This window comes from Eretmochelys imbricata, chromosome 18 (assembly GCF_965152235.1).
Source record: "Eretmochelys imbricata isolate rEreImb1 chromosome 18, rEreImb1.hap1, whole genome shotgun sequence".
Lineage (NCBI taxonomy): Eukaryota > Metazoa > Chordata > Testudines > Cheloniidae > Eretmochelys > Eretmochelys imbricata.
In genome coordinates this window covers 5,304,509-5,376,597 of record NC_135589.1, presented here as the reverse complement: position 1 = coordinate 5,376,597, position 72,089 = coordinate 5,304,509, and the positions used below count along the sequence as shown (strand labels likewise).

The window sequence follows — 72,089 nt, the reverse complement described above, 5'->3', positions numbered from 1 at the left end:
GCAAGTAGCCCACGCAATCAAAGATCTGCTGATATCAAGGGTAGTGACCCTGGGAAATGTGCAGGTCATAGTGGATGACTTTGCTGCAATGGGATTCCCTAACTGTGGTGGGGCCATAGACGGAACCCATATCCCTATCTTGGCACCGGAGCACCAAGCCGCCGAGTAAATAAACCGCAAGGGGTACTTTTCAATAGTGTTGCAAGCTCTGGTGGATCACAAGGGACATTTCACCAACATCAACCTGGGATGGCTGGGAAAGGTACATGACACTCACATCTTCAGGAACTCTGGTCTGTTTCAAAAGCTGCAGGAAGGGCTTTATTCCCAGACCAGAAAATAACCGTAGGGGATGTTGAAATGCCTAAAGTTATCCTTGGGGACCCAGCCTACCCCTTAATGCCATGGCTCATGAAGCCCGTACACAGGCAGCCTGGACAGTAGTCGGGAGCTGTTCAACTACAGGCTGAGCAAGTGCATTTGGACATTTAAAGGCGTACTGGTGCAGTTTACTGACTCGCTTAGACCTCCGTGAAACCAATATTCCCACTGTTATTACTGCTTGCTGGGCGCTCCACAATATCTCTGAGAGTAAGGGGGAGACGTTTATGGTGGGGTGGGAGGTTGAGGCAAATCGCCCGGCTGCTGTTTACGCGCAGCCAGACACCAGGGCGGTTAGAAGAGCACAGGAGGGCGCGGTATGCATCAGAGAAGCTTTGAAAACCAGTTTCATGACTGGCCAGGCTACGGGTGTGAAAGTTCTGTTTGTTTCTCCTTGATGAAACCCCCCCCCCTTGGTTCACTCTACTTCCCTGTAAGGTAACCACCCTCCCCTCCTCCCTTCGATCACCACTTGCAGAGGCAATAAAGTCATTGTTGCTTCACATTCATGCATTCTTTATTCATTCATCACACAAATAGGAGGATAACTGCCAAGTAGCCTGGGAGGGATGGTGTAGGAGAGAAGCACCGGGAGGGGTGGTGGAGGAGGGAAGGAAAATGCCACACAGCACTTTAAAAGTTTACAACTTTAAAATTTATTGAATGCCAGCCTTCTGTTTTTTGGGCAATCCTCTGTGGTGGAGTGGCTGGTTGGCCGGAGGCCCCCCCACCGCGTTCTTGGGCGTCTGGGTGTGGAGGCTATGGAACTTGAGGAGGAGGGCGGTAGTTACACAGGGGCTGTAGTGGCAGTCTCTGCTCCAGCTGCCTTTGCTGCAGCTCACCCACACACTGGAGCATACTGGTTTGATCCTCCAGCAGCCTCAGCATTGAATCCTGCCTTCTCTCATCACGCTGCCGCCACATTTGAGCTTCAGCCCTGTCTTCAGCCCACCACTTACTCTCTTCAGCCCGCCACTTACTCTCTTCAGCCCGCCGCCTCTCCTCCCAGTCATTTTGTGCTTTCCTGCACTCTGACATTATTTGCCTCCACGCATTCGTCTGTGCTCTGTCAGTGTGGGAGGACAGCATGAGCTCAGAGAACATTTCATCACAAGTGCATTTTTTTTTCTTTCTAATCTTCACTAGCGTCTGGGAAGGAGAAGATCCTCTGAACATTGAGAAAAAAAAAGCTGGTGGAGAAAAAAAAAGGGACAGCGGCATTTAAAAAGACACATTTTATAAAACAGTGGCTACACTCTTTCAGGGTAAACCTTGCTATTAACATTACATACATAGCACATGTGCTTTTGTTACAAGGTCGCATTTTGCCTCCCCCCACTGTGTGGCTACCCCTCAACTCTCCCCCCTCCCCGTGGCTAACAGCGGGGAATATTTCTGTTCAGCCACAGGCAAACAGCCCAGCAGGAGCGGGCACCTCTGAGTGTCCCCTAAAGAAAAGCACCCTATTTCAACCAGGTGACCATGAATGATATCTCACTCTCCTGAGGATAACACAGAGAGATAAAGAACAGATGTTGTTTGAACGCCAGCAAACTTACACTGCAATGCTTTGTTGTACAATGATTCCCAAGTATGTGTTACTGGCCTGGAGTGATAAAGTGTCCTACCATGGAGGACGCAATAAGGCTGCCTCCCCAGAAACCTTTTGCAAAGGCTTTGGGAGTACATCCAGGAGAGCCGCGAATGCCAGGGCAAATTAATCCTTTCACATGCTTGCTTTTAAACAGTGTATAGTATTTTAAAAGGTACACTCACCGGAGGTCCCTTCTTCGCCTGCCGGGTCCAGGAGGCAGCGTTGGGTGGGTTCGGGGGGTACTGGCTCCAGGTCCAGGGTGAAAAATAGTTCTTGGCTGTCGGGAAAACCGGTTTCTCCGCTTGCTTGCTGTGAGCTATCTACAACCTCCTCCTCCTCATCATCTTCTTCGTCCCCAAAACCTGCTTCCGTGTTGCCTTCATCTCCATTGAAGGAGTCAAACAACACGGCTGGGGTAGTGGTGGCTGAACCCCTTAAAATGGCATGCAGTTCATCATAGAAGCGGCATGTTTGGGGCTCTGACCTGGAGCGGCCGTTCGCCTCTCTGGTTTTCTGGTAGGCTTGCCTCAGTTCCTTAAGTTTCACGCGGCACTGCTTCGGGTCCCTGTTATGGCCTCTGTCCTTCATGCCCTGGGAGATTTTGACAAAGGTTTTGGCATTTTGAAAACTGGAACGTAGTTCTGATAGCACGGATTCCTCTCCCCACACAGTGATCAGATCCCATACCTCCTGTTCAGTCCATGCTGGAGCTCGTTTGCGATTCTGGGACTCCATCATGGTCACCTCTGCTGATGAGCTCTGCATGGTCACCTGCAGCTTGCCACGCTGGCCAAACAGGAAATGAGATTCAAAAGTTCACGGTTCTTTTCCTGTCTACCTGGCCAGTGCATCTGAGTTGAGAGTGCTGTCCAGAGCGGTCACAATGGAGCACTCTGGGATAGCTCCCGGAGGCCAATACCGTCAAATTGTGTCCACAGTACCCCAAATTTGACCCGGCAAGGCCGATTTAAGCGCTAATCCACTTGTCAGGGGTGGAGTAAGGAAATTGATTTTAAGAGCCCTTTAAGTCGAAAAAAAGGGCTTCATCGTGTGGACCGGTGCAGGTTTACATCGATTTAACGCTGCTAAATTCAACCTAAAGTCCTAGTGTAGACTAGGGCTAAGTGTGCACCTACTTCACTTTTGACAACAACCTTCCTCCCACCATCTCACCATGCCACAGACAGACGTTTTCTCCTTACCTAGGAAGGGAAGCCAATGGACTTTTGAAGTGTTGGCCCAAAACTATTGGCTCAGCAAGGATTGGACAACCATTGTATAAAAGAAGATGAGCTCTTCGAGTGGAACTGTGGCTTAAAGATGGAAGTGCCTCACTTCATCCCACAAGGAAATGAAGAGGCTGATTCTCTCAGAGTGCTACATTATAATTATATAGGAAAAATTATTCTAAGAGAAAAGCCAACTGATCCCAGAGACTTAACAAATGTCTTTTTAATCATATGCACTTTCATAGCCTTAGAGAACTTGATCGTATTTTTTGCCCTATGGAAAAATAACAGATTTCACAACCATGTACTTTCTTTTTATCAGCAGTCTAACTCTCTGTGATTTGCTAACTGGTCTAGTTTACAAAGTGAACATTCTTATGTCTGGATAGAAAACTCCAAGCCTGCCCTACACAATCTGGTTTCTTAGGGAAGGTGGTGTGTTTATTATACTAGGAGGAACTTCTGTTTTTAGTTTCTTAACCATAGCCATCAAGATGCAAATAAAGTACAGGGTCTTCCTTCTTATTGGAACGTTAGCTTTCCTCGGTTCCCTGGTTACCTTGCCAATCCTTGACTGGAACTGTATCAACAGCTTACCAGACTGCTCAACAGTTTTGCCTTAAAGAATAACAAGTGCCACCAAAACTGTTAAAAAGATACTTATGCAAAATACAACATATTTCTTGGAATAGACAGACAAACTCTTTGAGCATTGATATAGATGCTTCTTTTACTGGCAGGCACTGATGGAATCAAGCTCATTTCAGCAGGATCAAGTTTCACTTCCAAATTTTCTTGGCGAATGGGGGTTGTTTCCTATTTTATTCTTTATCAGTGCAGGATAATTGTCCCCTCCTAAATCCTCAATGGAATCCCAGAGTAAAACAGTCATCAAGCAAATGCATAACTGTAAAAATCCTCCACAGTGGAATTTCTGGTTTGTGATTGAATTAGTGTCCTCTATCAAGGTTAACCAGCTTTCATAGTAATCTTGGACATGATGAAAGTAGTTAAATTTCCTGGCCCAGTAAATGAGAATATGTTTCTTTATTTGTAACAGCTTTATTCTTGCCAGTGACAAATAAAGAGATGGAAGGAAGGTCATTTGAGTTTAAGAATGAGAGAGCATATCTTTCAATGCTCTAGAGGAAAAGAAGATTTCTGTATTACTCATACGTGCCTTTCAGCTCAAGTATTCTGAAAAGGTCTTGAATTCATTGAACTGTAGATCCCAAGCTGACCCTATTGCAGAGCTTTCACATGTAATGCTCCTCACACAGTGCAGACTCAAACTCCCTTAACACTGGACCTTCCAGGGGTCATAGACTGGGCGCAACATGGCTAATGAACCCAGACAAGCTTAACTCTGGCCTGGAGTGACATCACGCAATAACCCCGTGATTATGATTAAGGTATGTCAGTATTTGTAATCCCAGATTACATTAAACTGATTTTTAAAGACACAACAGACATTTTTTCATCCCCCCCCACCCCCCATGGCATCATGGCAAGAGAAAGATAAGTTTGTATGGGTGCCTTACTGTGCTTTTCTTACCTTCACATGTTTGAATTTCTTTTGAATGTAACCTTAACTTTCAGTTTCCTGGGTTTGTAATGTTTGGCTTGGATATAATTACAAAATCCCTGTAATGTTTTTTACCTTTAAATTACTGACACAAACTCTCAACCTTAGCAAAGATGGGAATTTCTTTGGTTTCTTAAAATTATTTAAAATGTGAAACAAAAAACCCAAGGGAGTGCTGCCATGTGACTATGTCTAATGGTTTGAAGTTATGCAGTATCAACTGTAAATCATTGAAAAAATTTAAGAATAAACTCACGGGTACAGCAAAGCAGCTCAAAGCAGCCAGAGCACAATGGTCAGAACCAGGGGTGCTGGAACAATAATTTCTATAGTGGGGGGTCCAGAGAGCCATTGAACCAAAATGTAAACCCCGTATATAATGGAAACTTCCAGCCAGGGGGTGTGGCAGCTCCCCCAGAACCCTTAGTTCCAGCACCTATCGACAGAACATTTTTCTTCCCTTTTCTTGCTGCTAGGAAATGAAATAAAAGGAAGATTGGGAACTGCCTCCTAAGGAGCCATTGCTTGGCCCTGTGGGGAAGGTTGGAGGGAATTGTTGCAGCTGGGAGCTTTGTAATTTAAATCTCTGCAGTGGCATCACTTAAACTGCGAGACTGTTCAAACAGCTGCAGGATTATGTGTGAAGAGGGAGGGTAGGCGCGGGAGGAGGAAGGGGGAAATCACATAATTTCACAGATATCCAGCAGCCATCATGAATGGCAGGCAATGAGTTCCCAACACTCCTCCACTGCCCTGCACTGGGTTTGGTGCTACTGTAAAAAGCATCCTTGGCTGGTATAATTGCTTAGCACAGTGCTCCCTGAAGGGTCTGGGACCCGCAGAGAACTGGAGCTCTCAGACCGGCTTATTTATCTCTGGGTTTTGCTCATTTGCCATCTGGAAAACCACTGAGGTATAAACAAGTCCTTCCTCTCCTATCCTGGGCTCACTCTGCATCCCACGGCTGGTTTCACACTCATCGCACAGGGCCTTGCATCTCTTTGTCGCTCCCTCCCATCATTCCTCCTGCTGCATTTGTAACCTTTCACCTGTCCCATGTCTGAGGCTTTACCAAACTCTTCTGAGTGGCACATTCACAGCCTAGCCCATGGGTGAGGGGAAAGCTGGGCTGCCCCTGAAACAGCACATCCCAAGCACAGATTCCCTATTGCCCTGTGCCTCATGTGGTCATTTACACTGAGACAGAGTGGGTCCAATATACTGCCCTGCTGATATTTCACACCTCTTGGCTCTTCCCTATGGGCCTAACTCAGCAGACCAGATTTTCCCCTGCTGCTAACCAGGACTACACGAGTGGATGTCAAATCCCACCATTCTGATTCGGTAGTGCTTCACACCCACTTGGCATTGTCTTACATTACAAAAATAGCATCCCAGTGACGATCCCTGTTCAGTGTAGGATGATCTGAGCTACCAATCTGAGTATCCATTGTGACTGGAATCTGCCCTTTTTGCTAAAGAGTAGCACCTGCTCCCAGCAGTATTTCCTGGTGACTAAACCCTTCGTCCCAATATTATTGGGGCAGTCCTGATATTCAGGGTTTTGTTTTATATAGGCTCCTATTACTCCTTCCCACTCCCCCCCACACACACTCCTGTCCCCAATTATTCACACTTGCTATCTGATCACCCTCGAATTACAATTGAGGGTGTAAAGACAAAAAAGAAAAAACCTGCGGAGATGTTTTAATCATCCCAAAAGGAAGCATTATAAACCTAGGAAACTCAAAGTTAAGGTTACACTAAAAAGAAATCCAAACATGTTAAGGTAAGAAAGAGTGGTCAAGGCCGTCCAATGACCTTAGCACTGCCCTAGAGTCATGCCAGGTATTTTTTCTTAAAGTATGTTTAATGAAAGCATTTTAGTATTTGTTCTCCCACATTTGATTGCACTACTTTTTAAAGACACATTTCCCCCCATGGTAGCACTCTAGGGCAGACATAAGGTTGTTTGGATGCCCAAACTGTTCATTTCTCCCTTAACATTTGGTTTTCTTTTTCAAGTAATCTTATCTCTGACTCTCCTGGGTTTACATTGCTTCATTTTGGGATAATTACAACATTCCTACAATGTTTTTTAATCTTAAACTACTGAGATCTACTGTCAAAACTTTTTGCCTGGGAATTTCTTTAGTTTTTTCTTAAAAACTTAAAATTATCTTAAAATTACTAAAAATCTCATATAAGAACACTAAACAAAAAACCAAACAAACGCAAAGCGGATGCCGCCGCGTGATATGCCTAATGATTTGAAAATCTACAGTATCAACTGGCACGTGGTCTGGAGTGGCTCTGGACCAAGAGTGCCAACCTCAAGGCAGATTGTCAAAAACCAGGGCGGACAACCCAAACTGGTGGTATGTTCTCTAATTAGATTTCACCAAATCAGTAACAAATGTGAGCTCCCAAAGTACTACAATAGTCTTACAGTGGAGTCACAGACAGTCCCCTTGCACGCTCCAGTCTATCTTCCAGCCCAGGCAAGCTGGAATATGTGGTAAACAGTCACTTACACCAAAAAAAATCACAAAATATTCAGTTTGCTTCCAGTCCCAAGAGACCAGTCACTTACCCCTGGTCAATTTGTACCTTAAATCTCAAATCAAATACAACGCTTTTAGCCAATCCTGTAACAAACTAACTAAAGGTTTATTAACTAGAAAATAAGAGAGTTACTGGTTAACGCAGGCAACATATACACACAGGTGAGTTCAGTCTATGGTTTCAAAAGGTGATAGAAGTAGTAATCTGTCAGCAATTCAGTTTCTCCTTGTCATGGATTTTATCCCCTCCTCTCCAGAGTCCAAAACTGGTAGGATGAGTTCACGTGTAGATCTGACCTTCCTGGAGGGAGTTAGGAATGCAATCAACAAAGTTTCTGTCCTTTGATGCTACACGATATCTCATTTGCTTTCAATGGGCCATCTTTTATGCATGATGAGCATTTTACGCTAATTAATGCTTCTTTTCCTGTTTGGTGAGTTACACAATTACAGAGGGTTACATTGCAAACACTCCATATACCTTTATACCCTGGGCTATAGAGGTTATATGTGAGATCAATACGTGCAGCATCCTACAAGCATTTTTATAGTCTAAACACATTCTAGGGACAGAGCTCTTCTTGACCTGTTGCTCACAAATGGGGAAGAATTAGTAGGGGAAGCAAAAGTGGATGCGAACCTGGGAGGCAGTGATCATGAGATGGTCGAGTTCAGGATCCTGACACAAGGAAGAAACGAAAACAGCAGAATACAGACCCTGGACTTCAGAAAAGCTGACTTTGACTCCCTCAGGGAACTGATGGGCAGGATCCCCTGGAAGAATAACATGAGGGGGAAAGGAGTCCAGGAGAGCTGGCTGTATTTTAAAGAATCCTTACTGAGATTACAGGGACAAACTATCCCGATGTGTAGAAAGACTAGCAAATATGGCAGGTGACCAGCTTGGCTTAACAGTGAAATCCTTGCTGATCTTAAACACAAAAAAGAAGCTTACAAGAAGTGGAAGGTTGGACATATGACGAGGGAAGAGTATAAAAATATTGCTTGGGCATGCAGGAGTGAAATCAGGAAGGCCAAATCACACCTGGAGTTGCAGCTAGCAAGAGATATTAAGAGTAACAAGAAGGGTTTCTTCAGGTATGTTAGCAACAAGAAGAAGGTCAGGGAAAGTGTGGGCCCCTTACTGAATGAGGGAGGCAACCTAGTGACAGAGGATGTGGAAAAAGCTAATGTACTCAATGCTTTTTTGCCTCTGTCTTCACGAACAGGGTCAGCTCCCAGACTACTCCACTGGGCAGCACAGCATGGGGAGGAGGTGACCAGCCCTCTGTGGAGAAAGAAGTGATTCGGGACTATTTAGAAAAGCTGGACGAGCACAAGTCCATGGGACCGGATGCGCTGCATCCAAGAGTGCTAAAGGAGTTGGTGGATGTGATTGCAGAGCCATTGGCCATTATCTTTGAAAACTCATGGCGAGGGGAGGTCCCAGACGACTGGAAAAAGGCTAATGTAGTGCCCATCTTTAAAAAAGGGAAGAAGGAGGATCTGGGGAACTACAGGCCAGTCAGCCTCACCTCAGTCCCTGGAAAAATCATGGAGCAGGTCCTCAAGGAATCAATTCTGAAGCACTTAGAGGAGAGGAAAATAATCAGGAACAGTCAGCGTGGATTCACCAAGGGCAAGTCATGCCTGACTAATCTAATTGGCTTCTATGACGCGATAATTGGCTCTGTGGATGTGGGGAAAGCAGTGAACGTGTTGTTCCTTGACTTTAGGAAAGCTTTTGATATGGTCTCCCACAGTATTCTTGTCAGCAAGTTAAAGAAGTATGGGCTGGATGAATGGACTATAAGGTGGAGAGAAAGCTGGCTAGATCGTCGGGCTCAACGGGTAGTGGTCAATGGCTCCATGTCTAGTTGGCAGCCAGTATCAAGTGGAGTGCCCCAAGGGTTGGTCCTTGGGCCGGTTCTGTTCAATATTTTCATTAATGATCTGGAGGATGGTGTGGATTGCACCCTCAGCAAGTTTGCAGATGACACTAAACTGGGAGGAGAAGTAGATATGCTGGAGGGTATGGATAGGATACAGAGGGACCTAGACAAATTGGAGGATTGGGCCAAAAGAAATCTGATGAGGTTCAGCAAGGATAAGTGCAGAATCCTGCACTTAGGAAGGAAGAATCCCATGCACCGCTACAGACTAGGGACTGAATGGCTAGGCAGCAGTTCTGCAGAAAAGGACCTAGGGGTGACAGTGGACGAGAAGCTGGATATGAGTCAACAGCATGCCCTTGTTGCCAAGAAGGCCAATGGCATTTTGGGATGTATAAGTAGGGGTATTGCCAGCAGATCGAGGGACGTGATCGTTCCCCTCTATTTGACATTGGTGAGGCCTCATCTGGAGTACTGTGTCCAGTTTTGGGCCCCACACTACAAGAAGGATGTGGAAAAATTGGAAAACGTCCAGCGGAGGGCAACAAAAATGATTAGGGGTCTGGAACACATGACTTATGAGGCGAGGCTGAGGGAACTGGGATTGTTTAGTCTGCGGAAGAGAAGAATGAGGGGGGATTTGATAGGTGCTTTCAACTACCTGAAAGGGGGTTCCAAAGAGAATGGATCTAGACTGTTCTAGACTGTTCTGTTCTTGTGCTCCCTGGACTCGTAAGCAGGGGATATGCTATTAGACTCCATTCTCTATCAGCTACAGCACTTATCCAATTGCCTTCAGCTTTAAAATGTAATACACACCTTGACAAATTCATAAAATCGAACCCCTGTCATGTATACACCTGATACAGAAGTCACTGCCCAGGCCAGAGGCAGAGCTTGGTCAGCTGACTGCTGCAGCAACTGGAGCCCACCATCCACCAAGCTCAAAGGCCAGGAGCATTAATAAGAAATAGACTCAGTGTGTAAAAGTTCTATGGGAATTAGAAGAGACAATGGGCCAGAATCACTGATGATCCAAGCAAGTGCAGTTCCCTTACCTTCACTGGAGCTGCACCTTCTTATGTCAGCTTTGAATTTGGCCTTAGGCTAAGAGCGAGAGGCTCCTTGGTGGTGCTCCTTTTGAAATGGCCACCAGATCATAGGAGGAGGGGAAGGAACCATTTTCGCTGCTTCCCTAATGGAAAGTGAATTACCACAGCTCTGCAGGGTGTCAGCGTTTCCTTAGTTGCCATAGAAACATGCACACAGAATGCTCCCTAAGAACCAGGACTTGGTAATCTTTGCAGCAGTGCACTGTCACGCTGTGCCTCCGGCCAGGGCAGGGAGCACTGTTTCAGTTGCCTTGCCAAGCCCTCATAGGATCTTGGCTGATCTCAAGGGTTAGATCCACAAAGGGGATCTGGGTTCAGTGTTGCAGCACCTCACTTTAAGTGTCCTGCCACCCAGTGGAACCCTCCCCCCCTGCATTAGGTGCCCAGCGTCCCTGTACATGCATGGGGAGAGAGAAGTGCCTCGGAATAGGGTCCACGAAAGCCACTATGCTGGGTGGGGAGCCACCTCAACTAGCCAGTAGGAAATGCTGAAGATGGGGTATAGCCTAACCCTCAAATGGAGTTCGGCACCTCCCTCTGCTCGGGTTTCATAGCTGTAAACTCGCGCCTGGAGCTAGGCTCCTAAGACCTTCCTCACACAAAACTGAGGAGGAAGAGCCTGCCTTATAACCTTTAGCCCAGAGGTAGGAGCACTCACCCTGGATGTGGGAGATCTGCATTTAATTTCCCTTCCCCCCAGAAATTTAGAGCAGGGACTTGAAGGTGGGTCTCCCTTCTTCCAGGTGAGTGCCCCAGCCACTGGAGCATTCTGGGGTGGGGTTCTCTCTCCTTCTCCGGTTGGAGCTGTTCCATTGTGTACAAACACTGAGCTATGCATCAGCTCATGTAGTGTGTGTAACAGCTGTCTTCCCCGGCGATTCCAGGCCCTGCTCCAATGATTATTTATACACAGTGGAGCATTAGGGCTCACCCAGCCTCTCATCATTTTGCATCAACTCCGAGGGGAATGTTTGTGTGTGTCTGTATTGTTACAGACATATTTGCTAACAGGTATTTTGAAATAAATTACCAAAATAATTGAAACTGGTGTGATTATGTAGTGTTATTTTGACAAATAAAATTTGCAGAATTTTGAAGAGTTTTAAAATATTTTGCACAGAATTTTGAATTTTTTTGCACAGAATGCCCCCAGGAGTAAGTGATGTCTCATGTCTCCAGGAAGGCAACACACTGTCACATTGTCTCCCTGTCCTTTGCAGTATATTCTTTCAGTTCTTCTGAATGATGAATCCCCAACAAGGATCATCTGTCTTCCTCAGATGCCTGGAGAACTCTTTGTGGGAAAGTTTACAGGTTGGGCTGAGCTGCCATCCTCAGGTGTGTCCCTTACATCTCTCTGTTCCCTTGGACTAGCTGGATCATGAGGGCCTGGTATTGATTGGAAAATTCCAACTGTGTGGAACTCCTTCCTATCCTCTTCTCTCTGATGGCCATAGCCTGCCCATCCTTGGCTATCTCCAACCATCCAGAATGCTGTGGTGAACTCTTGCCCCTGTAAGTAACAAGTTACCAGACCTCATCTGACTTCCTTTCTCCCCAACTTCTTCATGACCAGCTCCTTTCTTCCACAAACCTGGGGTACTGATGATTCACAAACCTGGCTGTTGAGGAATTCCTCACTTTCTCTGATTCTCAGCAGTGTCTCCACTTACCCTTCCAATCCAAGGAGCTTCTCCTCCAGCACAGACACCAACTTTCATTTCACACAGAGTCCTTTTTGGCTTCAGGCAAGAAAAAAAACCACCATGGCACATCCTTTGTAGGTCACCATCATTATTCCATTGCTGGCCATACTGAAATCATACATAGGGCTGAACCTGAAAGAAAAACCTCTCGCACTCCCTCTCTAAACTCCCTCCGAAACTCTCCTGTTAGCCACCTCTTTTCTTGGCTCTTGTGACATTTAGCTAGTGACTTTTTATGCCAACTTGCACTGTTTAGCACAGCTCAGCTCTGCCTCTCACCACCAGTAAGTGAATAACCACTCAGAGACTTCAAAGAACGGAGCTGATCAAAGCTCCAAGGGTTAGAGCCTCGTGGCCTTTATGAAGGCACCAAACAGACCTGCCTCAGCTACTTACTCATGGGCCTGTGGCCTGTGTTCCCTCTAAGCTGTGTGGTTGCACGGCTGCCCAGGAATGAACCAAGTGCCGCACACTTGATTAGCAGAGCCGCTCACATCCAGTGGCATGTGTTCATGTGCCCCTCCCTACCCTGCTTTGCAGCCACATTGCTCCTGCCCTCTGCCTTGCAGCCCCAGTCCAGCTGCTCCTGGGACCCTCCTACTTGCTGTGCAGAGTGTGGGGGAGAGGAGGAGGGCACTGATATCAGGGTGTTTTTCTCCCCTGCCTTTCCCGATGCCCATGTATCCCATCACCACAGAGCAGGATTGCTGCAGTCTGAATAACAGGCTTTCTGGTGAGCTCCTTAAAGAGACAGCGCACGGTCTCTCATAGACTTCGCCAGCAGCCAGCACACACACACACACTTTCTCTGTGTGTGTGTCTCTCTCTCTCTCGCTCACACACACACACATACACACACACTCTGCCACACACACAAACACACACAGTCTCTGTGTCTCACACATAGACACACACACTGTCTCTGACACACACACACTCTGTCTCTTTCACACTCACTCCCAACACATACTTGGGTTGTTGTTGTTGTTACTTCTTGGAACTTCCTGGAATGCACATTTATTCTCTGTAATGTTATTCTTTCAAAGTGTGTTAATTTAGTTTTTTGACTGGTCTGTTCATTTCATAATTTTATTTTTCTCTTATGCTTAAATTTAATTCTTTGAGTAGTGAGTTCTAAAGTGCCTAACCTATCCTGGCTGAGTAATTATCCCTATTGTAACTTTAAAAAAAATTATATCTAGGTTTTTTGTTTCTAGTGGTGGCGCACATCCACACATTAGCTCGATATTGGTGCACATAAAATGCATTCCCACATGGATGGAAAAAATCAGAGGGACCACTGTTTGTGGCCCTGCTCACAACCCGTACACAGAGAGCAAACAGCCAACCCAGAGGCAGACCAAACACCCCACTCGTCAAATTGTGCTTCCTCCCGATTCAGGGCTCCCTCAGTCCCTTTCGTTGAAGCTGTTCTACTCTATATGACATAATTAAAGAACCATTGGGCCAGAAAGAGAAAGCAAGAGAGTGCATGGCTCTGTAGGCTCGTGGTCTGGGCACCCACCTATAAGGTAGGAGTCCCAGGATGCAGTCCCGCTTCTCCAACCCTCTGACCTCCCCCCGAGTAGCCACAATCCTCCAACATGTTTGCTGTGCAATTTGTGCTTTGCTGGGACTGATGATTCTGTTTCTCCTGGCGTGGATCTGTGCAGTGCAGCTGGTGCGTTACAGCTGCTGTTCAATCACTTGCCTTCTAGGAGAAAAGGTAACAACAACAAGTTAGTCGTAGAAATCCTGCCAGCACCTGACCCTGAGCCAGTCTTTTTCCCACCTGTGCCATGCAGGTTACCTGGAGCTCTGCCCATCAGAGCCAGAGCCAGGCCAGATTGTAACTGACAATGGTCCATGTGCAAGCAGTTTTAAGAGGCAGAGCCACTGCTTTCTGCTTTGCCTAGGGTTACTGTACGTCTGGGTTTTCCCAGGCATAGCTTCTTCTTTGAGCCTCCTTTCTCTGTCCAGAGGGATTTAAAAAATAACAGGAAACATCCAGGGGTTTTGCGGAACAGACAAGCTGCAGCTCAGAAAGCACCCCGATTGGTCTGCTTCCTGATTGGTCCCTCCCCTGCATCTGCAGCTGATTGGTCCAGTCTCCTGCAAGCCACAGCTGCTGGATCCAGCCCACCCAGGCCCCAGCTCCCAGCCCTGGGCAGGGCGTCCCAGGCTTCCGCCAGTTGCCTTGCCACCGTGACAGGGAGCGACACTGCCCCCCACCTCGAGAGAGTGCCCCTGTTGCAAGTACTTACCCAGCTCCTTCAGCTCCCCCAACTGCACCCCTCCTCCTGCTCCCCCTCCTTCTCTCCCCCCAGCTTCCCCTCTCCTGCAGTGTCCTCTTTGGGGAACCTGAAATATGGTAACTGTAGCCTTGTCAGGGATTATGTCTGTACCAACAGAAATCTCCAGGAAGAGGTATCCAATCAGTAGCCCACATTTCCTGTCATTTGCCCCAGGAAGCCAGAGAAGTACTCGCCCCAGGGCGGCTCGCCCACTACTGGTGTCACACCTGTGTGCTGCCTTTCTTGATTTTGTTTGGGTTTTAGATCTTTGCTTCTAGAACTCGGACTGAGATCCTGCACCCAGGGCAGCTGGCTCTGGCTCCCCATTGAGAACAGAAACAGGGCAATAGTAAGGTATCAATCATGCAGCTCTCGGGCAGGTAGCCTGCAAGCATCCCATCCTAGCATGCCCTGTTTCCTCTCTTTGAGTTCCAGCTCCTTTAGAGCTTTACTGTATCCCCATTCCCCTCGTACTTCAGAAATTATAACACCCTGTCAGGAAAAGCAACAGCCAAAGCCTGTGGGTGACCCTGAGTCCTACAGGGAAAGGAATCGTGCTACAGCTCACAATAGTGCTCTAGCTTCTGCAGCATCTTGCAACTTCATTGCACTGTCCCGTGCATGTCATCAGCTCTCTGTGGTCCTGTTAGCCCCCAAAATGGTATTTAATATCATTCCTGGGGATGGGGGTGCCTTTGCTCTATGAAGAGTTGCCTTGGCTAACCCAAGCAGACTAAGTTAGTTCTCCCCAGCCCAAATTCCATGGAAATGGGGCTAGCTTTTACAACATTTTGTTCAGGCTGCATTGAAAAACATCATGACCTTGATCTGTGTGTGCATCTTTTGGACAAGGAAATGGAAATAATAGGCAAAAAACAAGCAGCATGTCACTGTTAGCACTCAGAGCATTTAAAGGCAGAGAGCTACAGATAGGAAGAAATGCAGTGGCAATACAAAATTAGAAATGGAGGGGGAAAGGGTGTGGTCACTGTGACTCTGTGTCTAGTGGGGATTATATTCTGATCAATCATGGCCACAGATGTCTCCAGAAATCATTAGAGAGACAGAAGCATCCAAGCAGGGCAGCAGAAGGCAGTGCAAATCACCCCAGAGAAAGCTGGATTTGGAACACTGTGTTGGGTAATCCAAGCACTGCTTCTACTGCTGGCAGCCCTGTTCAGAATACCCCCTGGGGCTTCTCCCTTACCAGTTCTGTGCTCTTCCCTCTAACAATTCCCATCCAGGGAGTCCTTTATCCAAGAAAGGGTGGCAAGAAGGAAGGGATAGAGAAAGAAAAGGTATAAAGCTAGGAAAACCACCTGCAGCCACTTGTGAATATGTCCAGAAAAGGAGCTGGGAAACATTCTCTAAATCAGTGGAATGGGTCATCTTTAATGCTCCATGTGCCTAGTATGCTTAGCCCCCTGAAGAGGGATCCCAGATTTGCTCCAGATCACTAAGTCTGTTCAACTTTAGTACATTTTTCAAGGGATTTAGTACATGCTTTCCTCAGGGAAGGACGAAGCATTTCTCTGCAGATAGCGGGGCTCTAAGAATCGACCTCGTTTCATGATTTATACATCCAACTAACTGTGTCACCAAAGACTCACTGGTGCAAAGACAGAGAGGAAGCAAAGGGCAAAAACTACTGACCAGTGTCCCTCTCCCAGTACTCTACAAGTAATACAACACCTCCCCATGTGTCGAAAGAATAGTAAGTATGGCAGGCGACCAGCTTGGCTTAACGGTGAAATCCTAGCAGATCTTAAGCATAAAAAAGAAGCCTACAAGAAGTGGAAGGTTGGACATATGACCAGGGAAGAGTATAAAAATATTGCTCGGGCATGTAGGAATGAAATTAGGAGGGCCAAATCGCACCTGGAGCTGCAGCTAGCGAGAGATGTTAAGAGTAACAAGAAGGGTTTCTTCAGGTATGTTGGCAACAAGAAGAAAGCCAAGGAAAGTGTGGGCCCCTTAATGAAAGAGGGAGACAACCTAGTGATGGAGGATGTGGAAAAAGCTAATGTACTCAATGCTTTTTTTGCCTCTGTCTTCACGAACAAGGTCGGCTCCCAGACTGCTGCATTGGGCAGCACAGCATGGGGAGGAGGTGACCAGCCCTCTGTGGAGAAAGAGGTGGTTAGGGACTATTTAGAAAAACTGGACGTGCATAAGTCCATGGGGCCGGATGAGTTGCATCCGAGAGTGCTAAAGGAACTGGCGGCTGTGATTGCAGAGCCATTGGCCATTATCTTTGAAAACTCGTGGCGAACGGGGGAAGTCCCGGATGACTGGAAAAAGGCTAATGTAGTGCCAATCTTTAAAAAAGGGAAGAAGGAGGATCCTGGGAACTACAGGCCAGTAAGCCTCACTTCAGTCCCTGGAAAAATCATGGAGCAGGTCCTCAAAGAATCAATCCTGAAGCACTTACATGAGAGGAAAGTGATCAGGAACAGTCAGCATGGATTCACCAAGGGAAGGTCATGCCTGACTAATCTAATCGCCTTCTATGATGATATTACTGGTTCTGTGGATGAAGGGAAAGCAGTGGATGTATTGTATCTTGACTTTAGCAAAGCTTTTGACACGGTCTCCCACAGTATTCTTGTCAGCAAGTTAAGGAAGTATGGGCTGGATGAATGCACTATAAGGTGGGTAGAAAGTTGGCTAGATTGTCCGGCTCAACGGGTAGTGATCAATGGTTCCATGTCTAGTTGGCAGCCGGTGTCAAGTGGAGTGCCCCAGGGGTCGGTCCTGGGGCTGGTTTTGTTCAATATCTTCATAAATGATCTGGAGGATGGTGTGGATTGCACTCTCAGCAAATTTGCGGATGATACTAAACTGGGAGGAGTGGTAGATACGCTGGAGGGCAGAGATAAGATACAGAGGGACCTAGACAAATTGGAGGATTGGGCCAAAAGAAATCTGATGAGGTTCAATAAGGATAAGTGCAGGGTCCTGCACTTAGGATGGAAGAACCCAATGCACAGCTACAGACTAGGGACCGAATGGCTAGGCAGCAGTTCTGCAGAAAAGGACCTAGGGGTGACAGTGGATGAGAAGCTGGATATGAGCCAGCAGTGTGCCCTTGTTGCCAAGAAGGCCAATGGCATTTTGGGATGTATAAGTAGGGGCATAGCGAGCAGATCGAGGGACGTGATCGTCACCCTCTATTCGACATTGGTGAGGCCTCATCTGGAGTACTGTGTCCAGTTTTGGGCCCCACACTACAAGAAGGATGTGGATAAATTGGAGAGAGTCCAGCGAAGGGCAACAAAAATGATTAGGGGTCTGGAACACATGACTTATGAGGCGAGGCTGAGGGAACTGGGATTGTTTAGTCTGCAGAAGAGAAGAATGAGGGGGGATTTGATAGCTGCTTTCAACTACCTGAGAGGTAGTTCCAGAGAGGATGGTTCTAGACTATTCTCAGTGGTGGAAGAGAACAGGACAAGAGTAATGGTCTCAAGTTGCAGTGGGGGAGGTTTAGGTTGGATATTAGGAAAAACTTTTTCACTAGGAGGGTGGTGAAACACTGGAATGCGTTGCCTAGGGAGGTGGTGGAATCTCCTTCCTTAGAAGTTTTTAAGGTCAGGCTTGACAAAGCCCTGGCTGGGATGATTTAATTGGGTATGGGTCCTGCTTTTGAGCAGGGGGTTGGACTAGATGACCTCCTGAGGTCCCTTCCAACCCTGATATTCTATGATTCTATGATTCCCTACCGCACTGGGGGGGGGGGGGGGAGAGGGGGCGGAGTAAAGCCAATGAGATGATGAAGTGTTGCAAGAGAAAAGCTATGTTAAGGTCTTGCTACATGAGATTTTTAAAAATCTGATTTAGTTAAACCTGGGTAAAAGGCTGTGTAGACACTCTTAGTTTGGTTTAAGAGTGATCTATTTCAGTTTAGCTTAAATTGATTCCTAAATTACTTAAACTGAAGCTAAATCAGTCAGTTTAAACCAAAATCGGAGTGTCCACACATGGGTTTGCACCAGTTTAGTTAAATCAGTTTAAAATACACTGTTAAATCAATGCAACTTTCTTGTATGGAGAAACCTTAAATCTCTGAGCATGTCCAGTGTAAACTAGATGTTTCCAGAAGTCTGAGCAGGCTCAGGCTGTGCTGAGTGCTTGGGGCAGTTCATGAAAGTGCTGGGCCCAGTCCCATGACAAACCTGCATCCTGACTGCTCCCTGAACATTACATGAGTTTTGTCAGACCATAGACAGAGTGGCTGTTTCTTCCAAGGTCACTGCTGGATTTGCAAGGAAACCTGACATAAAAATAGCATTTGTTTAAGATAAAATAAGGCGGGGAGGTGTCAAACACAAGCTCCTCTGACCTAGAGTGTGTGCAACATCATAACTTAGCATAAGCCCTTGTGGCCTCCCTTCCACTCTGTGCAGTCCCTCTTGGGCCAGGTGGTCCATTTGTGGTCTAGGTTAATGACAATGGTACGTATTACTTCTCTTAGCAATTGCCATGAGCATGGGTCTTTGAGAACTAATATATTTGGCTATCGATGGCAAGTGAACAATACTCCAAGGTGCGCAGATATCCTCCCTACCCATCTCTGTACTTGGTCTGCCATTGCAGAGTCACTTCTGTCTTTGGAAGACTTAACAGGCATGAACGTGAAAAGGAGTCCAGTGGTTGAGACCGATTGGTGTGTGGTACAGGCAGCATTTCGCTTTCCCAGGGAACGTCTCAGGACACACTGGTGCTCTGCACCATGGTGAGGTATATACGGGGTTAGCACCAGCAGAAATACAGCCCTAGCAGGGCTTGAAACATCCTAAATTTAAAAAGCAGCCTACCAGGAGGCTGCCTTACCAAATAATTGCTGGGGAGAGGGAGAAAGGACGAGCTGGGGGTTGAATTCCGGAGGAGACTGCAGCAGAGAGGCTCTGGGGGGCTGCACCATGGAGGGAGTATATTCCTGCATTCAGTCAGGATGAAGGATGGGCAGACTTTGCTTTTTCCCTTATAAATTATTCTACCCCAAGGACTCTGTGAGGTTTTAGAACGTGTATTAGAAACAAGTACTGCAGGAGCAAAGGCACTAATAGAAAGAGAATTTTCAGTGACACAGTTTTCTCCAAATCAACTGTCCTTTCGAATTAAATGTCACAAAATCCCTCTCCCAGGAACAAGAACGCACTTCAGGAAACAGGGTTCTACAGCCTTTTGCACTGTCTGTACACAGGAGCTTTCATCTAAAGACTTCAAGGTGCTTTACAAATCTCACAGCACCCCTAAAAGCTGACCCCATCCGAGTTTCAGCATTCATCTGCACAGGCTCTGCTTTCGTTAGCATCACTCTCTGTGTCCCATGGCTTTACATCACGTCTCTGCCACCCCTCTTCTCATACTTCACCCATCTTTCCACTTCTCTTCTAGCTCTAATGTCCATGGACTTTGGAAAAAATCAGTGATACATTGTCATCAAGGTGTGAAAAAGGTTCTCTCAAGTGTCCTAATTTCATACTTGATCTGTGGGTTAACTTAAGTATCTCGGCATTTGCATTGCAGGGTCTCCCCATTGCAGATTATACATATTGGAATCAGTGGGTAGTGAATCTTGTCACATAACAGCAACATCAGACTTTTCTTACTGTAGTGCACAGGAATTGAGTAGTGTTCATTTAAATAATTTGTGAACCTCACTGTGTTCTACAGGTAGAATTTTGCCAGAGCAGCAGTGCACCTACCCTGCTAGGTTATGCTTGTTGTTTATAGTTAGTAAACATGGTTCCTTGGACCACACAGTGCCCCCGTGTTTTCTTCATATTACATTTGTTGTGTAAAGTGCAAAAGACACAACATTAGTTCTGAGGCACGTCAAGAGACTGGCGTAGGAAAATGAAGACCAGATTTACCAGTACTCCTGCATTCCACTCTCTTACCACAGAGAAGAAGGGCAGCGTTAAGGACAACTTCACCTAAGAGGAAACCAGCTTGATTGTGTGCTACACACAGAGTGAATTATACCTAGACACTACACAGAAAACACATTGTACAGAGCTGTCATTGTAGGAACTGGCCAGTTCCTTCCATTTATCAGTGAACTGACCTGTTATGATGCTCATGGGCAGCATCTCCTTCGATGGCAACTCTCTCTAATCCCAAACAGTACGAGTCAATGTTCACCTTGTCAATTCCTGTTCTCAGAGATGCTCACTGGAGTATAGGGTTTATCATATCACATCAAACTGGGGGTTCATCTAGCCTAGAATCCTACATAGCGACTAGTCCCCAATGCTTCTGCAGAAAATTCAATCTCTCCATAATGCATCTTGTCAGTTGTGCAGTGATGTACATGGGGAAGGGAGATTCCTTCCTGGTTCCTATAGCACTCAGCATATGCCCTAAAGCATGAGGTTTTGCTAAACTTTCCATAGCATCAGTGATCAGAGAAGCCATTGGCCATAAATTGTCCAGTGCCTTCATAATAACCCCTTAATTGAGGATGACCCACCTTCCTCTCATGTATCTTCTTCTGGTGGCTCTCATTTCTGAAACATTCTGGGATTACGGTTACAACCATCTAACCAATCATAATGCCAGGGAATCTCTGGAACCTCACATAGTCTGTTAATGGCTAGCTGATAGCTATTTGATCAGCTACCCTACAGCTACTGGCAGCATATGTTTATCAGCCAGAGCCCCCACCTATGTTTATCAGCCATTCCTCACTAAACTTTGTCTTTGCTCTGCTGTTTGTGTCTCAAGCTCTCTGCCCAGCTCCCTCTCTCCACACGTGTCATGGTGGTGGTGTTCACCATCTGCTGGGCTCCATTCCACTTCAAAAGGCTGGTGTGAAGTTCCGCCACCCAGGGGCGTACAGCAGATCTGTCCATCTTCCACTACAACTCCAGGGTCTTCTGCCTGAGCGTTGCCATCAACCCCATTATCTACAACCTCCTCTCCACCATGTTCTGCAGCTGCTTCCGGGAAATGGTCTGCTGCCATGCTTCATGCAGGGCTTCCACACAGCTCTCCAGGACTCGGCAAGGTATATGCGGTCCCCCCCTCAACTAGAAAAAGCTGCAGGACGATCAGACACTGTAACTAATGTTGAGTGCATGCCACTCTCTAGTGACTCAAAGATGAAGCAGCCATAGAAAGTGCATGATCTGTACACTGGATGGCTCCTGCACTGTCCTAGTGTAACAAAGCCAAGTCTCCCCGGTTCTTTTGACTCTACAGTGCCCCCTTTTGTCAGCTGATATGCACAGGAACTCGTCACAGCAGTTTAAAAAAGCAGCTGTCTGCCCATCCTCTGACAGAGGGAAGACATTGGGAGAGTTGCCAGGATGACCGGTCAGCACAAAACCCAGTCTCCTCCCAGCCTCTGAAGTGAGAGAATGATTTGGAGAATGAGTGAGCAAAGAGCCCATCTTGAGTAGAGGGGAGGAGAGAACAAAGACAGAATGATCATAGAATCATAGAATATCAGGGTTGGAAGGGACCTCAGGAGATCATCTAGTCCAACCCCCTGCTCAAAGCAGGACCGATCCCTGACTAAATCATCCCAGCCAGGGCTTTGTCAAGCCTGACCTTAAAAACTTCTAGGGAAGGAGATTCCACCACCTCCCTAGGTAACCCATTCCAGTGTTTCACCACCCCCATAGTGAAAAAGTTTTTCCTAATATCCAACCTAAATCTTCCCCACTGCAACTTGAGACCATTACTCCTTGTTCTGTCATCTGCTACCACTGAGAACAGTCTAGATCCATCCTCTTTGGAACCCCCTTTCAGGTAGTTGAAAGCAGCTATCAAATCCCCCCTCATTCTTCTCTTCTTAAGACTAAACAATCCCAGTTCCCTCAGCCTCTCCTCATAAGTCATGTGTTCCAGTCCCCTAATCATTTTTGTTGCCTTTCCAATTTTTCCACATCCTTCTTGTAGTGTGGGGCCCAAAACTGGACACAATACTCCAGATGAGGCCTCACCAATGTCGAATAGAGGGGAACGATCTTGTCCCTCGATCTGCTGGCAGTGCCCCTATATATACATCCCAAAATGCCATTGGCCTTCTTGGCAACAAGGGCACACTATTGACTCATATCCAGCTTCTCGTCCACTGTAACCCCTAGGTCCTTTTCTGCAGAACTGCTGCCGAGCCATTCGGTCCCTAGTCTGTAGCAGTGCCTCGGATTCTTCCATCCTAAAAGTGCAGGACTCTGCACTTGTCCTTGTTGAACCTCATCACATTTCTTTTGGCCCAATCCTCCAATTTGTCTAGGTCCCTCTGTATTCTATCCCTACCCTCCAGCGTATCTACCTCTCCTCCCAGTTTAGTGTCATCTGCAAACTTGCGGAGGGTGCAATCCACACCATCCTCCAGATCATTTATGAAGATATTGAACAAAACCAGCCCCAGGACCAACCCCTGGGGCACTCCACTTGATACCAGCTGCCAATGATCCAGGAGGGCAGCTTTCTGATACAATTGTTTAATAAAGGCAGCATTCAAATAGCTAACTGCTTCCCAGCTGTGCCACTTCATCTTACAGCTGCTCATCTCTGATGGGGAGAGAGAAGGGATCTTCTGACACCAAGTCCTTGAGTCAGCTGTGCTGGCTTCATCCATTCCCCACCCACTTGCTTGAGGGGAAGTAGCAGGCATGCGACATCTCCTTACTGCTGTGGTCCCAGACCCAAGCGCCAATGAGGCTGCACAGGGACATCATGGGATTTGCACTTCCCCTTGCGCTCCAATAACATCAACAATTGAGCCCATATTGTTTTGATTGAGGAAATGTATGACTTAGGATGAAGCTAAATGCTTATTGGGTAAGTAATTGCTTGCTAAAACTTGTGACGTCAGCGCCAACCATGATTTTACTGTCACTTGAATTTTTCCAGAGCTGTATATGTTAGATTAACAAGGCGATCTCAGCTGGTCCTAGATGGCTGATGCCACATGGTTATGGTGCCTGCATGTTTTATCAGTGGCTCTTCAGGGCAGCAGAGCTTTGCTGATTTACCCCAGCTGAAGATCTGCCCCTTTCCCTGTGGTTAATTCAGTCAATTAGAGCATTCGTTTCTCTCAACATAGTAAACTACTTGAGATATTCAGTGAATGAAAAACATTAAAACTCACTGGTCAAATTCTGCTCTCAGGTGCAAGGGTGTAAATCTAGTGTAATTATTTGGCAGTTATACGCATGCAACTGAGAGCAGAATATGGCCCACTGACATAATTTGTATATGATGTCCTTTTTGTTCGTATCTCTCCTTAAAATTGAAGGTTGTTCTGTTTAAATATTATTACTCCTTACAGAATTCTGCACCCACGGTCTGCATATTTCTGTGCTCCCCATGCAGAAAAATGCAAAAGAAATCTGTGCGGTGAAATTTGCCTTTTCCCTGGCAGCCCAGCCAGCACGTCTGTTCCAGCGTGCCTGGAGCAGCCTGAAAGACATAAATCACTGCAGGGGGAGGGAGGCTGGGCATGTGTGCCTGCGGGGGAGATGTTGATCACCATCGGGGTGGGACTGGGCATGCGTGCCTGCCTGCCAACAAGCAAGAGAGACTCTATCCCTCTCGCTTGCTACTGTGGCTTGCGGGGCATGGAGGGGTAAGTCTTTTTATTGTGCATGAGGAAGACTCTGTCCCCGAGGCAGAAATGTAGCAGCCTGCCTGCTAGTTAATTGATCTCATTCTCTGAGGCAGAAGGTAGCAGCCTGCCGACATAGTAACATTGTTAATGTTCCTATTGTTAGTTAACTGTTCCCATTCTCAGTTAATTCCTCCAGGAGCATAAAACCTGTAAAAGTTTTAAGACCCCTAGATTGCCAGAGTGATGTAAAGCCTTAAAAATGACAGTAAGGGAATCAGCTAGGAAGATCTATGTGCTCTCTCACTTTTCTCCTCTGCCAAAGTGGCACAATGGAGTTAGATTACAGCTCAGGATTTATTTTACTTACCCATTAAAAAAAATTTGAGGGCAAATAAAACAGACCAAGCAGTTAATAAAATGTCAGGACAATCAGAAGCAAGCACTTCTCAAAGTACCCAGCCAGGTCCAGGACAATGATTAGCAAAACTGTATGACTTTCATGTGTGAAAGTCTGAGCAATTTAAAATGACATTCTACTGTTTTTTGGCTGTTTGTGTTCTGTAATGTAATTTAAGTGAAAACCCAGGATTATAACTGGAATGCAGGGTATTAGTTACCATGGGTTTGTAATTTAACTTTCATGGATTTAGAAAATACTGAATAGTTATTGTGACATTTTTCTGTATTGTAGTTTAAATAAATTACCAAAACAACTGAAACTGGTGTGATTATATTGCATTATTTTGACAAATAAAATATGCTGAATTTTGCAGAATTTTTAATTTTTTGGCACAGAATTTTTAATGTTTTGGCGCAGAATCCCAGGAGTAAAATATATGATTTCCCCCATGATGTTTCTGTGTCACTATCACAGATGTTTATGAATGAAATGTTTTTTTAAAAAAACCATAATAAATGGTCCCAACCAAGCTTTGAAATTCATACCTTATTAAGGTGTGCAGGGTTGAGTAAAATTCACTGTTGTTGTTTGTCTGGAGTCAGTTTCCAATGTGGCTAATAAGAAGGTTAGAATTTTATTTAAAATGAAAGCTGAGATTCTGCAGCAAACAGCAATGTTTGTGGAGGGATCTTAAAAATTGTGGCATATGCCTGCTCACCTGCCTTTCCACTGATGGAAGCAGAGGTCACTAGGGGCCTATTCGGCTCCCATTAGAGTCAGGGAAAGTCTTTCAGTTGATATCAACGGAAGTTGGATAAGGTCCTAGGGCTCAAGCTCACTTGAGGAATTACATTTTAACAAATGCTCTCCCTCCTGCATTTCAATTGGTTTTCAAAGTTGTTTGAGCATAAGCTTTCGTGAGCTACAGCTCACTTCATCTGATGTATACAGTATGCATCCGATGAAGTGAGCTGTAGCTCACGAAAGCTCATGCTCAAATAAATTGGTTAGTCTCTAAGGTGCTACAGGTACTCCTTTTCTTTTTGCAAATACAGACTAACACGGCTGTTACTCTGAAAGTTGTTTGGTTATCTAGTGAGGATGAGGCCAAACTGGCTTATAACCATGTTTAAAAATATGGTCTAGCATCTAGCCTATGGTCGTTTTATAATCTCTCATGATTACACAGGAGTAAATCCACTGGGGACGTAGGTTATTGACAGATGATTTTACACTTTGTCAAAAAGTCAAGAGTCACTGAAAATAAGGCAAAATACATCCCTAGGGATTATGCCCAGCTGGTACCAAAGTTTCATGCTTGTGTTAATGACCTTTGTAACAGTACTAATTAGCACAAGGCAAACATGGACTACAGGGACTACTGACTATCCTCCCACATTTCTGATTTATTCAGAGCTGGGATCTGCAATACATCATTTGCCAGCTTTGATCTAGACACATTGATCTCTGTGCAATCAGATAAATGTGCTGCTGGAATTCTGTGGGAAAGAGAAATAAAAGCTAGGGAGCCTGTAATTTCCTGTAGATGGTAGATTTTGCATTTCTACTTTTAGTAGTGTGTTAACATCAGTGAGATGCAGACAGCATGTCTGAGGGAAGTCATAAAGGAGCTGGTCCATGTCCCTTTTGGAAGGGGTTAGTCACAGGGCATTCTGCCATACTTCCATGGACATTTCACTCCTCTAATAAAAAATGGCCTGAGCTAGAAACTATAGGTTTCCTCTTGCTCTCACTTCCATCAATATTTTTTTGCCAGTGTTACTCCACTGACATCAATGGAGCTAGTCACTATTTATATTCGTGGGAATGAGAGTAAATCAGGTTCCATCCATCCAGATCCTTTGATAGTCCCACCCCCCCCATCCACACACACACAAGAAAAGCTCTGTTAATTTAAAATTCAGGTTATTGAGTGAATTCTCCTTTAAAAACATAGACCATGAATATTGTCTCTCATTTATATTTAGGAAATAAAGCTGTAGAATACACAGGACAGGCTTCCGTAGCATCTGCGGGTACCAAGGTGCCAACAGGAGTATTAGTTCAGGCTAGTGCATAAGCTACAGGAGTGACTCAGTAGGAAACAGAAATGCTCCCAGTCAGCAAGGGCTTCTCTTTGGGGGTCAATGTTAACAGGAAAGTGAAACATTCTGACATAACAGACAGTGGCCAGCTCAGGGGGCTCAGCCCTGACCTTTGGCCTCTGGATGCAGAGCCCCATTTCCCCAAAGCCATCCTACCCCGTCTCCTAAGCAATCCAAGTACACTGTGCCCTTCCCCCAGCGCGAGGAGAAATGGATGGTGAGTGAGGATTAACCCCTTGTACTCTAGGGCCAGAGAAGTCCCAGCCACAGAATCAGACAGCTGGTTCTGTGGTTTAAGGTCAGCACAAGAGGACTTGTCATGAGCTCAAAATCCTGAAAGCTGCATTTTGCAAAAAGTGCCGAGAGGAGCATTGCAGTCAGGTGTATATACACATAATCTCAGTCCAGTAGTCACACTGTCCGCAGCCATGTGTTCCAGGCACCATCAGTCACAGAAGCAGTCAGAAGTTAGACAGGGTTTAATATGATTGTTATTGCACAGTGTGACTATCTGAACATCGGAAGATGCATAAGGTGAGAGTTGTGATCACCCACAGAGAACAACACTGGGACCAAGACTGCACTGCAGCAACAGCTGTGACTCCAGGGATTGGATGGAGCAGCGGGGCAGTCCTTATGTCGTATCCTATGTTTAATGGTGAGCTTAGATGGAGAACAAGGGAGGTGGAGAGATTTCTAGGCACTGTTTATAATCTATTTTCCCAGTGAACTTGAAGATGGGAAGAATAGAAAGGAGAGAGACAGGGGAACAGGAAGAGAGACAGAGAGGACAAGATCCACATCTTCCAGCTCTGGCAACTCCCGAGGATGAGCCAGGCTCTCCTAAATCCTGCAAGAATGAGCAGCAGCAGAGCACCTTTCAATCACTGCTGGCTGCCAACAAGGGCTTATGACCAAGTGGAGGAAATTAACCAGCCACAAGAGACCAGGGTAGGTGCGAGAGAACACGCACTGCCGAAAAGTCATTGAACTGAGAAGATTTTCTTACCATGCCCTTGCCCTGCACCACAGCCAAGGATTTCAGGACTATACAGTCCATACCAAGTCTGAGCCAGCACTCAGCAGCGAAGTTGATTAATCACAATGGTAACATTTATCTAGCTCCAGCCCTCTGATGGGTTTGAACTCAGGCTCCAGGCAGAGCTATAAGCAGTGATGCTGCTGTCAGCACAAAGTGGGTGTGGATGCAGCCAAAGGTCTCTGTTAGCTGGATCCTTCTTCTGCTGATGCTCATGTTCCTAAAACCTCTGCTCCCCTTGCACTGCTGTGATGTTTTCCCATCACTGCCAGCTCCCTCCAGGAAGGGGATAGAAGCAAATGACTGAACATAGCAACTTGTTGTGTGTCATCTGTCCTCCCTGCCTAGGCAGTCAGGAAGAAGGCAAATGCATCAGTGGCATTACAAGGTACTTGAAGGTGGTCCTAATTTAAAGGGATCAAGTTTAAAGGGGAGGGATAGCTCTGCGGGGGAGGGATAGCTCAGTGGTTTGAGCATTGGCCTGCTAAAGCCAGGGTTGTGAATTCAATCCTTGAGGGGGCCATTTAGGGTTCTGGGGCAAAAATTGGGGATTGGTCCTGCTTTGAGCAGGGGGTTGGACTAGATGACCTAATTCTATGATTCAGGCTAGTGCCCTAGCATGTGTCTTCAGTCTGTGTTCTAGCTAACTCTTCGTCCAGACAGCACTGAAGCTGCTCTCTGCTACACATGGGAAATTGGGAAAAGTTAGAGCCCATTGGAGCCACAGTCCTGACACAGCTCAGTCTCTGCTCACAATGCTCACACAGGGATCTACACTCACATCTGAGCCACAACACAGGACAAAACACACAGTACTCACAACTACAAACACCCACAGGGAGGCATGCACGCAACACATACAGACATTCATGCATTCCTACTCAAACCCCTACACACAGACATCTACCTAGAGACGCAGCCCTGAAACCAACTTTTTACAAGTGCACGCACTCCCATATGTATATGCACTCAGAGAACATCTACTTATCTAGGTACTCATAAAGCTCATCACTGTAGTACTACAGCACCTACCAATCTAATCCTCTTTGATCTTCTGTATCTAAACACTACGATTTCCTTTGTGGACCCACAATGGCATCAGAAACCCACACAGCCCATAGTGAAACTACATGGCTCCCTACCACTCACACAGATGCAGGTTGCTTGCTGTACCCCACTGAGCCATATGAAAGAGATGGACCCCACTCTCTCTTAGATGTTACAAAGTGGTCTAGGATCTCAGATTATGGCAAACCTGAGTGGGCAAGGCAGTTGAATCCTAGTAGCAGGGAAGAGGATAGCTGCCTGAAAAACCCTTGGATACCAGAATAGACTCTGGCTCAAAAGCACAGGAGATTCCCAATGGTCCATTGAAGCCAGTCACACTTTGTGATGGTGGCCAAATGGGCAGCTTTAGCACTGGAAGATTTAAGTGCTGGGAATTATGCAGTGGAGTCCATATCCCAGACATCCAACATATCCAGCATGTAGTTTCTTCAGGTTCCCCCAGCTGCCAGCAATCGTTTCAGAAGAGAGAGTTTTTGTTGGATGGAATGGTCAGTTTGCCAGCATCTTTCCTTTTTAAGCTGCATCCCCAAGGCCTTGGGGGCAGGAGAGTCAGGGACACACAGAACAGAAGCCAACCTCCAAACATGGTCACGCAGGAGCCAGGGCAGTTAGCTGTAGAACACGGGTTTGCGATGTATGCGCACCACATTGTATGTGTTTAGTCCTGGGGCATCAAACCCGGGAGACAAACCCTTGCGGTCAAAGGGATAGAAATTAAAGAGCTGCCCATCCTGGGTCTCCAGTGAGACTGAGGCAGAGCCCAGCCGCAGAATGCATGGGAACTCCTTGTCAAAAACCACCTGGAAGACTCGGTCTTCCAGGTGGTGGAGCTTGATTGTCCGGTAATTTTCAGGGATCAGCTCTTCAATATGGGGTCCAAACTGTTGCATGACCAGAACCCCAATGGGCCCAACTTTAATCTCATAGAAGGTCAGGTTGGAGTAAGTGTAATAGCCAACATAAGGAGTGGGATTTGGGGGAGGGCTCAGGCTCTTCTCTGCCTCCCGGAATGCTGTCTCCATGGCAGGGATAAGGTACTCATATGTCTGAGTCACAATATCTCCCCCTTGGGGCCTAGGCCCTGCCATTAGCACTATGAAGCTTAAGCGGAGTTTGGGGACAAGGGAGAAGGTGGCTGAATAGCCATCGAGGTCACCATCCTTCCTGATAATATCATAGCCCAGCTGCTCATTGATCTCCCAGGGTGTGCCAGTCTTGTTGGCAAAGTATTCACTGGAGCACTTAAAAAGAGGTGTCAGCATCGTCTTCACTGTGTCAGGCTCCAAAAGGCGCCGGTGGTAGGTGCCCAGGAAGACCATTGCAAGCTTGGCAAGGTCAGCGGCTGTGGAGTACATCTGGCCAGATGGCCTGTACCAGCCCAAGTCATAAAGGGGGGCAGGCTGCCCACTGCTATAGAACCCGACGGCCATTTGGGACCGGATTGGTGGTGTGATATCAAAGCCAGTGTCCTCCATGCCCAAGCGGTCCAGGATATTCTCTGAGACCCATCGCTGGTACTCCCCTTCGGCGGCATGATCTGCTAACACGTGGGCCATCAGAGAGAAGGCCAAATTACTGTAATGGCACCTGAAATGAGAAAGAAATGCAATTCAGTGTCATCTTCAGAACAGGGTTGCACCTGTGACGCTGGCAGTTCAGGTGCCCACTTATGCCAAGGCCCCAGGCCTCACTGATCTCTCACATAGGCATAGCTGGAAACCAGTCTTGCTTAGCGGTGTGTCAGCATCACCAAAGTAGATATTAGATGTTACGTTGGTAAAAATGTGCTTAGTGTCTTATAAATGTGTGTAGGATGCTGCATGTATTGTTCTCACTCAAATATGCCTCATGTTATAATGTAACAGCACACATTTGCATTGTATATACCTCTGTAACTAAGTAATCCATCAAATGAGAAAAAAGCCTGGCGTAATGCAAATGATGGTGTCTTACAAGAAGATGTTAAATTCTGTTCATTAAACACAGATGAGTCACTGTGTGAGATCAAGGATCAAAGACTTTGTTAACTGCGTTCCCCTCTCCCCTTATCCTATGAAGAAGGAATCTGGGTGGGAACTGCTGCGGTCAGCTTGGTTTCTGTGAGAAGAAGCTATAAATACAGACACAAGGAAAAATTCTTCATCTCTGGACTGTTTGGATTCTAACACGGCAGAATAACTGAATGGGAAGATGGAGATCCCCAGAGTTATGCTGGGTAGTCCTTAAAGACTTTTGGGAAACTGGCAGATTAATACATCTCTGCTACCATCTCTACTACATCTCTGCTACCTCTCAATAACTCTCATTCCTTTTTTTACCTCACAAACCTTTAGTTATTTTACTATAGAATTGGCTAAAAGTGTTGTCTTTGATGTAAGATTTAAGGTACAAATTGACCTGAGGTAAGTGACTGGTCTCTTGGGACTGGAAGCAACCTGAATATTTTGTGATTTTTGGTGTAAGTGACCATTTATCACATAGTCCAGCTTGCCTGGCTGGCAAGATAGACTGGAGCGTCCAAGGGGACTGCCTGTGACTGCATTGTAAGACTACTGTAATACTTTGGGAGTTCACATTTGTTACTGGGTTGGTGAAATCTAATTCTAGAACATATCACCAGTTTGGGGTGTCCGCCCTGGTTTTGACAGTCTGCCCTGACGTTGGTACTCATGGTCCAGAGCCACTCCAGACAGTGTGACAGCAAGAACCCTGACCTCCATAGATTCCACAGCATTAGGCATTCTATAAAAGCCACAGGCAGATTGTGATGTGGTCTGATCATGTGCTAACGGGAACTAAGAAAAGATATTTCCAAACTCTACTCTCTTGTACCCTGAAACCACCTTAAATTTTCAAAGGGCCGAAGGGCAGGCAGATTGAATGCAGAGCAGAGGAAGAAAGAAAGAGGAGCAGAGGTTTTGCCATTCTGAATTGCTGGTAAGTCAGGAAATATAGAAGGGAGGATTCCAACAGCAGCATTAACTTAGCCACACTGATTCAAATAGTCATAGTTTCCAAGGCCAGAAGGGAAGCCCTGTGATCATCTAGTCTGGCCTCCTGTATAACACAAGCCAGAGAAGAAAAGGAGTACTTGTGGCACCTTAGAGACTAACCAATTTATTTGAGAAGCCAGAGAATGTCCCCCCAAAAGTTCCTAGAGCATGTCTTTTAGAAAAAACATCATATCTTGATGTGGAACCTGTAGATATCACAGTCCACATTTAGCAATAGAGACTGGAAATACTACACCCAATACATGCCAAAAGATATCACCGCAAGAACAGTTAATTCTGCATTTCCTACCTTGTTGTTTTCAGTTGTTCAGCAGACAGTGCATTCAGTTTTCTGCACTTCATTTCTCTTCACTGTTTTTTTTTAAAAGGAAGGACAGGGCTGAAGGCCTGTAGATGCAAAAGTGCACCATGTCTCTCAGGAGCAGGCCATAAAAGTCCCAGCTAAGCTGCTTTGCATACTTAACATGGCATAAGCATTTAAACCACCTTAAGGTGGCAAAAGCACTTAAATTGCTTTGAGTCAGCAAGGCAGCATCACAGCAATGTTACGTCCTTAAGGAAGCATAAGTGCTTGAGTCCTATAAGTCCATGAGCTGTTTTAAAGTTTTAAGCTCGAATGGCATCTATTGACATAAGACAGAGAAGTTCGCACTTCAGAAACAACCCACATGGGCACACTTTGTCTTTCTAGAAGTGTTTTCAACCAGTCATAATGTTGTTATTTATAATCAGGTTTTACTTCCATGCTTAGGCATGGCCATAGTTCTCAATGGGCACTCCATACACACCTAGCTCAGCCATTTTTGAACTAATTGAAAAAAAAAAACAAGATGATCATTTTAAACAGCAGGAAAATATATTTTTTTCCTACTTACACTTATATTGCAAAAGTGGCTGAAAATGTTCTGTTCAGAGTTCCCAGAAAAATGTTACCATTGCATGGATGCAAAGATAGGAAATGTTCCTGTGAAAAGATTATCTTTTCAGAATGTTATGGGCGTGTATGAGCAAGAGAAAAAATCAAAATAATTTTGACACCTGAAGTACCAAGGTGCTCAGAGACCAGCAAGTGATCCTGGAGGCACGCATGTACCTCAGTGAGGAGTGAGACAGGTTAATAGATCTGCAGGCCATAAGGAACCATTATGCTCATGTAGTCTGACTGCCTGGCCAGGATTTTACCCAGAGTTTCCTGAACCAAACCCATAACTTCAGGTGGAGCTAGAGCAGATCATTTAGAAACAGATTTCCACTCTGCATGTAAAGACTCTGTGTAATGGAGAATCCTCCATGTCCCTAGGCAAGTTGTTCCAATGATTAATTACCCTCACTAAAAATATGCAAAGTTTAAGTTTGAATGTGTTTACTGTCAGCTTCCAGCCACTGGATCCTGTTCTGCCTTTGTCTCCCAGATTGATGAGGCCTCTATTATCAGGCAACTTAAATTTTGGCATTTTCTAACTGTTAAGTGCTTGACTTTGCAAACCCAGGTAATGGTCTTGTAATAGGGTTTTTTATTGCAATGGGCATTTATAGATATTTTTGACAATATGTTGATTTTCATGTAATTTCTTTATCTGACAACTTGATTTTTTTCTGGAATGGATCACCAAGACCTCAGCCTGAGCCTTCTCCACTACAGATGTAAATTCTGTCCTGTCCTTTCCTACCAGACACAGATCAGCCATGAGACCCGGGGTTAACACGGCAGAATGGCCTTGCATCCCTGCTGACTGTGCTGTCACTAGTTGCTAATGCTGACTTCCAAACTATCCCACTTTGTCTTCTCTCTCTATATCTAATGGTACTTGAGTGAATGATGCATGTTAAAGGAGAGCGAGGGTTGCAGGCACTGTACTGTAACAGGAAGGAGCTGCCTGCACCACCTGCAGCTCTGGTTCTGACTCCTTAGCAGCTAAGCATTGCTACAGTCGCCAGATATTAGCCAAGAGAAGTGTAAGTCATGCATACACCTGACCTGGTTCCTGGGTCAACTACCAGAACATCATCCTTCAAGAGAGCGAGAGCATCTTGTGTGCTTCCTCTCCACAGCAGACTGGTGGACCGCAATCTCCTGGGCAGCCCTGTGCCATTGGAACAATAGGATATAAAACAGCAACAGACAAATAATGATTTTCGTTAGGATAACATCAAGATTCACTCATTGAGTTTGGTCAATAATGATCCAAAATGGTAGAGTCAAAGACAAAGGAAAACAACAGTGATTTAATTACACTCTCTACCAAAGACACAGCAAATGTGCTACTACTCATAGACCCATAGACTTTATGGTCAGAAAGGACCATCGTGATCATCTAGTCTGACCTCCTGCACATCGCTGGCCACAGAACCTCACCTACCCACTCCTGTAATAGACCTATACCCTTTGACTGAGTTACTGGAGTCCTCAAATCATGATCTGAAGACTTCAAATTACAGAGAATCCACCATTTACATTAGTTTAAACCAGCAAGTCAACCGTGCCCCAGGCTGCAGAGGACTGCAACCCCCCACCCCAGGATCTCTGCCAATATGTGACCCAGGGAAAAAAATCCTTCAGTACAGTACAGTGCACAGAGCTATACTGGGGAGAGGCGAATCACTCAGGGTAACAAGGTAAGAGCTGACCCACACTTTTCTGCCAAACTTGTTCTGCTTCCTTTTAGTAAAATGTCTTGAAATATTATAAAACCCTAGCTGGATCCAGGCTTGTGCAAGAGCCTTTTGGAAGGAAAGGCTGATCGAAAGGGCTCAGTAAATCCCAGCCAGAGCTTTCAGGTGAACATGTTCCATTAGCTTAGGAGCTCCTGCAAAACAGTTTCCATTACATCCCCAGTTGTCATATATTTATAAATGTCAGGAACATCCGTTTGTGGGGGCTGAAATTTTCCAAACTTGTTTCTGTCCCAAAGTGATTTTTTGTTTCAGTTTGTGCTAAATTCCTCCAGACTTTTTTGAGTTGTAGGAGAGTGAAAACAGTTCACTTTTCCCACTAGAAATAAAATACATTTTAACCACACTTTTCAGAACAGGGCTCCATTAAACAACCCCCTGAGGCCAAATTCTCAGCAAAACATAGCTGCAGTGACTTCATTGAGATGATTTACACAAACTGAGGATCTGGAAGTGTAGAACTGGAACTTGTCATGGGCAGAATCCTCAGAGGTCTAGGGCCTGCGCATAGTTTGGGGGGAACTTGTGACTGAGAGGGTAAAAGCAATAGAAAAATTACTTGTTTGCATCAAGCTCAGTGAGCACTTGCCCAGAGTCATAGATTGTTAATCCAGAAGGGACCCCTGTGATCCTCATCTGACCTGTATAAAAAAGGCCATACAATGTGCGCAAAGTGTAATGAAGCCCCTCCCTCTTTGTGAGATCAATGCACGGGTTCCCTATCTATCCTAACCTGGGGAGTTGGGCAGGCTGTAGGGACCAGGGTGGAGGCAGTCATGCCTAATGGTTAGAGTCAGGCGCTTGGAACCGGAGCTAGAGTCAGGAGCCAAGCCAAAGGTCAGAGGCAGAGACAGAGTTGGGGTAGGCTTTAGAAGCAGGGACGTGGAGTGAGGCAGGAAAGCAGGAACCAGGAACAGACAGGGGCCTGGGATAAGGAGACCAGGAACAAGCAGGAAGGCAGGGCTCAGGCATCAGGCAAGGAGGCAGAGACCATACTCACAGCCAGCAAGGATCCCTCTTGTTGATTACACAATTTTCTGTGCCTTTTTCTGGTTTAAGTAGAGCTTCCCAGCCAATAGGTGGGGCTGGATGTCTCACCCAATCAGGAGCTTTGTGGGGTCTTTTGCAAGCTAGAGCATCACTGGCCCCCTTCTCCCCTAACTCAAGTGAGCTGCTCGGGGTGGCTGTGGTCTGAGGCCTGAACAGGGCTCTGTAGGCCTGGGTTGAGGCCAACGATCTCTCATGCAGATCAGGGAGCTGCTGCTACAATAGCTGACTTGCATAGAATCACAGAATATCAGGGTTGGAAGGGACCTCAGGAGGTCATCTAGTCCAACCCCCTGCTCAAAGCAGGACCAATCCTCAATTTTTGCCCCAGATCCCCAAATGGCCCCCTCAAGGTTTGAACGCACAGCCCTGGGTTTAGCCGGCCAATGCTCAATGGAGTGAGCGGGGGCCATGGCCTCTGAAAAGGGGTGGGGCTGGGGGCGGGGCAAGGGTGTTCGGTTTTCTTCAACTGGAAAGTTGGCAACCCTAGCACCAAGCAGGTAATGCTCAATCCCTTGTAGAGTCAGGCACTGATACAGTAGAGCCTCCCTAATTACCACCACTGACTGGGAGGTTCATAGCAAGGTACTGAAATCTGCAAATTAGGGAGTGAACAAGCATAACCAAAAAAAAAGCAAGGTCATCGCTTTACGCACACACTTTGTTAACTGATCTGACAAGTGTAGTCATCATTATTTATAACAACATTTCATAGTATAATTAATACATAAGTACATTTCAATATAACAAAATCTTAGCAACCTAGCACTTCACTCCAGCACTATCTCTGCTCAGAGGTGTGAGTGGATTTTACAGCACGCAGATCAGAGAAATGCAGGGTAGTGAGGCTGCATTGTATATTACTGTTTATGCTGTAAAAAGCCACCGCTAAGATATATATCATGTGCAACACTGCAGCATTAATGTTACTATTAAAATCTTAACTTTTGCATTTCCTGACTTTGTGGGTTTAACTGTGCAACTATAACATTGCATTTGATATTGGATTCACTTTTAAAATCATCCTTCCCTAACTACTAGATGGGCACGGTGTGTGCAGCCAACCACACCTTGCTGACAATAAAAACATGCATAACGTGTGTTGCGTTTACTCTGTAAGGTGCTTTTCATCCCTCAATTTTAAAGCACCTTACAATGATGTGTTAGCATCATTATCCCCATTTTACAGGAAGAGCAATGGAGGCAAAGGCACAACCCCTGCCTGCTGATGCCAAGATTACCTGCTTCCAAAATATCTCAGAATAGCAATGCCCACTAATTCTGGGTTAATAATGGAATCTGCATGCTTCTAAAGGAGTGTCAAAGCAGAGCACTTGATACCAGCTAACAGCAGGCATTAATAGCCGTACCTTTTGAGGGATTTCCAGATTATATCAGGCCTTGCCATCTACAGCTACTTTAATATCAAAGTTACTCATTTATAAGAGAAACAGCAGATTAAGAGCCGTTCCCTGACAGCAAACACCAGGCTATCCCAGATCAGGAGGCCGCACTGCCAGCATTTCGATTATAGAAGCTATATCCCATCAAAACAAACAATGCTTAACAATTCTCTGCCTCCCAACTCCACCTCACGGACCGTGACAGCACTCTGGGCTGGGGAGGAACTGTGGTGACAAGAAGCTGCCTCACATTTCATCCCTGATTTCAATGCAGAAGCCTGAATTGCAAAGAAATTAGGAAACAGGAAACAGCCAGGAATCCAGCAGCTCCTACTGGCTTAGTCAGGGGAAGACCTACTCATCACAGCTCTGTCAGTGGGAGGCAGGTCCCAGACAACAGACCAACTCAGTGCACCTGCTAATAGCTAGGCTGGAGAGAGGCTCTCTTTCGGCTCGCCTGTTGGAGCAGCTGGAGAATCCTGGTTGACACCAGGATGGGGCTGTTTGCACTACCTGACAAACACAGACAGAGGTTTTTGCATTGCTGTGTCCTGTTCTCACTGGGGACAGGGAGTTTTGTTGTTTTAAATGGTATGTTGATGCACAGAGTCAAGCTGGAGAATTTGGTGAGGATTGAAGAACTGGGAGTGGGGTTCTCTCACCTGAGAGCTGACTAGCCATCCTGCGCAGTGTAACAGGTGATGGCTTGAGTGGCACTGACCCTTTCTCCAGGAAGATCAGCCCATCCGCTGTGTATCTTTGTTCAGATTCCTTGAGTCGCCCCAGAGGATTTTTAATAATGAAGCTCTGGGCATAGCGTTCCAAAGGATCATCCAGAGATGTCACCTTCCCTTCCTCCCACAGTTTGTAGAGCATGATGGTGGGGAAGATCTTGGAGATGCTGGCAATCCTGTCATGGGACAAATGGTTACATGGCTTCACCACCAGCTACTAGTCCAGCATTAACTAGTCCTTGGGCCAAGCAATGTTCCCTCTAATTTTTTACATCTGTGTGTGGAACGAATTTTGTTATGTGCACCAATATGGAGGTGATGTGTGGCAGGGGTGTGGCCAAGGGGTTCAGAGTGTGGGAGGGGGCTCAGGGATGGGGCAGAGGGTTGGGGTGCCAGGGGTGAGGATTCTGGCTGGGGGTGAAGGCTCTGGGGTGCGGCCCGGATTGAGGGGTTCAGGGTGCGGCGTGGGGCTTAGGGCTGTGGCAGAGGGTTGGGTGCCGGGGGGTGAGGACTATGGCTGGGGGTGAAGGCTCTGTGATGGGGCTGGGGATGAGGGATTTGGGGTGCAGGCTTCCCCAGGGTTGCGGTGGGGAGAGAGGACTCCCCGCAGCCCTCTCTCATGGCAGCAGCCCAAGGCCGAGGGGGAGGCGCCTCTCTCCGTCTGGGCAGCCCTTGATAGCCTGCTGGTGAAGCTTAGAGGGAACTTAGAGGCTAAGACCTTTCAGGCTACCACATCATGCCAAACATTCTCTGAACAACTCAGCTATTCTAAACAAGTCCAAACAGGGGACAGCATTTAAGGGATGCTCAGCACATCAGATTGCTCAAGGAGCTGATTATCTGTTGCTTTATTAAATTTATAATCTACATTAATGTAACAATAAGGGACCAAAAGTCAGGAAAGATTAAAGTTAAGCTTGAACATATATAACTCTGGCCCGGTTGCCCATATGCATTATGCTACAACTTTCACGTATGGAATCAAATAATCCAATAGAAATAATATAATAGAATTGTTTGCAAATAATACAATAGATTTTTACAGTATTTTCTATAGCCCTTGAGATACTCAGGAATATTTAAGGTAGATTGTATTCATTTCATTAAAACTGTAACATAATGTGTATCTACATGTGGAGAGAATACGGTTGTGTATTCGACATTCAGATCTGATTTTTGAATGCTTAATTTTGCAGCCTTAACTTTATATCAATGTATAGGCAGGGGTCTTGTGGAAGAAATAGCATGTGATCATGTAATTAAAGTCTTTATCGTAATGTATATGCACAAGGGGGTCAAATTACAGTTGTGCATGGAAACTTAACTCTAGTATTTCCTAACTTTTGAGTGCTTGACTTTAGAGCAACCTTAATGCAATTTCCTAGGATTTTAGAAAACAAACTGAAAAAACAGAATTTCTATCCTGTGAAATCGTATTAACACCAGCTTGGATCATCAGAAGGGTTGGAACCTTTAGATCCACCACACATATATTTGTCACTTGAGCTAACAGTAATAGGCTGTTTTCCTCAATGTACATGTGCCACTAGAGGGAGTCTGGACACACACCTTCCTGGAGAGTTTCACAGCTATTTGTTGACAGCAGAGGAAAGTAGAAACTCAACACCTAGGTTCAGTTCCAAGGTTTGATCTATTCTGTACAGGATCCTACACCAGACTCATCACCATAGTAGCTGAGTGCCTAGGTTCTGGAGACAAGTGGGCTCCAGCGATTATAGACTCTTCTGTCCCTGTGCCCTCAGCCTGTCTCCATCCCCTGTGTCCTCCTATCTATCCCCCAATCCTGGCTTCTGTCCCTCCTCCCCTTTACTCCTACCTGCTTCCACCCCTCAGCTTCTTCTCCCTTACCGCTCTTCTCCAATCTATGCCCCCATTCGGCCTCCTGCACCCCTTCCCCACCTGTTCCTATCTGCCCCCCACGTGCCCTGCTCCTCCCTTGCTCCTGCCTGACTGCCTCTCCAATGCTCCACCTCCTCCTTTGCTCCTATCTACCTCCCCCTGGCTGCTGCCACTTCCCCTCTGCTTGTATCTCCCCCCATCCATGCCTATATACCTGCCCAGACTCCTATCTCCCCCTCCTCTGCTCCTATCCAAACCCCCGCCTTGGCTTCTACTCTCATCCCCTTTTCTTCTGTTCTCCCTAGCTCCTTCTCCCATTTCTCACCACCCTAAACTACAGCCAGGCTTCCTCTTTCTCCTTGCTGCTTGGGTTCCACCGGAGGAGCATGGAGAGCACAGGAGAGGCACCAAACCACAGCAGCCCCTGGCAGCGATGAGGCCAAATTGCAGGAAAGTCCAGCTCAGCCCTTGCAGCCCCTATGTTCAGCTGCTCTGTGGGAATGGCACATGTAGGAGCTGTGAATGGCTGGAGCATGCTCAGTGCAGGCAGAATCTTTGGCTAGTTTAGCTGCCAAATGCTAAGTCTCTGTGGAGCTTGGGCAAACTGCAATTTTTAGGAGACTAATACCTGGGGCCAAGTTTGGGGGAATGTTAATGGCAACAGCAGGGAGATCTCCCTAAGGTTAAGTCCCTGCTTCAAAGCATGAAGGTGCTAGGGCTTTTCAACTAAACAATTGTAAGGATTTTCTAATATGGCAAAACAACCTGTTTTCCTTTAATCTTACACATCTTAACACCGCTTTTCATAATTATGCCCAGGTCTTCTTCTTGAGTTGGGATAGTTAATTTAAAGCCTCTAGGTGTATGAGTAATTCAAATTTTCCCTTAAATGTGCATAACTTTGTATTTATCAGCATTGAATTTTATCTGTCATATTGCTTATTTACCTAGCTTGATTCTTGATTAGTTCCCTGTGAAGCTCCTCACAGTCTTCTCTAGGCTAGTTTAACCTGAATAATCAGGACAGTTTCGCACCTCACTACTCACTTTTTTCCAGTCCACTAATAAATACATGAAACACCACTGGTCTCAGAATAGAACCTTCCTGTACATCATGGTTAATCTTTTCCCATGCTAAAAATGAACCATTTCTACTCTTTGTTAGAAGAAAAGGAGTATTTGTGGCACCTTAGAGACTAACTCAAATAAATTGGTTAGTCTCTAAGGTGGCACAAGTACTCCTTTTCTTTTTGCTGATACAGACTAACACGGCTGCTACTCTGAAACCTACTCTTTGTTAGCTGTCTCTTTGCCAGATCAAGGACACCCCTTAATTACAGGGCAGGTTATCACTAAAGGCAAAATAGTGCTGGTTAAGTAATCCTTTTCATACCTGTGCATGGACTATATACAATTTTGCCCTTGTATTGTATGTGTGCATTTTACAAAATCCTGAAGGAAGTGTATGCCTCTCCCCCCCCATGCACACATTCCAGCTCCGTTGCTGCCCTCCCCAACATGTGTGGTTTGCCATTGGAAGGGATCAAAGGCCTTGAAGTGACATACATTGCTCTAAAGTACTAAACAGAGCAGTTTAAAGGATAGTTCTACTTGAAAAAGTGGCTGTCTAAAAATGGCATTGTAGGTCTCCTATTTATTACATCTCAGCAACTCAGGATCAAGTATGCTCAGTTTACATGTAAAAGGACGTATTTTCCAACTTCTAATGCTGCAAATGATCCCTGTGAATTAAGTTGTAGTCTTCCCTTCTCATGCATCATCCTCAGGGATATTGGTTCTGCAGACAAAATTCTGCCCTCAGTGACCCTTGTTCTCCCCATCCCTTTGCCTTCACAGAGTTTGCACAGCTGGTGGGACCCGAGCCCTTGAGCTGTGTCGTGACGCTAAAAAAAGAGTACAGAGAGGTAAAAATGTATTTTTGTCACTGCAGTGGGTATATTATTACCTGATACTTATAGGACCTAGATGTGCAATGTTTATTCTTGTTGGTGAGCACCTGATTGTGCACAGAACCACATTGAAGTCAATAGAGTTACTCGCAATTGTGTGTGCTCACCAGCGTCAGTGGGGCTTCCACCACTGGGCCCACAGGAGCAGAGCTGCTGAGTAAGAGGTTGTTATTTTCACATTCTGAGTAGAAATGCATTTTAAACTGCAAAAAACAGGGAGGGGTAAGGGCAGATGGGTTCATGGTAAGACTGAGCAGCCAGGCAAGGATGGGCAGGGTTCAAGACAGAATAGGTTCAAGCTGACTTCAGTTTAGATCATCCCATTTTAAGATGTGTGATTAACTGAAATGTGAATAACTTCACTAAACTGACTGACAAGACAAGCCACATTTAGTCATTTTGACGATATCATTGTTTTAAGTCAGCGATTTCTGGACCATCCTAACTCAGTTTAGCTCAATCCAAAACGGGAGTGCTGCAGAGTCTCAGGGTGCTCTGAATTGCTGCAGCTTTGAATGGCTCAAAAAACAAAGGCAAAAGTTTTAACAAACTGATTTTAAATGTTCATAACTTTAAAATTACCAGGGATTTTCATCAGACTTAGCTTGACCTTTAAGTTTTAATGAGATCAACCAAAAAATCAAGTTTGAGGAAAATCAGTTCAATAGATTTAAAGTTATAAATATTTAAATTTAGCAAAGACGATATGAAACCCTGCTTCATGCGCATGTGTAGGGCATCTCTTTCGAAGGGTCTCATCTAGGACATATTCTCGCACATTTAAGAGAACAACTAACCTTTCATTGACTTCACTGGGGGAAGGAGTATGTCCATACTGGCTTCATCTACTGAGCATGCTCAGGATACATTTCCCAAATACAGGACTCATTACTTTGCTAAATGAACCCCATTTTACCCCAAGTCAGCAAAAGCATTACACCTCAGTATGGATTATGCACAGGCCAAGTTTCAAGCATTAGATAACTTGCTCTAGTGCTGTACAGAAAATGGTGATTAGGTTTTTCTGCAGTGGAAAAAATATTTCTTTTCACTCTGATGGAACTCAGAAACAGCTGACGTTGCCCAAACTTTAAAAAATAAAATTAAATCCACCTGCATGCAGAAACCAAGCCTTGAAAGTTTCATTCCAAATGGTAAATGCTTCAGTAAGCTGAGAGCGTGTTTAAGATGGGAAGATAATAGAAGCTGTTGTCTAGCCTTAACTATAGAGTCTGCAGCACTGGGGGTGGTGTGGTAAAATGGGACCCAGCTGGGGGCACCCCTCCCCACAAAACCCGCTAAACCCAGAGTTGTGCAGGGGAGACCCCTCACAATCTGGAGGTACTAGGAACCAGGTGGTGCCTCCCCTTCACATGGACTTACTACAGAGAGGAGCCTTTTGGAGAACTTTCTCCAATTTAGGCTGGACTACCACTGCCCTCTGTTGATTAGCTGTTTGCTCCAACCTTCCCCCACAATCTCTTCATTTTAGGCTATGTCTACACTTCACTTTCATCGTTAAAACTTTTGTTGCTCAGAGGTGGGGGGGGAAAAAAACCCCGAACGACAAAAGTTTTAACAATGAGAAGCACTGGTTTGGACAGTGCTTCATCAGCAGGAAATGCTCTTTTAGATGGTCTCCTACAGCATGTGGGAAACCCTTATGCTTAATGATCTGTGCCATCCTGTATTTAGCTCAGACACTCTGATTACTGTTTCCAGACCTGAGGAAGAGCTCTGTGACTCTCAAAAGGTTGTCCCTTCCACCAACAGAGGTTGGTCCAATAAAAGATATTTCCTCACCTACCTTGTCTCTCTCATGTCCTGGGACCAACATGCCTACAACAACATTGCAAACAAGACAGTTGCATTGTAACTGCACCTGGCACACATTAAAGGGAGGATCTGTGATGGCTGTTCCATTTTTATTGCCCCACATTTGGAAGAAGTAGGGTTTTTTTAAGATTTCAGAATGTATTTATGTAATTGAATTGATATGCAGTGCATACATCCCTCCCACTTGCTGTCTGTCGAGGCATAGTGACAGTAATTTTCCAGGTTTCAGAGTAACAGCCGTGTTAGTCTGTATTCGCAGAAAGAAAAGGAGTAATTTTCCACTAACCCAATAGCTAAATCATACCCAATTCCTGCTGTATTAACTTGCAAACCCCACCTGTAAATGGTGTACTCATTGGGCATCGCTGAAAAGGGGTCAGAGCCATTCTTCTTCCCAAAGTTGCCTGTCCAGAGCACAGTGTCATTGTAGATAACAATGGCAGACATGGCAGGGAGGCTTGGGCTATGGATTTTGTGGCGCAGAAGCATGTCCACCTAGGAGAAGATTAGAAAGTGGTGAGGAGTTTGAAGGCAAGCACAGAGTAGGACAAAGGAATGAATCAATACAACAGTGCATTCACAGTGAACAGGGATAATTACATTTATCTACTGGTGAGCAAATGGCTCTGTACAAAGATAAGTCAAATATTTAAAACAAAGCATTTTTAATCAATGATCTGTCTCTGAAAATTGAATTTTTCACAAAATCTTTGCTTTTGACTGTCCCATCATTTCTTTAATGTTTTTCTACGGTTCTACATCTCTACTCTGTACCCTTGCTTACTGATTATTAGCTGGTTCCCATCATCTGCGTATCTGCAAACCTTGTTATTTAAACAAAGATAAAATTCCCATAATAATACCTAGTTATTATATAGCACTTTTCACCAGTACATCTCAAAGTGCTTAATAGGAAATGTATGAAACCCAGATGTGCAGTCTTCTCACATACCATAGACAATAAAGGGGAAGGGATGCAGACTGGGATAAGTAAAGAACATGTCAGAGATCTTCTGACCAATTTGAATGAATTCAAGTGAGCTAGGTCTGATGCTATTCATCCAAGGGTACCGAAGGAATTAGCTGAAGAAATCTTGGAGCCACTGGCAATAATATTTACAAACTCATGGATGACAGGAGAGGTCCCAGAAGACCGGCGAAGGGCTAGCATAGTGTCCATCTTTAAAAGGGGGAAAGGAGGAGCCAGGAACTACAGACCAGTCAGCCTGACGCTGATACCTGGGAAGCTACGAGAGCAATGTCTCAAACATTCAATTTGCGAATACCTGGAGGACGAAGGGGTGAGCACTAGCAGCCAGCCTGGATTTACCAAGAACAAATCATGCCACATCAGCTTCATTGACAGGGTAACTGATTTGGTGGATGGGGGAAATGCGGTGGACATAATATACCTGGACTTCAGCAAGGATTTTGACACAGTCCCACATGACATTCAAATCAGCCAGCTGGAGAAATGCGGGCTCAGAAGAACGACCATTAAATCGATATATAATTGATTAAGGAACTGCAAACAGAGAGTAACTATTAATGGAATGATTTCAGATTGGAGGGAGGTCTTAAATGGGGTTCCACAGGCAGGTGTTCTGGGTCCAGTGTTGTTTAACATCTTTGTTAATGACCTGAATGTAGGTATACAGAGCACACTGATCAAATTTGAAGATGACAAAAAACTGAGGGGGTTGCCAACACTTTGGAGGGCAGAGCTAAAATTCAGATGGATCTTGATAAATTGTAGAACTGGGCTATAGACAACAAAATGAAATTCAACAAAGATAAATGTAAGGGAAGAAAAACCAAATGCACAAATACAAAATAGGGGATAACTGGCTTGGCAGCAGCAGTGCTGAGAAGGATCTGGGAGTTGAGGTGGATCACAACCTCAACATGAGTCAGCAATGCAATGCTGTTGCAAAAATAGCAAACGCAGTTTTAAGTTGCATTAAGAGAGGCATAGCATGCAAGTCGTGGGAGGTAATAGTGTCGCTCTGCTCGGTGCTGGGTAGGCCTCAGATGGAGCACTGTGTGCAGTTTTGGTCACCAACATATAGAGAGGATGTAGAGAAAGTGGAAAAGATCCAGAGGCGAGTGACAAATATGATCAAAGGGATGAAATGCAAACCACAGGAACTGGGTTTGTTTACTTTGGAAAATAGGAGATTATGGGGGGATATGATTAATGCTCTTCAAATGCTTAAAAGGCTGTTATAAAAAGAGGCAATGGATTCAAAATATAGCATGGCAGATTTAAATTAAAACCTCAGGAAAAACCAGAGGTGCTGACTCCATGGGTGATCTGGGGCTTAAGCCCGCACAGAAAAAAATAAGGGGTGCTCAGCACTCACCAGCCGCAACTGTTCGGTGGGGGCTGCCAATTAGCTGTTCAGACACTGGTGGGAGGCACTTACAGGAGGGCAGAGACCCTTGGGGGAGGGGGCGGAGCCTCAGGGCAGAGCAGGGGTGGAGCACCCACTGGGAAAAATAAAACTCAATACCTGTGAGAAAAACTTCCTAACTGTCAGAACAGTACGACAATGGAACAGACTGCCTTGGGAGTCAGGAAGTCGTGGAAGCTCTTTTACTGGAGGCTTTCAAAAGGAGGCTGGATAGCTATCTGTCTTGGATGGTTGAGATATAATAAATCTGTAACTTGGCAGGGGGTTAGACTAGATGGGCCTTGCAGTCCCTTCTAACCCTATGGTTCTATGATTCTATGAAATGTGAGTCCTCACACTAATATCTTAGGGTGGAAGATGCATAAAGCCAAGGTCCTGACCATTTGTGGATATTAAAAGATTCCATGGCACTTTTACAACATCAAGCGGATCAGTCCCAGTGTCTTGTTCAAATTCCAATCTGGAATCTCTTTTTTACTTGCAGAATCAATTGGATTGACCAGATTTTCTCTGCTCCACTGTGCACATGCTTGAGCAGTGTTAGAAGCTACTGCACTCCTCAGGGAAGTGATTCTCAGTGATGGACTCTTGCATACAATGGCTTTGTAAAGGACTTGGAATTGTTATGGATAAAAGCCTCCATCACACAGGACAGTGCTCACTCCCAAACCCATCACACAGGACAGTGTTTAGCCCACACACCCCTCCCATGCTCACCCCAAACCCTTTCCCCTGCACTCACTCAAACCCCTCCCCCATACTCATTACTAGAGCTGGTGAAAAACCCTATGAAATGCCTGACACTTGGCAGCTGTGCAACTTCAATGGAGAGATCAGCTTCCCTGGAGACCTGACTTTTACCCCATGATAACCCCATATGGCCTTGATTGGCACATCAGCACCCCAAGGGAGCAGAGTGTGGAAGACCGTTGGCCAAATACAACCCTACATTTAGTTTCTGCAAGGAATGCTGAGAGGTATCCATGTAGCCATGTCCAACCCAATAAAGAGCTCAAGGGAATATAAGAATTGCCATGCGCAGTCAGACCAATGGGCCATCCAGTTCAATATCCTTTCTCTGATGTTGGCCAATACTAGATTCTACAGAAGAAGGTGCAAGAATTCCAGTAATGGGCTGGCACGCTGTCTGGAGTGGCTCATGACCAAGACTGCCAACCTCAGAGCAGACTGTCAAAAACCAGGGTGGACATCCCAAACTGCTGGTATGTTCTAGAAATAGATTTCACCAACCCAGTAACAAATGTGAGCTCCCAAAGTACTACCATAGTCTTACAATGGAGTCACAGACAGTCCCCTTGGACACTCCAGTGTATCTTGCCAGCCAGGCAAGTTGGACTATGTGAGGTTCAACAAGGACAAGTGCAGAGTCCTGCACTTAGGACGGAAGAATCCCTTGCACTGCTACAGACTAGGGACCGAATGGCTAGGCAGCAGTTCTGCAGAAAAGGACCTAGGGGTTACAGTAGATGAGAAGCTGGATATGAGTCAACAGTGTGCCCTTGTTGCCAAGAAGGCCAATGGCATTTTGGGCTGTATATGTAGGGGCACTGCCGGCAGATCGAGGGACGTGATCGTTCCCCTCGATTCAACATTAGTGAGGCCTCATCTGGAGTACTGTGTCCAGTTTTGGACCCCACACTACAAGAAGGATGTGGAAAAATTGGAAAATGTCCAGCAGAGAGCAACAAAAATGATTAGGGGACTGGAACACATGGCTTATGAGGAGAGGCTGAGGGAACTGGGGTTGTTTAGTCTGTGGAAGAGAAGAATGAGGGAGGATTTGATAGGTGCTTTCAACTACCTGAAAGGGGGTTCCAAAGAGGATGGATCTAGACTGTTCTCAGTGGTAGCAGATGACAGAACGATGAGTAATGGTCTCAAGTTGCAGTGGGGGAGGTTTAGGTTGGATATTAGGAAAAACTTTTTCACTAGGAGGGTGGTGAAACACTGGAATGCGTTACCTAGGGAGGTGGTGGAATCTCCTTCCTTAAAAAGAAAAGGAGTACTTGTGGCACCTTAGAGACTAACCAATTTATTTGAGCATGAGCTTTCGTGAGCTACAGCTCACTTCATCGGATGCATACCGTGGAAACTACAGCAGACTTTATATACACACAGAGATCATGAAACAATACCTCCTCCCACCCCACTGTCCTGCTGGTAATAGCTTATCTAAAGTGATCATCAAGTTGGGCCATTTCCAGCACAAATCCAGGTTTTCTCACCCTCCACCCCCCCACACACAAACTCACTCTCCTGCTGGTAATAGCCCATCCAAAGTGACAACTCTCTACACAATGTGCATGATAACCAAGGTGGGCCATTTCCTGCACAAATCCAGGTTCTCTCACCCCCTCACCCCCCTCCAAAAACCACACACACAAACTCACTATCCTGCTGGTAATAGCTCATCCAAGGGGACACCATCACAGGGCCTAATAACATCAGCCACACTATCAGAGGCTCGTTCACCTGCACATCCAACAATGTGATATATGCCATCATGTGCCAGCAATGCCCCTCTGCCATTTACATTGGTCAAACTGGACAGTCTCTTCGTAAAAGAATAAATGGACACAAATCAGATGTCAAGAATTATAACATTCATAAACCAGTCGGAGAACACTTCAATCTCTCTGGTCACGCAATCACAGACATGAAGGTCGCTATCTTAAAACAAAAAAACTTCAAACCCAGACTCCAGCAAGAAACTGCTGAATTGGAATTCATTTGCAAATTGGATACTATTAATTTAGGCTTAAATAGAGACTGGGAGTGGCTAAGTCATTATGCAAGGTAGCCTATTTCCCCTTGTTTTTCCCTCCCCCCCTCCCCCAGACGTTCTGGTTAAACTTGGATTTAAACTTGGAGAGTGGTCAGTTTGGATGAGCTATTGCCAGCAGGAGAGTGAGTTTGTGTGTGTGTGTGTGTCCCCGGGAAAAAAGGGGGGGGGGGTGAGAAAGCCTGGATTTGTGCTGGACATGGCCCACCTTGATTACCATGCACATTGTAGGGAGAGTGGTCACTTTGGATGAGCTGTTACCAGCAGGAGAGTGAGTATGTGTGTGTATGGGGGTGGAGGGGTGAGAAAACCTGGATTTGTGCTGGAAATGGCCCACCTTGATTATCATGCACATTGTAGGGAGTGGTCACTTTGGATGAGCTATTACCAGCAGGATAGTGAGTTTGTGTGTGTGGTTTTTGGAGGGGGATGAGGGGGTGAGAGAACCTGGATTTGTGCAGGAAATGGCCCACCTTGATTATCATGCATATTGTGTAGAGAGTTGTCACTTTGGATGGGCTATTACCAGCAGGAGAGTGAGTTTGTGTGTGCGGGGGTGGAGGGTGAGAAAACCTGGATTTGTGCTGGAAATGGCCCAACTTGATGATCACTTTAGATAAGCTATTACCAGCAGGACAGTGGGGTGGGAGGAGGTATTGTTTCATGATCTCTGTGTGTATATAAAGTCTGCTGCAGTTTCCACGGTATGCATCCGATGAAGTGAGCTGTAGCTCACGAAAGCTCATGCTCAAATAAATTGGTTAGTCTCTAAGGTGCCACAAGTACTCCTTTTCTTTTTGCGAATACAGACTAACACGGCTGTTACTCTGAAACCTCTCCTTCCTTAGAAGTTTTTTAAGGTCAGGCTTGACAAAGCCCTGGCTGGGATGATTTAGTAGGCCACTGGTCCTGCTTTGAACAGGGGGTTGGACTAGATGACCTCCTGAAGTCCCTTCCAACCCTGATATTCTATGATTCTATGATTCTATAAATGGTCACTTACAAAAAATCACAAAATATTCAGGTTGCTTCCAGTCCCAAGAGACCAGTCTCTTACCCCAGGTCAATTTGCATCTTAAATCTTACATCAAAGAGAACACTTTTAGCCAATCCTGTAATAAACTAACTAAATGTGTATTAACTGGGAAAAAGAAATAAGAGAGTTATTTAGGGGTTCAAGCAAGCAAGCATATAGACACAAATGAGTTCAGACTGTGATTCAAAAGGTGACAGCATTGTAGTAATCTGTCAAGTCAAAATATCTTTCAGGACTAACCCATGCCAGCAGCATGGAGATCTCTTTTGCTTATGTTTAGTAATCTTTGCCTCTCAGAATCCAGACAGGATGAAAGAGATTTTCCTTGTCAGGGACTTTAAACCCCTCCATTCAAGGGTCCCAAATGATGGGATAAATTGTAGATCTCTCCTTCCTGGAGGGAGTTAGGAATGCCATCAACAGGGTCTCTGTCCTTTGATGCTACACATCACCTCATTTGCCTTCAATAGGCCATCTTGTATGCAGGGTCAGCACTTTACCTTAATTAATGCTTCTTTATTGTTTGGTGAGTTACACAAATACAGAGGTTTACAATGCAAACACTCAATATACCTTTATACCATGGGCTATGGAGGTTGTAAGTGAGATCAATACACATAGCATCCTGCAGGCATTTTATAAAGTCTAAACACTAAGCACATTCTTATCAACTTAACATCTAATATCTAGTCTGATAACACTAACACACAGATAAGCCAGACTGGTTTCCCAGCTATGAATTTGTAACTGTTCAGTGTGGCCTAGGGCCTTGGAATGAGCTGGCACCTGGTCTGCCATCATCAACGGGCAATTATAGACAATCTATAACAATCTATCCCATTGGGGGAATGTTTTCCTAAACCCCATCTCTTAGTGAATATAAACTCTCAGTTCTTCCCAGGATAGAGTCCCCCATCCTATAAGTATGGCCTGCATTCTTTGTCCCTAGATGCATACATTTATATTCACCCATATTAACTTGCACATAGTTTGTTTGCAACCAGTTCACCAAGAGATCTGGATCACTCTGAATCAGTAATCTGTCCTCTTTATTATTTACCACTCCCCTCAATTTTTGTATCATCTGCACACTTTATCAATGATGATTATGTTTTCTTCCAGGTAATTGATAAAAATGTTAAATAGTGTAGGGCCAAGAATCGATCCATGCAGGACCCCACTGGAAACACACCTGCTAGATGGTGATTTTAAGAACATGAAGTGTAACTCCTCTGTTTAACTGTTTAACTCCTCTGTTTATATATCCATGTAATTAGGAATAAGAATTACATCAGAGGGGCACACTAATCTCCAGAAGCTTCTGGTAGTTTGTCTCTTCTTTCCCAGAGCCCTGCTCACCTTTCCACACATACAAGTGCTTCCCACTGAAGTCACAGAGAGACACTCAAATTTTCCTGTGAAGGAGTCAGGCCACAGGAAGGGAAGTGTGGAGTTGTGCTCCTCAAACTGGATGTTGTTGTTACTGTGTTATCCAGAGGATAACCAAGACTATTGGAGGGCTTAGAGTTCAGCTGGTCCTGGATACACTTGAGACAGTCACCTGTCCTAATATGACCCTGGAGACTGAAGGAGACTGAAGAACCCAGATCTCTTCCTTCCTACATTCCTAGACTCTCTTCCCTACACCTACAGGTCACTGAGGTTAAGACATATACACCCCCATCCATGCCATTCCCACAGACCTTCTCCAGCGCATCCTTCAGGATTGGGATTGGGTGGTCCAGTGGTACAGGTTCTGGATAGCGGGGACACATCTGAATAGCTTCTGATCTCACCTCCATTGCAGATGGGCCTGGAAACAGTTCCAGAGAGGAGGCTGGTTGAGCAGATGGGTTTGCTGACATGTTTTACATAGAAGATTACACAGAATGAAGAAGTGCGGATGAGGCCACCGACCTTACAGAGCCTGAAGAGGCCTTGTGTAAAGCAAAGGAGGGGCTGACAGACCTACAACTCACACAGAATTTCAGCACGACATGTTTTTGGTGCACTTTCAAATCTACCCCAGCGAGGTACTGAGTACATGAGGGAAATCCTTGACTGAGTGTACTAGTGACAGCGGGCTGGCAGAGAGAGCATAGTTGACACAGGGCTCAATCCTGGTCCTCCTGAAGTTAGTAGGAGTTTTGCTGTTGAGTTCAGTAGGACCAAGTTGTGGCCCAAAGTTTCCCCATGAGCATCAATTGGGCACTGTGACTCCACAGGGAGGGAAAGAAGCAGCAAATGGAAATAAGCTTTTCCAGTAAATATTGTGAATACTGCCTGAAAGTGACCTGGACACCTAAGGAAACAAACCAGCTCCAAACCAGAACACATTGGACACATGGGGCCACCCACAGAAACAGCTGACCATCTGCCATGCCAGGGAGAAATCAGGGGCCCAATAATTTTCTTCCTCATTTTAAATTTTTGGTGCAAATGAAGAACTCTTATTTCCTAAGGAAAATGGGAACTCTCCTACCTGGGGCCAATATTTGCCCATCAGATTCCAGTGAGCTTCTGAAGCACAGCTCCCCAGCTCTACACATTATAAAGAAAATGCCTGTGATTTCCCCTTCTTTTACCCCTTTGGGGTGGGTATGTGCCATGTTGTGGTGCTGTGTAGCAGAGGAGAAATATCACTGCAGGACTTTTGGGCTGAGACCATTGTGGATCAATGACCGTGAAACCCCAGGCAGATTCTGACCAGTGCAACCCCATAAGAAGAAAGTGAGATCCAGACTCAGAGGTGAGTCCAAGTGAGTTTAGAAGGAGTCTATGTTGGTGTAATGTCTTCTTCTGACCCCTTCAAAGTGTCTCTGTAACTCTCTGGGCTCTCTTAGCCTTACATCCACTTACCAGTGTATGAATTACATCCCTGCACATGCTGCCTCTGAATCTGTCTTACTGAGTTTGCAATAACTGAGTGTGAGGAAGTCGAAGTGAATCTATGGGGTCTAAGCTGGCATGACCCATATGGCAAGGGGCCAGGAGAGAAGAGTAGCAGGTAACGCTGCTAGCAAGAGGGGGTACGCAGGTGTACATTAAAGTAGCCACCCACAGCTTTAACATGCACCTTCTGACTCCCTCCTTAGGATGTAAATTACTCCAGCGTGGTTTTAGCAGGTATAAGGGAATCCAGCTAGGCTTAGGAGGGCTTATCATGCCCCACCTTACTCACCACCCCTGACTTTGCTTCTGAGTGTAGACCCTGACTTCCTGAGGCAACCCTTTCTTATCATCACTGGCAGGTTTTCTTTGTTTTTCATTTGGAATCTCATTCACACCTGTTAGACCCTTCCATCTCACTGAACCCACTGGGCAAATAATTAGGTTGTGTGTAATGAAAGAGAGGCTCTGAGTGCACAGGGCAGGAGGGAGAGCCGTATCTACTACTTCCCCTGCAGCGTCCAACCAACTATCTGTAGTGCTCAACCCTGCAGAGTTTATTCAAACAACCACCTCTTGATTTCAATGGCATTGGGCTCTGGGTTCTGAGACCCACTGTGTGCAGGCTGATTGCTGGATACTCACCAGGCTCCTCCTTGGGGAGGCTGTACTGCCACAGGAAGCAGCCCATCATGGTCACAGAGAGCAGGGAAAAGAAGATTAGTGCCACGTGGATCCACTTCACTTCCATCATCAAGAGCCTAAGGAGACTCCGCCCTCTGGAGGCTTGCTGCAAAGAAGAGACATGGGGGTTTCAGTGGTACTGTTTATAGGACACAGAGAGAGAGGAACTGCCTCCCATGCTTATAAATTAGGTATGTACATGATCTACAGACAAGGACATGAGTTCCTGGTGCAATCACTGTAGCATTAATAGACAGCTTATAACGTGTCCAGCTGAAATGCCACGAAATTCTGTGAATAATCTATGCCACCATTGATGCAGCTGGTGCTGGAAGTTGCTTAAAAACTGGTTTGGGTTTCAGTATGCGAGCTCATGCTATTAAATCATGGCCTATTCGGTACAGAATAATCATGGCTCATTCCCAGCATCCCCACCACACCTTCAGTCTGAGTCATGTCGTGTGCGATGTCATTTGCATGCAAGATGCACACACACAAAAAGTTGCATTAAATTGTCTGCATCTCACTTATCTTTAATCAGGTTAGACTGAGCCAGTCCCCGGGGACTATACTGTAGCCTGGTCTCCTCTCCAGGACTGGAATCTAGGACGGCCGATTCAGGATTTCTCCCAAACCCATTGGTGCATGGGCTCTTTCTCATGTAACAAGGGAACTAAGAAAGCCACGGTCAGACTTGTAGGTACCTTTCTCACGCTCTGGCCCATGTGACTGAGGATCCTGAAGGGGAACCCAGATCCCATCAGCACTTAGCCCCTTTCCCCCCTCCTAAGCTTACGGGCACTTTCTGAATATGAACAGATGTTTGTTACAAATATTTTGTGAAACCTTTTGGTCTATTTCAAACATTTCCACAGCAGGTTTTGAAGTTGCATAGTACTCTGGGCTCTTCCATCCCTAAGTGGGAAGGTAACAGCCCTTGTCCCTTCTCGCTGCCTCTATCAGCCATGTGTCCTGACATCACCCATCCTGCTGCATGCTGGATGGACCAAAGAGCTGACAGCCAGAACACTTGCATTCTCCACGCTCCAGCTGCCTGAGCAAGGACAGCTCTCACCTGCCAGGGAACACCCATCAACACTAAGGAAAGCAGCATGTACCAGAAAAGGACCCCATCCTGGATCTGTCACAGACCTAGTTTCCCACAGGAAGGGGGGCAGGGGGAACCAGCATGCACCAGGAAGGGTGATGTCAGGTCATCTGTCTGATGGAGGCAGCGGGGGGGGGAGGGGGGAGAGGGTAAGAGGAAGGGGTGAGGAGCGAGAATGACATACAGAGGAAGGACAAAGGCCATCCAGTCCAGATGGCCTGGTCTGAAAGAGCAAGAGAAGATGGTGATGGAAAGAGGATAAATAGATACAGGAGAAGGAGAAAAGAGAAGCCAGGGCTACATTGCTCAGCTCAGAGAGAGACAGTGAAGCCCCAAGCTACACTGAAACATACTGTGCCCTAGCTGACAGGAGCAAAGGCTCACATAGGTGGAAGGAATTGATCAGACCCTAAGCTATTATCAGCCAGGTCCATTGCTAGGGTCACACTGCCCCCGGCCCCAGTCCTGAGTGACAAAGCTCACTCTTACCCATCTGTTAGTCCATGCTGGAGAGCTGCTCCTTAGAGCTGCAAGGAGATGCCATGTTCCTGCTGTAGGAGCTGAGAGTGCAGACCAGGGCCCTCACTTTTCATTTTTAGCTCCCACATGGTAAAACTGCCTTTTCACTGATGCCTCCTGCCCAGACTGTCTCCTCCTAGCTTCTTCCCCCACCCCGTTGCTGCCGGTGACTCCCAGGGCCCTGACGTCAGAGTGAAATGGGATTTTCTTGGTTTAATCTCTGGGGGAGGAGGTAATCCCCAATCTGCTCACTTCATGCACTTCGGACTTTCCCAGCCCACTAGACATTGATCCAAAAGGGAAGGGCGCCCAAACCTTTCTCACCTGATGCCACCTTCGTTCACCTCCCCTGGCAGGCAAGTGCCCTGCACTTCCAGTCCCATCTCTTCACACACCAGTCCCACTGCAGCACCAGCGACTATGTCCTGCTCTCCAAACCCAGAGACAAATGGCACTTACATAGTAACACAAATGGGACATCTCTCGCCATTCACTAGGGTGCTGAGCGCTTAAATCTGACTGACTGCACAGAGCTATTCATTCTCCATGGGATTTACAGGAAATGAATTACCCACAAATAACTCCCAACCCAGTCTGTGGGGAAATACACTCTTCTACCTGTCTCTTCTTATTCAGCAACAGAGATTCCATACAATTCCTGTCCCAAGTGGGAGAGGAGATCTGCAGGGTGATTTGATCCATGTCCCATTTTCTCTGAGCCCCCAAAGTTTGGGGAGAGGTTCAGATAAGTCGCCCCCTATTAAACCCTTCTCTTACACCACGCAGTGTAATATTTCCCTGTATCCCTTCCAGTGAATTAATACTCACACTTCTGTGTGTCACTTAGCTGGTGACAGACCTTATCACAAGTTATTAAGGCCCAACATGATTCACAGCTCCCGTCTGTACCATCCTCAGATGATGTCTCAGTCACACAGGCCATTGCCAGGAAGCACAAATATGCTGGATGTATCCGATCCAGGCTAGCTGATCTTAAGTGTGGCAACAGCAGAGCAGAGATCTGCCAGCCACCCTGTCTCGCCATGCTCTAAGCTGCAACCTCCCGTCCCAGGGAGGAGCTGCATGGCCTCTCTGGCAGTGCCTGGAGTGATCTTTGCTCTCTAGCTGACTGTTCCTTTGTCGCTGTGTTTCTCTGTCCATTTAACCCAATCAGAGCTTCCAGAAAGTGTCGTTCACCCCCCGCCCCCTCCCCAGCAAGGACATTAAAGCTACAGGGCCAGAGTGGAATTTGCTTTTCACTCTCTCAGGGTTGAAAGTGCCTGTGAGATAGAATATTAATTCTGTCTAATGCTTCTCTGCCATGTGTGTGAATTGGGGCTGAAACCAGCTGGGCTTTGTGAACTATTTATAGCGTCTTCATCTCCTCTTGGCATTTGTGCAGGGAGGCGATTAACCCTTGTGATGGACAGCATCTTCATGTCTGTGACACGTAGCTCACTCACTCAGCCCCAGTACATTTGGTGGGGAATCGCCAGGCTAATAATTTACAAAACACAGGAGGACGAAGCCCAGATGGGCAGAGACAGGGAACACAGGGGGCAGATCCTGCTCTCACGTCCACCAAAGCTAATGAGGAATAATCCCATTAGAGTCAATGGAGTTATAGTGCTGTAAGCAAGAGGAGAATCAGGCCCAGCCATTTGTTGGTGAGCTACATACTTTATTTGGATACAACAATGTCAGACTATTTCCTTTCCATTGGCCTGGGCTCTGATGCTGACAATCAACAGCCAAGGGAATGGGAGCAGTGAAGCGGCTGTGGATGTTGGGAAGGTTGGGCCTTACCCGTTTCTGTAACCCTTCCATGGCTGATTAGGAGTCGCTTCTCATCACCAGCGCTGGGGGGTTTTTGCAAGTCCAGGGCTGGAAACTCCTAGGAGCAGGGAACAAAGGGTTAGAACAGGGGGAAAAAAGGGACCGCAGGGCAAGTCTGAGCAAGGGGGTAGAGGGAACTCAGATGCCAGCGTATGGAAAGTGAGGGCAGAGCTGCCTATTAGAATGAGGCAGGAGAGCCCAGCACTAGGGGATGAAGCAGGAAAGAGGGGATTGCTCCAGAAAATAAGCTCAGAGAGTGCGAGAACAGGTGGCAGCTTCACACCCTCTGCTTCTCTCTGGTTTTGCGTAATACCAGCCCACCCCTAAGGCAGTGACTTTCAACCTTTCCAGACTTCTGTACCCCTTTCAGGAGTCTGATTTGTCTGGTGTACCCCCAAGTTTCACTTCACTTAAAAACTACTTGCTTACAAAATCAGACAAAAGTGTAACAGCACACTGTTACTGAAAAATTGCTTCTTTTCTCAAATGAACTGAAATATTAATATTGTATTTACAATTCAGTGTATAGTATATAGAGTAGTATAGAATCATAGAACATTAGGGTTGGGAGAGACCTCAGGAGGTCATCTAGTCCAGAGGTGGGCAAACTATGATCTGCAGGCCACATCTGGCTGGCGGGACCCTCCTGCCCGGCCCCTGAGCTCCTGGCCGGGGAGGCTCACCCCTGGCCCCTCCCCCCCTGGCCCCCGCAACTCAGCTCACTGCTCCGCCGGCACAATGCTCTGGGCGGGGGGGCTGCGAGCTCCTGGGGCCATGTAGCTGCGGAGCCCGGCCTGACCCAGTGCGTGGCTGGCTCTGTCTGGGCGCTGCCCACCACCGGTGCTTCAGACAGTGCGGTAAGGGGACAGGGAGCAGAGGAGGGGGGGTTGGATAGAGGGCAGGGGAGTTCAGGGGAGTGGTCAGGGGGCGGGGGTGTCGATAGGGGTTGGGGCGGTCAGAGGGTCAGGAACAGGGGGGTTGAATGGGGGCAGGGGTCCCAAGGGGGCAGTCAGGAATGAGAGGAGGGGTTGGATGGGGCAGCAGGGGGAAGTCAGGAGTGGGGGGTGTGGGGGCGGTCAGGGGACAGGGAGTGGTGGATGGGGCAGGAGTCCCGGGGGGGCCATCAGGGGACAGGGAACGCGGGGGAGGGGTTGGATTGGGTAGGAGTCCTGGGGGGGGATCAGGGGGTGAGAAGCCGGGGGGGTCGGATAGGGGGTTGGGGCCGGACCACGCCTGGCTGTTTGGGGAGGCACAGCCTTGCCTAACCAGCCCTCTATACAATTCTGGAAACCCGATGTGGCCCTCAGGCCAAAAAGTTTGCCCGCCCCGATCTAGTCCAATCCCCTGCTTAAAGCAGGACCAACACCAGCTAAATCATCCCAGCCAGGGCTTTGTCAAGCCAGGCCTTACAAACCTCTAAGGATGGTTGTCATACAGTCATTGTCTGTATGAAAGTTTAGTTTGCACTGACTTTGCTAGTGCTTTTTATGTAACCTGTTGTAAAACTAGGCAAATCTCTAGATGAGTTGATGTCCCCTTGGAAGACCTCTGGGTACCCCCAGTGGTATGTGTACCCCTGGCTGAGAACCACTGACCTAAAGGAACTAGCTAGCAATACGGTGTCCTTTTCAAATTGCCCAGGCCCCTTTCCCTCCTGCTGGCAGCAGTTCCCCCTCTCTTCTCCCCCAGCTCCCCTAGAGAATTAGAGCACAGAGTTCTTCAAGGCTGAAGCTTCCCCACGGGTCGGGTCGAGGTGTGACATGATCCTTCATCCCGCCCAGGCCCTGCGGGGGTGGTTAAACCCCTCCCCTTCCCTGGCCTCTCTCTGCTGGACACTTACTGAAACTGAAGAGACATGAGCTCATCTCAGCTACCTATGATTAGAGAAGCCAAGATGGAGGCATTGATCTGTGGTGCTCTCAGGGCTGGGAGCAGTGCCCAGGGCCGGTGTCACAGGCTCCAAGCGCACAAGGGACCATAGTATCACTGCCCCTCAAGCCACCAAAGCCTCCCTCCTCTCCCGTCCTTGCTTCCCATTAGCAGTGATTTCCGCGGTGGGTAAAAGAACCTTGGAAAGCTCTTACCAGCCTCGCTGCTGTTGTTCTCCAGGTTCCAGTGCTGATGAATTTGGGGCTTTCCTGCTGCCACAGATGTTGTTAAGAGTGGCTGGAGCACTAATCCCAGCAGGCAGCCTCTCAGCGCAGATTATTCCCTCTGCCTCACCCTTGCGCAGAGGATGGAACATCTGTCCAGGGAAGCTGCCAGAAAAGAGAGTGGCATTGCTATTCTCATGGGGTGCAACAAGCACAACAGGGCACAGTGGGGGTTGCAGGAGCGGCTGGTTTTAACATGCCACAGGAATGAAATGTTCATTATTCCCCAGAGTCCACCCTTGGGAAGCTCTTTATAGATACCCCTGGTGGTGGGGCAGAGGGGCGGGAAGTGACCTGCCAGAGGCCACATGCAGAATCAGTAGCAGAGCCAGGACCTGAACCCAGGAGTCCTGATTCCCCATCCCTTGTGCTCACTCTGAGGCCATGTCCACATTACGACCTAGGGGTGTGATTCTCGACTCAGCCTGAAACTGGTGGGTATGTACTCTGCTGCTGCTACCCATGCGACCACAGCTACACTGATATCTATACTCCCACTAACTCAATGTACATAAGCAGAGGACTCACACCCCCACCCCATAATGTAGACTGACCCACAGATGACACTCCCTTCATACACTTCAGAATCCAAGGGGCTCCAGGCTTGCTGCCCTCCAGCAATGAAAACAGAGGAGCTGAATGCCCTTCCTCAACTATCCTGGGCCTGCTGCCAGTGGGGCAATGCATAGGGCCATTCCTTCCAGAGAGGAGAGTACAGAAAACATTTTCAAGTTGCTGATTAACATGTATGGGGAATGACGGACCCGGATGCCATCCTGAAGTGATAGGACTGAGGGATGATGATTTAAGACATGAAATGAAGAGGAGATTCAAGGAGCAGCCTACATTGACTTTTCCTGACCTGATGAGGGGAGCCTTTGAGGGGCTGAGGAAGATGAAAAGAATATTGAAGGAGCTGGAAATAAAATAGTTATAGAGAAAAAAATGAAGGTGTTATCCAAGCCATCCTGGCAGATTTGGACAATACAAGCACTGTCTTGGAGAGTTTGACCAAAGCAGGACAAAGACTTCGTGATCAACAAGAAGAGCTATTTAAAATAGTGCAAAAAAGCAAACAATGCATTCTGAGGGGCAGAAAATTTCAGGACATCTCCATTAAGAGATGACTAGGACAACCCGGTTTGATGTGGACGCCACGAGTCCGATCACATCTGGAGAGAATCCCCACGTAACTGAAAGGATCAAGGAAGAATTTCCTCTCCTGATAGGGAGAGATTTGAAGTTCGAAATTCAAGTGAGGGCAGAAGAGACTCTCAAAAAGGGGATGAGACACTCACTACTTCACCTAGGGTGGGTTTACAGATGGCTAGAACTCTGGATAGTCCACGGATAGAGGAAAAGAAAGCCAGAGCTTTTGGAGCCAGCCCCATCGTGGAAGTGGCGATTGGAGGGGTAAAGGCATGGTCTTTACATGACATAAGGTCTGAAGTCACCACCATGAAGGCAAGTTACTTTTATAAGAACTTTGAAAGACCTTATGCTATAGGGGATGCCCACTGGATAAAGTTGATAGCAGCTAACAGATTAGAGACTCCTGTAATTGGATGTTTGGCGGCAGATATCTAGTGTTTAGGGCAAGTATTGCCTCAGAAGTGCATTTTCTTTGCCCAGGCTGGTTATGAGCGTCTGGAAGATGCCATGATTGGAGTTCCCATTATCCTAGGGAATGACTGTCCTGAAGGATTTGATGGACTCTTTGGACACTATTGCAGCTTTCAGGAGGACTCCACCACACATCTGTGCAAAAATAAATGCTCAATGTCAGAAGATTTGACAGCCAGGCAGGATTGGACAGGTACAGGGAGCAGGGGGGATTTTCCTCTGCTCAGAGCCCATTTCTGCAACGCTGGCTGCTCTATTGTGCCACGGCCTCCTTGCCCCTAACAGAGCAACCCTGCACCCCAGTCACCTCCCCTCAGGGAGTATGGGCTGGAGAATAGCAAATGCCATCTTTAGGGAGACTATGGATTGTGCTAACAAAACCAACGCCACTTGAGCTGGGCCAGGGTGACAGTCTGTCTGTAGGCCCCTGACTGCTGCTGTGCAAGGACTCTCTTTTCTCAGTTCCGTCTCCAACATGGAGCTGCAGAAGAGTTTCCTGGCAGAGGTGATGGGGGTGGACAGGTGAAAGCAAGTCTAGCATGGAGAGTGTCCTGTGGATTGTGGAGTGCTGGGAGATGCTTGCCATGATTAGTGTATTGTTTGGCGGAGATGCAGCTGGTGACTGGGGAGATGTTTCTTTGGGTTTACTCAGCACTATTGTGGAGATGGACACAGGAGCCAAAGCCTGGGTTTGGGCATGTCCGTCCAGCTCCTGCCATTTGGGCCCAGCCCAGAGCTCTCCGTCAGGGTTTGTGTGGGCCATTAGTGCCAGTAAAGGTGTGAACAAGTCCTGGTGCCCCACGTGTGGGAGGAGGAGGAGGAGGAGGAGGAGGAAGAGGAGCTCTTTATGGCCTGGGAGGGGCTTGGTGGGGAATGGGTTATTTATTAGTGTCCAGAACAGTGGCAGAAAGAGCCTTCTGTTCTCTGTGTGTATATATATCTATATCTATATCTTCCTACTGTGTTTTCCACTGCATGCATCTGATGAAGTGGGTTTTAGCCCACGAAAGCTTATGCTCAAATAAATTGGTTAGTCTCTAAGGTGCCACAAGTCCTCCTGTTCTGTTTGCGGATACAGACTGACACGGCTGCTCCTCTGAGACCTGATTCAGTGGGTGCACTTCTCCTCCACTGCCTCCTCTTCACCCTGCCCAGGGGGCACCAACTGCCTGCAGCACCACTCTCCGCTGGGCACCACAACCGTAATCCCAGCCCAGTGCAGCTAGGAGGCCTTGGAGTGGGGGTGGGGTGCTGCATCAGGTCCCCTCCACATGACAGCGAGCGGGGACATGGGTTGCAGTGCCAGAATTAAGGGTGCTGCTGTGAGCGGTCGATGCAGCCAGGTCACAATGCTCTAACCAGGGCGCCAGGCCATCCCTGCAGGACAGGAGGGGTTTCTGAGGGTGCAGCTGCACCCAGGAAGCCCTGCTAAAGCCATCGCTGGTCCAAAATAAGCCTCTTGTGGTAGGTCTGAAAGGCGATTCCCTTATTTGGGGTAGTGGTAGATGTGCTTTCAGCTGCCCAGCATCTGTATAGATTGCAGCTGTATGTAGCTCAGGGGTCCCTGTTCTATTTCACACAAGCCTCGGAAGTCTGCAGGGGGCCTAGATTTTTACTAAGCCATTTCCAAGCTCCCTTGTTAACTGCCTGCTGGCAGCTAGTTCCCTGATAATGGGTATCGCCTCTGGAAATTGCAGTCCCATGGCAACAAGGAGTTTAATGGCTCTTATTGCTAAATGGAAGACATGGCTCTGGTAATCCACCTGTTGTCTCCAGCAAAGTCCCTTAGAAAGTGTCCTGTTATTCCTGTCCCTACTCAAGCACTGGGCTTTCTCTCTTTCTTACACACACACATGCACACTCGAAAGTGCGGCTAGAGGTGGCACAGACCCATGCTCCTCTTTAGCAGCTCCCCACAGGCCATGTCCAGGAGGCTGCTGCATGTTCTCCTCACCCATGGGATCTTTCACAGCTTCAATTGCAGCAGGCATGTAAGTGCATCAGTCATGGGAACATGAAGTCCAGGCAGAGGCTTTCCTGCCCTGTGAGCGTGCAGAACTGTGTGAGCACCACACCTGAAGGGAGCACGGCCAACAGGATGCGATCCCCTCACCCCAACACCCCTAAGGGACCAGTAGAGAAGAGCATGAAAGTGAACAGGGAGCAGGCTTCTTTCCATCTGCCTGGCAAATGCAGTGAATGATAGGCAAATAGGCTGAATGGCCGTAAACAGTCACTGCGGAGCATGCTGAGGGGTCTGCGTATCGTCAGAAACTTGTGCAATTTCACTGTTCCCAGAAAGGCCAGACTGAGACAGTCACACACCCCCTGTGCTCTCCATCTCCATCTCCCAGTGATTACATTGATCGCCGGTGACTCCCAGGTGCTGCTTTGTTCATTCATCTTAGCCTACGCATCTCTGGAAGGCCAACGGGTCTCAGTAAATTAATAGGAGGTGCTGTTCTCTGCAGCAGTTCTTCTGCAGGCAGCCACACAGCCCCTCCATCTCTGGCACTGGCAGCCGTGGATGTGTTTGCCAGGAGCACTGGCCTCCGTTGGACACAGCAGGCCTCACCATGGAGCCATGGCCTGCACTTGCCAGTGGTCTCCACCTGTGGGATCCAACTGAAATGAATTCAGAACCCTACTGTTCCCAGATGAAAGGCCTGCACCAGTGCCAGATGGGGCGACAGGTTTGTATAATTTTGGTGGTGCCCAAGTCTCCCCCCGCCACACACACACCTGCCTTGTAAGCAAATATATATATATTAAAAGAATGTAAAAATGGACTGGAAACAGTACCATTCCCCTATATTGCACAATGTGGGGGCGGGGGTATGGCGGGATGAGGGCTCTGGCTGGGGGTGCGGGCTCTGTGGTGGGGCAGGGCTGGGGATGAGGAGCTTAGGGCGCAGGCAGGCTTCCCGGGGGCTGGGGCCAGAGTAGAGGACTCCACAATCCTCCCAGCCCTCTCCCCTCCACAGTCCCCCCCCCATCTCCGGGGGAGGGGCCCCCCTTGACTCCCCAGCAGCACACTTACCCGCAACCTCACTGCATGTGATCCTAGGGGCCGGGCCCCTCTCAGGTCCAGGAAGCCCCCTTGTCTCCCCTGCAGTGGGTGCTGGGGGAGACCCAGCCCCAAACATTGGTGGAGTCGGGCCCCTGGGCCCAGAATTTGCTGGAGTACGGGCACCACGGGCCCATATAACTCACCACCCCTGGTGCTAGAAAGAGGCCTTCCTCTGCCTGTTCATTCCCAAAGGAGATGGAGCAGATCCACCCACAGTAACTCTGCTTTCACAGTCACCCAGAGCTGGTAGGGAACAGGTTGCCTGCTCCATGAAAACTTTCATGAGATTGCAATTTTTCCCCATCACAAATTGGGATAAAAGCCAAAATCTTGATATTTTTTGAGGGAAAAACCATCGGGTAAATTGAAAAATTTTATTGCATTTTTGACTTTTCTATTTTTAGATATTTTTAAAACAAAAAAGTTGTTTTGAACTGAAAAAAAATCAAAAGATCTAATCCTGGAAATTTCAAAGCAGGACATTTTCCAAGTGCTTCTTTAAAATATTTTTTGAATGGCAAAATTCATTAAAACTAAAATGTCCCTGCCGGAAGAGTCGATTTTGACAAATTGGCATGTCCAGTGAAAACCATTCTATCAAAACATCCCTGACCAGCTCTAACTGTCCCCTGCAGCTCACCAGCCTCAGGCTACGTCTACACTCAGAGCTGGGGTGTGATTCCCAGCTTGCGTAGCCACACCGCACTAGGTCTCATCCAGCTAGCATAGTCATAACAGGAGAGTAGATGCAGGAGCACGGTCAACAGCAGCAGTGAGTGGCAGAATGGGCAGGGTGCCAATACCAACCGGCCTGAACTCTGTGGATATGTACGTATTCATCAGGGCTACCCTGAGCTGCCGCTCGCCACTGCCAACCCTGCCCTGGCTATACCTCGGTACAGCTCGGCATTGTTCTCTTCCCTCTTGCCCTGCCGCCATGGCTTCAGAGCATTCTCCTACTTCTAGACAAGCTGCTGCTGCTGAAGAATATTCTGCTGCTCCCGCATCCTCTGCTTAGTGGTGTGACAGCCAAAGTCCAATGCCGAATTTGTCTGGCTTAGGTGGCTGTAATACCTAAGGAGCTGCTGCATCTTCTAGCTTGTCACCGTAGTGGGGTGTGCACTGTTGGGGCCAGGCTGGCAGACAGCAATTTGAAAATGGCACGAACCCACCCAGAAAGGAGGCATGGGGCAGAGACCGTGGAAATATGGGATTTTTTAGAAAAATTCCCAGCAAAAATAACCCCGGACTGCACCCTGCTTAGTGGTGAAGCAAAGGACACTGGGATACCCCCAAGAATGCCATGCAAAGCAAGGCTGTGTGTTTGCAGCAAAGCAAGGCTGTGTGTTCACATGATGAGTAGGGCCCTATGAAATTCATGGTCCATTTTGGTCAAAGTCGTAGGATTTAAAAAATAATAAATGTCATGATTTCAGATATTTAAATGAGAAATTTCACGGTGTTGGAACTCTTTGGGTTCTGACCCAAAAGGAGGTTGTGCAGGGGTCAGAAGGTAATTGAAGGGGGGTTGCAGTATTGCCACCCTTACTTCTGCACTGCTGCTGGCAGCAGAACTGCCTTCAGAGCTTGTGTCAAGGCTCATTCCCCACTTTGAGTGCAGAAGGTGGGGGTCTGCAAGACTTGTGATAAAATCATGGGGTCTTCTTGCTTCCTGCTGTGCAGCCACCGGAGGTGGGCAGAGGCTAGAGTCTCGTATCTCATTTAAGGATCAAGAATGAGCATGAAGTGAGCTGTAGCTCACGAGAGCTTATGCTCAAATAAATTGGTTAGTCTCTAAGGTGCCACAAATACTCCTTTTCTTTTTGTGGATACAGACTAACATGGCTGCTACTCTGAAACCTCTCAAAACTGGAGACTCTCATACAAAACCAACCTTCCACACAAACTTCCATGTGGCTGGACTTTACAAAAACAAGACAAGCCATTTACAATGCACACTTTACTTCTCTACAGAGGAAAAAGGACAGTAAACTATCTAAAGTCCTACATGCTACAGGGGGCTACAACAGTGGTACCCTTAACTCACCCAACAATATTGTTAATCTATCCGACCACACATTTAGCCTGGCAGAAGAGTCTGTCCTATCTCGGGGACTCTTTTTCTGCCCCACCATCCCACGCACATGATACAGTTCTGCGGTGATCTGGAAGCCTACTTCCGCCATCTCCGACTCAAGGAATATTTTCAACACACCACTGAACAGTGCACTGACCCACAGGGACCCTCCTACCAACACTACAAGAAAAAGAATTCTGCGTGGACTCCTCCTGACAGTTGAAATGACAGACTGGACTTCTACGGAGAGAGCTTCCACAGACGTACACAGGCTGAAATTGTGAACAAACAGCATCACTTGCCCCATAACCTCAGCTGTACAGAATGCACTCAGGGGACAGGGAGCAGGAGGCGGTTGGATGGGGCGGAGGTTCGGGGGGTGGGGGGCGGTCAGGGGACAAGGAGCAGGGGGTGGTTGGATAGGTGTGGGAGTCCCGGGGGGCCTGTCGGGGGCGGGGGTGTGGATAGGGGTCAGGGCAGTCAGGGGACAGGAATCAGGGAGGGTTGGATAGGTGGTAGAGTCCCGGGGGCGGAGCGGGGGGCAGTTAGGGGCAGGGGTTCCCGGGAGGGTGTAGTGAGAGGACAAGGAGCGGGGGGGGTTGGATGGGTTGGGGATTGTGATGGGGGCGGGAAGTGGGAAGGGACGGATAGGGGGTGGGGGCCAGGCTGTTTGGGGAGGTACAGCCTTCCCTACCCGGCCCTCCGTACAGTTTTGCACCCTGATGTGGCCCTCGGGCCAAAAAGTTTGCCCACTCCTGATATAGACCCTCGCGAAAGAGGCCCTTGAAGAATTCCACCTGGATTTCAACAATTTCCACCCCACTATCAGCCTCAGTCTGGACCAGTCCACACAAGAGATCCACTTCCTGGACACTACAGTGCTAATAAATGATGGTCACATAAACACCACCCTATACTGGAAACCTACTGACCGCTATACTTACCTACATGCCTCCAGCTTCCATCCAGGACACATCACACGATCCATTGTCTACAGCCAAGCCTTAAGACACAACCGCATTTGCTCCAATCCCTCAGACAGAGACAAACACCTATGAGATCTTTATCAAGAGTTCTTAAACCTACAGTACCCACCGGGGGAAGTGAGGAAACAGATTGACAGAGTGAGACAGGTACCCAGAAGTCACCTACTACAGGACAAGCCCAACAAGGAAAATAACAGAACACCACTGGCCATCATGTACAGCCCCCAGCTAAAACTTCTCCAGCGCATCATCAACGATCTACAACCTATCCTGGAAAACGATCCCTCACTCTCACAGACCTTGGGAGACAGGCCAGTCCTCGCTTACAGACAGCCCCCCAACCTGAAGCAAATACTCACCAGCAACTACACGCCATACCACAGAAACACTAACTCAGGAACCAATCCCAGTAACAAACCCCGTTGCCTACTCTGTCCCCATATCTACTCTAGCGACACCATCAGAGGACCCAACCACAACAGCCACACCGTCAGGGGCTCATTCACCTGCACATCTACTAATGTGATATATGCCATCATGTGCCAGCAATGCCCCTCTGCCATGTACATTGGCCAAACCAGACAGTCTCTTCTTAAAAGAATAAATGGACACAAATCAGACATCAGGAATGGTAACATACCAAAGCCAGTAGGAGAACACTTCAATCTCCCTGGACATTCAATAACAGATTTAAAAGTAGCCATCCTTCAACAGAAAACCTTCAAAAACAGACTTCAATGAGAAACTGCAGAGCTACAATTCATTTGCAAACTTAACACCATTAATTTGGGCTTGAATAGGGACTGGGAGTGGCTGGCTCACTACAAAAGCAATTTTCCCTCTCTTGGTCTTGACACCTCCTCATCAATTATTGGGAGTGGACCACATCCACCCTGATTGAATTGGCCCTGTCAGCACTGGTTCTCCACTTGTAAGGTAACTCTCTTCTCTTCATGTGCCAGTATATTTATGCCTGTATCTATAATTTTCCCTCCATGCATCTGAAGAAGTGGGGTTTTTACCCTCGAAAGCTTATGCCCAAATAAATCGGTTAGTTTTTAAGGTACCGCCGGACTCCTCATTGTTTTCATTTATGGACTGGCTCTGCACAGTGCAATCGCACAATGCTGGGTGTCTGCGCCCTGGGCTGACACTGCAGAGGAGTTCCTTTCCAGATGTGTGTGCATTGGGCTTCCCTTGGCAGTGCCCGTTCTCGTCAGGCGTCGGTGCATTGGGATCCCATTGCCAGTGTCCCTTACCCTATTGGCAGGGTCCCCAGACAACCAAGGCCCCAAAGCCCCCAGGGTCCTTTCCCTGTGCAGAGGCAGAGGCTTTTCCTCTGTGAGTCCAAAGAGGCATTTTTGGGCTGCCCCACTGTCAGCACTCTCTTCACTCACTTGATGGTGGGCTGTGGGGTGCAAGGGGGCAGGTGACAGCAGCTGGTTACCATGTGGTGGCAGCACAGGACAGATTTCCCTGCTCACCAGCATGATGCCCAGAAACCCAGAACCATTTTCTCGATGCCTCAAAGACACATTTTCAAGCCAGTTAAGAGCACAATTGTGTGTCTAACTCCTACAGGCAGTTGCCACAACATTGGCACAGTGAAAGGAGGAAGAATTAATTATGGCCATTTGTGTGCAAAGTGATTTGCACACCAGACTGTGATAACTACATACTAGATAGCGGCACAATTGCATGTCTAGTATGTTTAACAATTGGCCATAAGGGAGTGCATGCCCGGCTTGGGGCCCTGGACCCTTCATCTTCTATGTGGTACTTGTGGTGGGTCACATGGAAACAGGATCCCCAGCTTTGCCAGCCTTACTGCTCCCACTGAACTGCATGGAGCAGAGGAGACCCTGGCACTGGCATGCAGAGGGAGAGCCTGTGGCACGTGCAGGATCCATGTGGGGTGGGCGCTTCAGGCCATGGGTGGCAACAAAACCTGCATCCAAGGGGAAAGTGCTGGGTGATGTGAAAGTGGAAGGCTAAGTTCCCGGGGCTCCTTGGCCCTGCACCCAGTGTCACTGTTCACACCTGGGCAGAGTGAATGCAGCCTGGGGTAAAGATGGCCGTGGCAGGGGAGGGGAGGGCAGGAAGCACTCTGAGCTGGCAGTGTGTGACACCCGCTTTGCACAGATGTAAGAGCTGACACGAGGAGTCTGCCCTGCCTGCCCAGTCAGCTCAGTGCTGCATTTCCCTGGCTCCAGGAAGCCTCTGGCAATCCATGTCTGGCAAACTACAGGGCTGTGCTGCCATCTGTGGGCAGATCACTGGAGCTTGAATTGGGAATTTGACTGGCCAAGGCCCCTTGCCGCAGATGGGAATGTTTACAGCCTGAGCAGCAGAGGGGCCCCCTCCTGCCTGACTCCTGACACCTTTGCACTTCTGACTCCCACAGGCCATCCCCAGAGCCCTATGAATGACAGAGGCAGGGCCTTGTTCTAGGAGGAACCCATCGCTTATTCCCTTCCAGCAGCTGGGCTTGGGGGAAGGTAGGGAACACGCATCCCCTTGTCAAAGAGAAAGGTACTGGGATATCTACAAGCATCTCCCCCTGCCAACAGGCCCCAGAAATCGAAGACTGAGGCAACAGCAGCCCACACTGCCTTGCCTTGGAGCTCTTTAAATGGGTCAGCAGCAGGTGCCTGGATGAAATTACCCCTCATTTAATGACCAAGGAGAGGCTGTCTGGGCCCTTCCCTGTGGCTAACAGCAGGGTTTTGCAGTGATGACTTGATGGCTTAATCCTGCAGTTTTTATTAACCCCTTTTGTGCCTCTCCCATGTGCCTGCTGTTGTATTAATTTCGATGGAATAAATGGGCCTAGTCAAAGGTGTTAACATGACACTATCACTGTACAACACTCAACAGTTAAACCTGGCTGGGGGTTTCCAGTACAGAGACCTTGGTCTGCTTAGTCCTATGGCAAACACACTATTAAACACCTTTATAACATTTTATTAAAGATACAGAAAAAGCAGGAAAAAGGGTTGAAGCATTTGAAATGTTAAGCATAAAGTAAGACTTTCATTTTAACATATCCCTTATTCCTTTTCCCTTTAGGGTTTTTATAGGGAACACTCACCCCCCTCTCGCCCCAGTTTGACATCCTTTGAGGTGGTGTTAAAGATGGTAAAAACTGTCTGGGGTGTGCGTGAGTTACTTTAGATAGCCTGGAACTGCTAGATTGTTACGTCTCTTTCTTGAAGGCAAAACAAGACAAACACACAAAAGGGGAAAGGAAAGAAAAGGTCAGGCTTGACAAAGCCCTGGCTGGGATGATTTAATTGGGGATTGGTCCTGCTTTTGAGCAGGGGGTTGGACTAGATGACCTCCTGAGGTCCCTTCCAACCCTGATATTCTATGATTCTATGAAAAGCAAAGAGAGAAAATGCAGCTTTGGTCTCTGGTGCTGACTCTCACTTACAGCTTCACTTCTGGAGGAACTCAGGCACAGGCAAAGTCTGATCAGCCCCTCTGAGACCTGGCAAACTTGTACCACTGTTGGGCTGTTTAAGTAATTGTTTTTAACTGCATTGCTGATCACAGCCGCTTCCATCAGTGTTGCAAGATATATATGTAACCCTTCTGCCAGGCCAAGTTGATAGCAGCAAGGGCCGGGTTCAGTACACAGGGGTTCCCTCTCATCAAAGCAAATGCAAAACTGGCTCGAGCCCCCACCCAGTGACCTGGGAAAATCTTACACACCCCCTGGGAGCCACAAACAGCACCGCTGCACTCTAGATCTTCCAGCCCCCCTTTACTTGACACAGTGCTCAGTGATTTCAGCTCATAGTAGTGGGAGCCTTAGTGCTGGTGCACCATAAGGCCAAAGTTAATGCAGCACAGTACCTGTAGCAAGATTCTTAATAGACCCAAAATTAGCTCTGACATTCCACAGTGGAGAGAGACAGAGGTACAATTGGTGCTTCAGGCCCTCAAAAATGGGCCCACACCACCAGGTACTAATACCTGTCTCAAGTCTCTCTCAATTCACAGAGAATTGGAACCCATGTCCCTTGCCTAGCGAGTGCTACTCAGTTGATGGTGAGTCCCTCCAGCATAACAAAAGGCCAAGTACAGTTCCAAGCACAGTTCCCATAATCAGGGTAATAACAATTTATTCTTCCCGCCCCAATAACAGAGACACTGGGGATCCCACAAGAGCCAAAGTGACCATTTGGGCAGTTATGGCCTCATTCTAGGCGGGGTGGGTGTGCCTATGCAAATGAGATCAGCCCCTGAAGTTCTTTTCCACAACTTGCCACACCTCACCACCAGATGTCAGGGTGGAGCCCATCCTGACTCTGCTTACATATAGACTTGGCTGGCTGAGTCAAACTCTTCTTCAACAGGAGGCAAAAAGAGAGAGAGAGAGGAGAAAGAGAAAAAATGAGGCCAGGGAAGGAAAAGGACACATGGGAGAAGGGGGAACCCAAGTCTCACAACCTGGGTGGGGTTTGGGATTTAGCTGGGGCCAGTGGAGGTGGCGAAGTCATCTGGGTCCCTCTCTCTGGCCTAGTCTTGTCAGCACATCTCTCCAGATCTGGATGACAAAGCCCAGCAGTGTCACGGTGGATCTCAGAAGATGGTCTCAGAAGATGGTGAGGCTGGCAGCCATGAGAGTGAAGCGCGCTCCTTTCAGTCCCACTCATTTCCACCAACCAGCTAATCTGAAGCTCTCCCAGGTATCTTTTAAGGACTCCAAGAGGGAGAGATGGGCAGAATATTTCATCCACTGATTATGCCTAATTTCCAACATAACAATTTTAGTTCACTGGTTTCTGGTTCACTGGTTTCCATTCTCCAGTCTGTCTTCCTTTGTATCTTTTTCTAAACAATTTTCTATAACAGTCAGAGCTGGACTTTCATTACCTTGGACAATTTAGAGTTCAGGCCTTTGCATACCACTGCCCAGTCCACACACTGTCACAAATAGCCAGGCAGAGGGCAGAGCATGGGGCCGGGTTAGTGTGGCCATGGCAGGAAAACAGGGAGAAAGACAGCTCTCAGGGATTGCTGGAGGCCAAAGCTGTACAAACATTTGAGCTCGGTCTGGTCTGAATGTTGAATTGCTGCAGGCAATGGCCTTTGGGACAGGGAACTGGTGGCGAAGTGTGGACTGGCAGCTTTCCCAGATCAGACCCTGAGCAGCTCAGCAGGGCAGTTGGGTTCAGATCCCTCTGTTATTTAGGGTGAGCAGTACAGACTTTGTGCAGTGGTACCAGGGAATGGAGAAACCCCAGCAGGGTCTCCCGGCCTTGTTCCCTGCAGGGTATGTTACATGGTAACACCATTTCCATCAAGGCCGGCTCTAGGTTTTTTGTTGCCCCAAGCAAAAAGTTTGCCGCCCCAAGCTCCGAGAGCGCAACTGCCCAAGCAAAAAAAAAAAAAAAAAAGGGGGTGACCGGAACGCCGCCCTGGAACTGGGAACTGTGCAACTCCAAGCACGTGCTTGCTTTGCTGGTGCCTAGAGCCGGTCCTGCTTCCCATCTTCACAAAGACCTGAGTGCTGGGAAAGAGATCCCTTTAACAGCCCAGGACACAGGAGTCCTGTAGCCAGAGCATGGGCACAAGAGGGTAAGATTTCCCCGCACTGAGCCCTGCCCCACACTGAGCCACAGTATCCCTGCTCAGGGAGCAAACACAGAGGCTCGGAGCTGAGGCACAAAGTGAAAGCCAGGGCAACACCAGGCACAAAGGGAATGCACCAGCTGTTTGCAAGAAGCAGACACAGGGCTCAGTTACCTTCATACTGGAGATACTATAGCCAAAGCCACCTCGTTCTCCCTCCTAGTGTCCTGGCACACA

At 47.1% G+C, this 72,089-nt stretch overlaps 1 protein-coding gene across 1 annotated transcript; it reads right to left on the bottom strand.

Annotated features, from left to right (window-relative positions):
* Positions 1-29,145: 29,145 nt before the first annotated feature.
* LACTBL1 (lactamase beta like 1) lies at positions 29,146-55,470 on the bottom strand. Its single transcript, XM_077837633.1, has 7 exons — positions 55,387-55,470; positions 52,862-53,006; positions 51,031-51,140; positions 43,412-43,569; positions 37,337-37,584; positions 33,530-33,635; positions 29,146-30,124 (listed from the first exon to the last, which is right to left on the bottom strand). The coding sequence occupies exons 1-7, from the start codon at positions 55,468-55,470 to the stop codon at positions 29,146-29,148; spliced, it is 1,830 nt and encodes a 609-aa protein (XP_077693759.1).
* Between the last annotated feature and the right edge of the window lie 16,619 nt (positions 55,471-72,089).

Bases quoted from the DNA above. Each gene is read 5' to 3' on its own strand.
- LACTBL1 (XM_077837633.1), bottom strand. From the start codon at position 55,470: ATGGCCTGTGTGACTGAGACATCATCTGAGGATGGTACAGACGGGAGC. The intron at 51,141-52,861 runs GTGAGTATCCAG...AACTGTTTCCAG, and splicing joins CCTCCCCAAGGAGGAGCCTG to GCCCATCTGCAATGGAGGTG. The intron at 33,636-37,336 runs GTGAGAGAACCC...CCAATGGCACAG, and splicing joins GATGGCTAGTCAGCTCTCAG to GGCTGCCCAGGAGATTGCGG.